Source organism: Chamaea fasciata, unplaced genomic scaffold, assembly GCF_029207755.1.
Source record: "Chamaea fasciata isolate MVZ Bird 193981 ecotype frontalis unplaced genomic scaffold, bChaFas1.0.hap1 SCAF_2, whole genome shotgun sequence".
In the NCBI taxonomy this organism is placed as follows: Eukaryota; Metazoa; Chordata; class Aves; order Passeriformes; family Sylviidae; genus Chamaea; species Chamaea fasciata.
In genome coordinates this window covers 61729915-61802003 of record NW_027094087.1, presented here as the reverse complement: position 1 = coordinate 61802003, position 72089 = coordinate 61729915, and the positions used below count along the sequence as shown (strand labels likewise).

At 34.6% G+C, this 72089-nt stretch overlaps 1 long non-coding RNA gene across 2 annotated transcripts; it reads right to left on the bottom strand.

Annotated features, from left to right (window-relative positions):
- Positions 1–25792: 25792 nt before the first annotated feature.
- Positions 25793–46983, bottom strand: LOC136285976 (uncharacterized). 2 transcript variants are annotated; one of them, XR_010719634.1, is made up of 5 exons: positions 46691–46983; positions 45990–46133; positions 38153–38177; positions 37814–37875; positions 35845–36207 (listed from the first exon to the last, which is right to left on the bottom strand). It is a non-coding gene; the product is annotated as an uncharacterized lncRNA (long non-coding RNA). The 2 variants fall into 2 exon arrangements; XR_010719633.1 differs by lacking the exons at positions 35845–36207; positions 37814–37875; positions 38153–38177 and adding an exon at positions 25793–26319.
- Between the last annotated feature and the right edge of the window lie 25106 nt (positions 46984–72089).

The following is a 72089-nucleotide window of genomic DNA, read 5'->3' as shown; positions in this document are numbered from 1 at the left end:
TTCAGAAGGGGTTGATTCAGGATGCTAGAGGGTAGTAAATGAGCATTGCAATACAATATAAAGTTACTCTGAACAATTCAAAAATGTAGTTCACTTCAAACACTGGCAATCCAACCATGGTGAATATAAGCCATTGAGTCTATTTTAACTGCCGTACAATGAGCAGCAGTGCAACTTGTATTTACCTCCAAAGAAAATACCTACATTCTTCTTTCCTGGGATTAAAATACTCTGGTCACAAAGCTGGAAGAACTTCCAGTAGTGGAGTAATATTACAAAATGCACAACTAAAATGTCTGTTTTGAAACTTCTGTGGGGACAGATTTCTCCATAAGGTGTAATACACAGATAAACACCCATTCACAGACTATATGTTAGCACCCAATAAAAGGTAAGCTAGAACATTAAAAAGTGTACTACTGGAGAACATCCTCTTTGTGAACTTGAATTTTGAAATTCTGAAATGGAATTAAACACAAAATTGCTTTTCACTTGCAATAAATAAGACCCTTCCTCCCTTATCAATAATTCATGACTATAGATATTTGAAACAAACAAAAAAAAATGCTGAAAAACATCAGTTGTTTCTCTAGACTTTAATGAACTTTTTAAAAGATTCTTCCCTACATTTGACTTAAGAATGAAATTGAAATGAAATTTGCGTTCAGATTTTACAAGAAAAATTGCAATAAAATTCTTCTACATACAAGAAAATAGAAAGTTTCAGGAATTAAAATTATACAACCACCAAAAAAAATCATTAGTAAGAAATGCTTTAGGTTCTTTCTCTTTGTTATTGTTTAGGAGAAATTTTCTTTACAAAATAGTGGTTAGTCTTTTTTATTAACAAAAGTAATCCCAACCAACCAGGAAAGAAGAGTCCATATTTATGTGGCTGTGGTAAAGAAATAAAAAGAAGCAGCAGAATAGTCTTCTATACTCTTTAAGGTTCTAGGTTAAGATTGGCTAATACTTGATTGTTTATGCAGTATGTTTTTTAATAAAATTTGTTTTGTTAGAGGTAGAAGTAGAAATTAAGATGGTATCTAACAATATTTTTTCCAGAACAATGACTATGTTTATAATTAGCAACTAGATTTGTTATAAAAAGGTAAAGAACAGATTCTACCAATTTTTGAACAATTTGAACATTTTCAGAGAAAACCTGGAATGCAGAACAATGAGGAAATATAAAAGCCAGGTTAAGTGTACAACAATGCATATAGATTATCATAGTAAGGATAGGGAGACTAATGTAATGAACTAAGAGAAAAAAAAAAAAACAAAAAAAGGAGAGACAGCAAATTAAAACTGTTAGTAAACATGAAGCTGATATGAATGAATGAATGAATGAATGAATGGTTATCAACCTCTTTATCTAAAATGTGCCTCTTTTCTCACAGTAAGTTCTTTGCACTGAGGACAGTGAGGCATTGGAAAAAGTTGCCCAGAGTAGTTGTGGATACCCCATCCCTGGAAGTGTTCAAAGCAAGGCTAGATTAAGCTCTGAGCAATCTGGTGAAAGATGTTTTTCCCCATGTCAGGGGACTGGTCCCTCCTAATGGAAACCATTCAATGATTCTATGATATTCAATGAAAAAAAAAATATAGTGGGTAAGTAGAGATATTACTAAGTATTGACATAATTCTATTGAAATTCAAGCAAACAGGGAAGATTGATCTAGAGAAAGGCAGATATCTCCCAAATTCATTGAGCAAGTTAGTTTGTTTCTAAAATACCAAACCACTAATATATTTTCTAAAATTTATTTTGCCCATATTAAAACACATATCTGATGTTTTTTAGACAAGCCAGTTCTACCCTTTGATGTAACTACCCATATTTTGTTTAGCATGGCTTCATGTAGGTCTACAGATAGAGTTGACTGAAAAAATATAAGCTTTATAAAACTAAAATTACTGTATTGTGAGAAAATGCAATGCCATTTTGAATTTCAGAATTTGGAGTTCTTAGAATACATGCTGCAGGGAACATGTTATGTGAATCTGATATTCTCAGCAACAATTTTATTTTGAGTAGAAATACTGGATAATCTATCTATTCATGATTTTCTAAGCAATGAATGGGATTATTATCATATGCATAAATGCTTAAAGGTGTGTGTGTTGTCACATTTCTCAAACATATTCCCAGAGTTTAACTAAAGCATAAGATTGAACCCTTTTTCTGCATTTCATTTTAAATTTCCTTCAGTTTACCTATGTTTTTCTTTTTCTAGAATTATATATTGTCATTAATTTTGCAGAGTTGATTGATAAATTTTCATATTTTCATAAACTTTCCCAGAAATGAGCTTTTTTTTTTTTTTGTTTTTTTGTTTTTTTTTTTTTTTTTTTTTTTTTTTTTTTTTTTTTTTTTGGTGGTGGTGGTGGTGGTGGTGGTGGTGGTGGTTTTTTTGGTTTTTTTTTGTCAAGAACAGAATATGCTCTCATGTCAAAAACATATGGTTGGGTTGGACTTCTGAAGTTATTTAGATGTCAAGGAGGTGTCTCAGTCAGTTTTGAAATGCTAAATCACAAAGCATGGATTGGAGTTTAGGCATTATTGCCTAGAACACAAGTGAACACAACCCTTAGAAATGGCAAAGAACAATTGTTATTTGGATGCAGTTACCTGTTTCTATCCACCTAAATCAATATTTAATTCATATTCTAAGTGTGTCTTTTATTTTATAGACTTTTCTGTGCAATGATTTTTCAAGGGAACAGTGTATGCTAATCAGGAGAGACATCTGTGTTCGTCTGTGAGGTGAAATTCTACATCACAGAAAGCAATTGAACTCTATAGCCTGAACCTGCACTAAGCATATGTCTGTAGCCTGAGTCATGGGACCTCCTTCCTCTTCCTGGCTTGGGCATTTAAAGGCTTTTAAACATAGTACACTTGGGTGTATGTCAGGAAAAAGAGGATGGCAGCAGCACAAAATGTTAATGCAGTAGTGTTATTCATGCCTTAACATGTCTTGAGAAGAATTTAAAAAAAAAACTGTTTAAAAATAATTTTTGTGTAAACTTCATAAACTTATAACCCCCATCCCCCAATCTGTGTACAAACCTACCGCAATTTCTGAGCTAGCAGGATGTTTACTTCCACTTACAGTGAGTCATTACTACAAGTATTTCTGTCACTTGTTGCAAATACACAGAGGAATATCATTGACAGCTGTTACAGAAAAAAAAACCCAAAAGAGATAATTTATTCTTTTATTGTAACTCTCATGTTGCCTTTCATGTTTACAATGCTGAATTATTATTTTTCACACACACACACACACACACACACACACACACACACACACAGAGAAAACACTGATAATGAGGGAGATGCCATGAAGGAACAGTGTTGAAGATTCCTGCTGGTTAACAGAATATGAGCTATTTCTTGCTAGTACCAACATATTTGTACTTACCTGAATATTCTAATGTGTGTGCTCTAGCCAGAACAATTTAGGATGAGCAGAAATATTAACTGAGGAGCATTACTGTTGATTAGAAAGGCTCATTTAGCATCAATGTAATTGTTATTCCAATTCACTTGTACTAAGATCCAGCCGTAATATAACTATAAATTGACCCAACATTTGCATTCAGTTTTTTATCCTGTTGTTGTTACTACTACAATAATACTATTACTGCTACTATTGTTATTCAACTGTGATGTTCCAAGAACAGGGTTTTGAGCTACCTAGTCTAGTTGAAGATGAAGGAGACTATTGCAGGGGAGTTAGACTAAGATGACTTTTTAGGGGTAGGAGATTTTTTTAATATGGGTGAATGGTGACAGAACGATGGGCAATGGTTATAAACTGAAAGAGAACAGGCTTCGACTAGGTGTATTTCTTGCTCAGAGAGGTTGTGGATGCCTCATCCTTGGAAGTGTCAAGGCCAAGCTGAATGAGGCCCTGAGCAACCTAATCTAGTGAGTGGCACCCTTGTCCATGGCAGAGTGATTGGAACTTTGAAGTCCCATTCAACCCTAACTATTCTATGATTTTATGAATCTAAGCAACATTACAAAAAATTGAACAAATTCAGAGCTGTTGTCTCAGTTGAATGACTTTGCTGTCATACTTATGGTATGACTTTTTAGCCATGCAAAACTAGCCAAGAAAAGATCACCTTCAATTTGTTTAACAGACGTAATTGTGAGGTTCTTATCTGTCTTAAACAGTACTTTGAATGTCCACAGGAGAAGTGCAAATTTTAAAAATTACCTGACCTTAGATTGCCATATTAAAATGTGGAGAGGTGGAAGAGGAACAAAGTCTATAACTAGAAATAATAGTAATTTGGCAATGGGATAGAATGGAATCTGGAATAGATGACTAGAAGGATGCAAATTATTATACTACTCATTATTTAAGTAAGACAAGAAGGTTGGGACAAAATTTAATTAGCTCTTTTGAAATATCGGCTGAAAATATAAGACAGATCTATATTTTTCTTGATACTTAATGTCACTGTTTCCTTCATTTTAGTAGGATTACTATGTATTATAATAATCTTGTAAAAAAATGTGATCTATAAGGGAAAGAAATGACAGTCTTGAATGATACTGATTTAATTTAATTTAACTCTTACATTGTTGATCATTCTTCTGAATGTTCTTAAGGACAGGAATTCTCCCATCACCACCACCACTGTGAAAATATTGACAAGGGACTTCTTTTCTGAAAAGATATTGGCGTAGATAATGTGGTCTACACTTCAACAGTTAATGTAATCAAACATTTAACTACATTTAATTCACTGAGTAATAGTGCACATTCTACATGTGTGGGAGCATTTGCAACTGGTCTTCTTCCTAAATAGCACCCCAGAGTTAATTGAAAATTACTAAGCACGAATTGCAAAGATAAATTCTAAGACTGCACCATATAAGAAGTCCATGATTATAATTTTCCTTGCTAGACAAATAATACAAGAGAGGACTGTTATAAATACCCTGTTTCTATAAAAACATATCTCTAATATTGTAATGCTGGCAGAAGAAAACACATCAGACATCAACTGGATTTGTCAAAGAATTACTATAATTTTGAAGATGAAGTATTAAAATTCATAATTTTCCACCTAATATTTTCAGCTTTATTTCAGATACCTATTATTCTACTTCTTTCACTGTAAACAGCTTGCATATTTAAGATAAGAGAATATTTTCTATTCATATGGTTTTCTAGAGTCTCCAAAAATTGCATGACTTTAAACATGCTTGTAATCATTTAGAAAAATTTAACTATTGTCTTGTGATATAGCTTTTGGAAATATAAGCACCCATATGTGTTTTTGAAGTGTGTCTTAAATTTTTTTAGGTCATTCAGATTTTGAAAACTAATTAATTTCTGTTTTGTTCTTTCCTTGCTTTTCCTTAGAAGAAAAATAGACTCTTGTTATAAATTAAGAAGACAACAGTCTGCAAGACAGGCATAGAAAGACTCTGTCTTCTGTTGCTCTTAGTGAACTCATCCTTGTTTTTATTGAAATCAGTGGATGTTTTGAGAATGACTTTCAAAAGTATAAGAGAAAGAAGAGAAAAAAAGAAAAGGGAGGGAGGGAAGGTAGAGCCAGATAAATAAGGTGCCCATAACTTTTATGTCCTCATCTCCAGGTTCATGGTCTCTCTGAAATTAAAGTTAAGGCTTTCAGACATGAATAACTCAAAGCAACCTTGAGATGACCTTGACTCAGACTAAAATATCACATCAGTGCTACTGATGTCAAGAGTAGCTTACTCGCTGACACAGTATTTTTGAACGACTAACCATTACCGTTCACATTCACCATTGAATTCTGTTAGTGCAATAAGAATGAAATAGGAATAAATATGTCTCCAACTTTTTCAAAGTTGATTTTCAAATGATGAACAAATGGCAATAATCTATAGCAGTAACTTATCAGGTCCTTATGGAATTTAGGACTAAGTGAAATGGAATATCAGGAACTTTCGGACTGAACATTAGAAAATGGTCTTTGCTAAGAGGATGGTCAGTCACTGCAATTGTCTTTCCGGGGAGGTGGTCATGGCAGCAAACCTGTCAAGATTCAAGGAGAATCTTGATGATGCTTGCAGTCATACTGTTATTTTTAGGTGGTCCTGGGAAGAACAGAGAGTTTGACTTGAGGCATCATATAGGTTCCTTCCAACTTCAGATATTCTATGTGAATATAGAATCAACTGTATACACATTAAACTCAATACATAGAACAAGGCTCAATAAATAAACAAACCATAAATGTATCGCCTTATTCTGGGCATTTTCACATAGGTGAAGTATTCATGGCAATGCCTAACTCTTAGGAGGATGATTTGTCATTATAAAACTTCAAGTGCCTTGCAATACAGTTTACAGAAACAGCATAATGAAGAAAGTAGCAGTGAAGTGATAATATTATGAAAGTCAATGAGAACATCTAGGGAGGTTTGCCTTAAAAATATTTTATATTTGGAATTTCAAAAATTTAATCTTATCCTAAAGCACTTAAAGTAGATTAGATCTTTCTGTCTTACTGAAGGCATTGCAAAATCTCTATTAAATTTCATAAGATGAATTATTTTTCTGAGACAAGATAAGGTTTCTTTATGGCTGATTTTATTTCTTTTATTATCACTCTATAGTCAAATACTGAGCTATGGGGTATTCTCAGTGAAGTTGTCCCAGTCTCTTCTTGCAGAAGCTATTCTGGTTTGTGAAAATATTTTCATAATGTTGGAGCCGAAACTAAATTGTAAACATCCCAAATGTGCCTTCAACTCTTTACATTATACCTTCTTTGTTAAAACCCTCCAACACCAACAAACAAACTGGCAACCACACAAAGCAACCCAAACAAGAAACAAACAAACAAACAAACAAACAAACAAACAAACAGCAACCCAGTATTTAATACAGAAACTGTTCTTGAAAAAAGGAATTCAGGCCAGATACACCCACATTTTTTTTTAGGTGTGCATTCTAAGAATTAAAATACAGAATCATATATTCCAGTGTGTATTCTATTCCATTTAAAACAGCTCCAAATGAAGAAACAGAAAGTAGCTCATATTATTACATATATACATGGCTGAATAGATAAAATATTTTTCTGCTTTTCCAAAATTCAAGTTCAAATCTGCTCAGAACAGAGTAATGCAGTTATAATACAATCTGGGTTCCATACATTTTTTGAACTGTGGACATGGTGTGATTCCTGGGGATGGTCCTATGCAGAGAAAGGAGACTTAATGATCCTTGTGGGCTGTGTACAACTCTGCATATTCTGTGAATCTGTGATTAGGAAGCATTAGAAAGATGTCAGAACTCAACTCTTACTGTCTCAAGGGATATCAAGGATATCAAGGATATCAAAGTATACATAGCACACCTAATGGCCTACAGATTAGGTGGAAATTTATTCAATATTTAGTTATTTTTCTGCATTTTCAATATTAGACACAGTTGTACAGAGATGTTAAACTACTCCATACCTCACTCAAAGGGCTAGGAATTTATTAAATTCTAGAAGCTAATAAATTTTATATGCACATGCTTAAATGGGTATGTCTAAACTTAATTCTACCTTTGGAAATAACTATCAAATTGCAATGTAACTGTGAGTATTCCCCCAACTGTATCCTGTATCACACAACTTCTGCTATGATTATGTCTCTTCCTTTCTCTTTCTCCCTTTATTTCCCTAATATCCATTCACTCTACTTCTCAAAATGGGTCCTTCTATATCTCTAATATTCATAAAAAGTGCTGATAAAATGTCATTTCTTCATGTCACTTTTCATGTAGATAAATTGCCTTTTGGTTTTAGATAGTCTATAATGTAAATTAGATGTTAAAAATATTATTCCATTACTTAATTGAAAATATTTTTGATGCATCTAAAGAAATACAGAAAATTCAAGTAAAATTACTACTGTATTAATTTAGAAAATATTTTTTTTAGGTAGCTTAACTGGTAACAAAAATAATTGAATTACATGGAACACCATGAATTAGATAAGCAGGGGCTGTTATTAAGAACTTCAAACATAAACATTTTCAATCAAAATAAATTTTCTCTAATCTTTATGATACTTCTGTAACTAGAATGCATTTAGACTATTGAAAAAAGTACAAAATACCAAGTTTTTGTGGTTTTGGTACTATCTATACTCCAGTACGCACATATTTAGACTGCAGTCATAGCATTCAAACTTTCTTTCCTCACTTTTTTTTTTTTTCTTGTGATCTTTTATACTTAAACAGTCCCCTATTTTAAATAATTAGTTGAACAGAATATCCATTCATGTATATAATCAGTCACACAGGTTGGGTTTGTATCTTTGAAAGCCCCTTTTATAAAAACCCAGATCACCAAAGCTTCTAGTTAAATAAATTGATTACATTTCAAATATGGTAGTAGTGAAAAAATAGCCACTAAGTTTATATATATCATGTTACCATATTTTGATGCTAAACAGCATTGCTTGTTATCTGGTAACTTTGTGACTTGATGAAATTTTAAGGCATGGCATCAACATGTCTAGTAATTCCAGTAGTACATGCATTTTGGGGAGAGATACATCACTTTGTCATCCTATGCAATACCTTTGAACTTTAGAAGGTTTCCTTGGAATTTTTCTTAACGTTTTACGACAAAAGACACTGTAGATACTATTTTGATGATCAGGATAACCCAACACCTCTTTACATCGTTATGGCTGGATTTTTTTTTTTTTAATGAACAATTAACAGCCTTATTAGTCTTTTCCCAGTCTTAAGCATATCTTGGCCAACAGAAAATCTTAAGGGAATTGTAGAACCCTGTGTGATTCTACCACTGTAGACAGAATACACATTCAATTCCTTAATGGCTGTACTGCAGAACAAACATATTTCACTTCCTGAATTATTCTCTTCCTACGGGTCATTATGTGAAAAGGAGATCTGCTTATTCTCCTTGAAACCAGTGTCTTTTGGGGAATAAGAGCTGCGGTGCAAAGCAGTGCTTACATGGGTGTTTTTTCCTTTTTTTTTTTTTTTTTTTTCTAATCTTCCCAGACAGAACACAAGTCTGAAATCTCAGGAAATGTCATAGAATGAAAATTCTACCTTACATACAGCCTCATATCTAAGCTTGCAAAAAAAAAAAAAAAAAAGAAAAAAAAAATAAAAAAGAAAAAGTAGGTAGTGGCCCAAACCTCTCTGAACAATGGATGGAGTCAAATTAAGTTGCATAAAGAGTTCTTTTGGCCTTTGACTGTATGGACAACTTGGACAAGTAATAAAAACTCATTCATATGCTATTTGCATTTTACACCTTATATTTACTAGGTAATTAAAGGATTATACAAATATTAATATTTACAGCATAAGCCCAAAGTATTATAAAAAATTCCCTTCAGGAAGAAAATAAAAACCAAACAGTTGGCAATATGCCTATTTTTTCACTATGCTTCTTCTTTATATAGCATCCATTAAGGAGAGAGTATGAATAAAATGCCTATACTTGTATTCAAATCACTCCAGCATTTAATATTAATTGCTTTGACAAAACATGTGTCAGAAAAGAACAAAATAAAACAAAAAACCCTGAATGAACATCTTTTGTTCAAGTCCCAGCTCCACTAAATCTTCCAGACAGAATTTCCTTCATGGAAAATTTTAATTCCCACTTTTCTCTTTAAAACGTTAGGTGTCCCTTACATGAGCTATAACTTTTTGCATAATTGGGCAGCCTAGGACTCTTTCCAAATTTTCTATGATGGGCATAATTTTTCATCAGCACATCTGTCATAAGTATACAAAATTCTAGGAGCAATTATCCAAAACAAGTAAATTATGATTTATGCAATGCCTGTAAAATGTGATAGAGAAAACCTTGTCTTTTTCTCTCTATTCAGAAAACATTTCTTTTGTCAGTTTGCACTTTAAACACCTCCTAATAATTTATAACATAGGCAACATTCTGGTGTTTCCTTATGTGCTACTAGTTTATCGAGGCAAATTTGTAGTTTCATATGGAAAACATATGGCCTTTTTGGAAAAAAAATAAAGCACTTTATATTACTCTAAAAAATAATTTATTCTATGAATAAACTGTTTTTTACCACACTGGTTTGGCAAGACAAAATGCAGAAAGAGATTTTAGTAGCTGCTTTGTTACTCATATGTTTAAGTTAAACTCAAGTATGACAAACATGAACGCTCCTCTTGCTTTGAGCTGACGTAGAAACTTGGTGTGTTTTCATGGTGGCATTTTGGTTCAGATTTCAAAAAATAAGTAGGTACTATAAGGTGTTATTCTTGTATTACCTGCACTACCTCAAAGAAACCTCAATTACTACTTTGGCCTTTGAATCTCCAGAGCACAAGAAAGCAAGAAGTTAACTAAGTGTATTTGAGATGCAAATGAACAAAGAAGCACTTTGGACACTGACAAAATTATTCAGTCAACATGTAACCTATCTTTGAGATGATGATTTTTTTTTTTCCTTGTATTAGGTCCATGAGTTGATATGAGAAAATGAAGGTTAGTGGTTGTTTCTACACCGTGGAGAAAATGCTTTCTGCCCCAGCTGAAGATTCATGTATATTGATTAATATAAAACAGTCTGTAGTAAATGTTGCATTCTTTAATTTATTTTGAGGTTTTTACAATCAAATGTAAAAACATCTTACTACATGACTGAGGAATGTTCTGCTGTTGTGCTTGCACTAAACTTAAACATATTGGCTGGGGAAGGGTGCCCTATTCTGACAAGGAGGTACAAGACGGAAAATTTAGAAACCCTGGGACATGAGTGAGTGGCTTCACTGAAGACTGCAGCTGACAATCAGGTTGAACTATAACAGTGAGATCTATTCAATCACTGTCATGGTTTAAGCCCAGCTGGCAACTAAGCGCCTCACAGCTGCTCACTCAATATTCCCCCCCTCCCCTGTGGAATGGGGAGGAGAATCAAAAGTAAAATTTGTGGGTTGATAAGAACAGCTTAATAACTGAAAACAAAGAAAAATAAAACAATAAAATTAAATAAGAAGAGGAAGAAGGGGAAAGAAAACAAACAAAACAAACAAGTGATGCATAATACAATTGGTATTGTATACCAATACAATACCAATATAATTCCTGCTGACTAGTGTCAGACCCCCCTTCCCAAGCCCAGATCATCCACCCTGCTGGGTTAATCCCTCCAGTTCATGTACTGGGCATGGTATTCTGTGGTGTGGAATATCCCTGTGGTCAGTTTGGGTCACCTGTCCTAGCTGTGGTCCCTTCCAGTTTCTTTTGGGTTCCTTCTTACTGGCAGAGCATGAGATGTGGTAGGGGGCAAAAAATCCTTGATTAGGATAAACAAGACTTAGCAAAAAACCAAAACATCAGTGTGTTATCAACACCATTCTCATTCTGAATCCAAAACACAGAACTGTAAAAGCCACTGAGAAGAAATTAATTTTATCCCTATCTATCTAGATGAAACCAGGACAATCACTCTCTGATTAAGGTCAATCAATAACTTGGCAGATGGTACAATAACCAAAGACAGGAAAAGACTCAGATGCTGATGAGAACAAAGATACAAACCCTTACCAAAGAAGGAGTCCAAATCATCACACTATTGGATGAGCTAATGCTGTTAGAATTCAACTTTTATCTTTAAAGTTGTTACATTTTATTTAGCAAAATATATTTTCTTCCAGCTCAACATGGAAAGTATAAAAAATAATAGTGGGGATGCTTTTTTTTTTTTTTTTGTTTTTTTTTTTTTTTTTTTGTTTTTTTTTTTTTTTTTTGTTTTTTCCCCTAAAGGGTGACACGGGTAGAACTGAAGTGTCTAGTGACAAGAAAAAATAGCACAAAACAAGCTTTTTAGCAGCCACCAACTTTGAGTCTCATCTATCTGTGTATTGGTGGCATTCTGAATCAGTACCTTCAGAATCTACATTTCTATGTTGAAACATAATATAGGCTGAGGAGCAACATGACATCAGAGGGACCAGATGTTGTTATGATCTGTTCAACAGTGCATATACTTTAGGAAAGGTAACTGAATTTCTCAAACACACTGTGAATTTGTGATCTCTCAAGGGCTCTCTCTGGCTGTGAATACTTCAGATAACTTCTCTAGGCCTTGATTTGCCTGCCAGTTAAAAAGAGAGATAGAAAACCTTAATACGAGTTATAATATTTTACATAAAAAGTATCAATATTTTTAATCAATTTTGTGTCCTTGGAAATAGGGAATTTTAGCCATCCAGAGCATAGCTGAAGGAATAAGAAATTTCCTTGGTATTTTTCCAGAAAACACTTTTTGCTTAACTTTCCAGACAAAACACTTTGCCCTAGATGGAGTTGACAGTAATTTTTATGACAAATAAATTAAGTCTCATCATTATTATATTTTACTGTTCAGAGAGTTCCCTGCAGACTGGCTGCAAGTTGTTTATCATTTAGCAGAGCTGATTTGACATCAGTCTGAATTCCATAACAGCCAGCATGTCATTTAAACCACTCTTGACCTGAGTGCTTTAAAGTATCTTCAACCTGAATGAATTCAGAGGTCTAGCACATTTATTTAAAGTCTGTTTTCTGGAGCGAATAAAACTAAGGATAATTAACTAAGCAAGAATTACTAAACTAGCTTAATTAATCAGGAAAATATCTAGAAAATATTCTGCTCAAAGTTCTTTTAATACTGCAAGTATGTCTGAGGACTCTGGATTTTGTTTTGCTGTTTTTTCTAGGACATTGTATCAAAAAAATCTTTCCAACTTATATGTGCTAATTGATAGATGTATTTTTATATGACACCATAAAGGAGATAATTTTAGCTTAGAATAATTTTCCACCAGTTCTAACACAAAAGTGAAAAAAAAAGTCTGCTGTGAATAGATGTTTAGCAGATGTAAAACTGTCATGTATGATCTATAAGACATTATATCAGCGACAGGGCCCTTGTTTATAAAATGAACAGTGTCATTCTGGGCTTTAGTAAATGTCCCAGTTCTGCCAATTACGAAGTGACAAAGTTAATTCCCTTAAAGTCAGTGCTCTGAAATACATTAACACAATACCATTACAACCCATTCAACTCCACATTCCCTGTAAGGACAGAGAGTTACAATTGGATTTCTATGTCCAGGACTGGATTTTGGAGTGAATCTAAAATGTCCTATGGAAATTTGAAAACTGGGTGACTGAACATGACTTGTCCCCTTATTAGAAAATGCCACCCTTTCTAGATTCTTACTTTAAAGACAATTGATAGAACAGCATATGTTGACCCACAAGCAAGAGTGTTTTTCTGATGTCAGGATGGAAACTAAGATTCTTGAAGATATATATTTCAAATAAATCATTAAGAAAATAAATTGAAATAATTAAATCTTGAATTCCATGTAGGATCCCATAAACCTACTATTCCAAGTTTTGGCAATTTTTAGTGAAAACAATGGGTACCACCAGCCTTAGTTGTCCTAGATGTCTTAGTCACTACCATGCTGACACATGCTTCTCTGAATTTCAAAGTGTTGGGGGTTAAGTTTGTTCCTTCTTTCTCTAAAGAATTTTTTCCCCACAAGTTACCAAGAAGACCAAATGTTAGATACTTGAGAGTACTTAACTGAAACAAAGAGGTGGACAAAAGGTGGAAGAAAGAGATAAAGCAGGTAAAAGACAAAGCTTGAGGCAGCTGCGTGCTTTTCTGCTTCCGGCGTTCGAGGAGACGCGTGTCTGCCGCTCCTGGAGGAGCTCAGCCGCCGCAAAGCACGCCGAGCAGAGAACGGCTGTTGCTGGCTGGAAAAGTTTCACTGTGGCCAAAAGGATCCAGTCCTAAGAAATCTACTATCACCAGTTCGACCTAAATCCTGAGTTTTTTTCTCTGCCACTTGTGAAGGCTGGGCTGCTTTTCTGCCTCGCCTTCGAGCTTCTTCGGCGCTGCTCCTCTTGCTGCAGCGTGACCCTGCACCCCCTGCGCTGCCGGGACATCCTGCCCCTGCCTGCCAAGACACCCTGCCATCCCAGCTACCAGCCCAAGACTTTTCCACTGTTCCAGCTTGGTGCTCTGAAAATCCTGCAAAAACACCGAAACCAAACTACCCTGAGTTTTGTGAAACAAAGCCCTCAAAGTTCTTGGTACTGTTGTTGTTTGTCATTAATGCTGTAGTTGTTTAGTGAAGAGAAGAGTTTTTTTTGTGTTTGTTTGCTTTGTATTACATACTAGTAAAGAACTGCTATTCCTATTTCCCAAATCTTTGCCAAAAAACCTCTGATTGTAATTTTACCTAGCAGATACCTGTCTTCCTAAACCAAAACACAAAGAAAACAGAAATATTAAGGATTTGGTGGAGTAGACTGAATATCACTTCTAGACAGAATGTATCTTTCTTAGGTACATGGATCCCTTGGTCAAGATTAGGACTAAGCCGCAGCTGAAGTAAAGTGGAAGAAGTGATCATGAAGGTCAGGGTGAATAAAGAGCAGCAAGAAATCTAATGCAGAAAGAAAAAGTGTGAGATCATGGGAAGAAGAACAGACTAGTGGAGACAAAAACAAGGATAGAGAGGGGAATTAGTTTGGCTGTAATGATATAATGGCAGAAGACAAAGTTCACTAGTGTCAATTTTATGTTTTGCAATCAGATCAGCAAAATTAATTTAAAGAAGCAAGAAGGCTGGGGATAAAAAAAATTTGAAACATAAAATATGATTCAGATAAATATGAGCAAAATTTAGGCTTTATCACAAACTAAAGATTTGTTGGGGTTTTTTTTGTTTGTTTGGTTGGTTGGTTTTGGGGTTTTTTGTTTGTTTTTTTTTTCCTATTGATGTTTAAGATTATGGGAAACTACTGTGATTACTTGCAATAATATTCATTTTAGTAAGGACAAAGAAATAAAGTTAACTTTTGTTGACTTCAGTGTTACAGACAGGATTATGGTTTGAACAGGTGGGAAAAAAAGTTCCCCTTATAACTAATTATGTATGTATTTTGCCGTGTGTGCAGATATCTATATAATTATGGGTGCAGGTAATTGACTGACTTATTGATGAAGAGAACTAAAAAAACTTTGCAGAAGTTGTTCACTGTATATGTGCTTACACATACATTCCACAAAATGTCAAAAATCTGTTTAATTCCAAGAAGTTTGGAAGTAAAATTAGCATTCAAATGTGATCAACCATACAACAAAGCCTAGAGGCACTGAGAAACTAAAGGCTAGATGCGCCAAGAAGCCAGATGCTGCCTATGGAATAATAATTTTCAGGGCTTGGCATCAAAAATCTGTGATGCTATCCAAATGATTCCCACACCCTATAAAAGCTGTTTTCTTCAAAAAACATATTAGCTACATTAAATATCCAGCTATAGAATAAAAGTAGATGACAGTTAAGAACTAACCATTGTATTTGAATTATTTACAGGAAAGGAAATTTACACACTTGTAATATCTGAGAATGATTTTTTTGTTACGACACTTAAGAAGATGGATATGAGAAAGTTAGAAGACAAGCATTTTTCTCCATGCACCATGAGTCTGTTTTTCTCTTTCTAATACATTGCCATGAATTTCACCCTGCAATATTAATAATAAATACAATCTGAGACAACAATCACAAATGGCTCCTACCGAGCCAAGCTAATTACCTATATTCATTCTTTTATGTTATGTCTGTTATGAAAGGCCAGCTTTTTTATTACAGAATTTTTTGTTCTAGAGATAGCTACTGAGGTAATGGGAGCTTTGCTCTTAATTCAAGAGTCTTGAGATTATGTCATAAAGCTCTCACTGCAAGATTTCACTGGACTTGATTTTTGATACACCTTTAAGATCTTTATTGAATATCTTCCACACAGCTCACAGCTCACAAGTGATAGCAAGTCCCCATTGGAAATTCTAGAATAAACAAGGAGGCAGAATGTCAAAGAGGTAAGACTGGTCCAGCAGCAGCTGTGTGAATGGAAGAAGCTTGTTATTCTCCTTTCCTTGCCTGGCAGCTCAGCTCCAGTCCCTAAGATCGCTCATCACCTTTCTGATTTCTTAGCTGTGTGGTAGCTCCCTTAACAATTTCATTTCAGTTATCAAATACTTGCTGTTTATACTGCTCAAATTAACTTTGACCTGTTTCTCCTGAAAAGGGTCAAAAAGAGCTTAAACAAGGAGCTTAATGGGTAGCTCTGACTCTGAGTAGTGGTCAACAACTGGGGCAAAATGAAGCCTGTGGGTAGCAATTGCTTTTCCTGGAAGTAGTACAGCTGGAAGATCTATAGGATGAGACTTCATGCTCAACTAATTATAGCAAGAATTGGATAGGAAAAAAAATATACAGTTACCAAAGAATGGTGAAATTCAGTACAAAGGTGTTTTAACAGAACGGATTAATTTAATAATCTCGCTTTTGTGTTGATTTCAGAACCACAGAATCAATTAGGTTGGAAAAGACTCCTGAGATCATCAAGTCCAACCTATTTTTTCAGTCCTCTCAGTTTTTCCTTTGTTTTCAGGAAATACACCAAAGGCTGTATCTATAACATTTTTTTTGTTTTGTTTTTAAATCAAGTATGGGTGTATTAGGAAAGATTTGCATTAATACTGCTCAAGCAAGAGTATTGTATTGGGTTGTTTTGTCTTGTACAGTATTAATACTTGTAGGGATACACTACAACAGCATTTGTAATCAAAATCAGCATTTATTGATATTAAGTGGAACTGCCTTTCCCACTATAAAAGAAGTCCTGTCATCTGCAGAGTCCATAGTCCATTTGCACAGTTCCCCACAGGGAAGTTGACTTCTGGAAATAATCACCAACAGGATAGTAATTTTTATTTCAAACAGTTGATTTTCTTATGGAATGTCAGTGCAAAAGAGACAACTATATCATGTTGCCAGAGTTCTCCATTTTCAGCCTGATTTCTCCCACTTCTCTGATGTGTTCTGACAGGAAGTGGTCTGGCTCCATCTGCTCAACATGATTTCCGTGGATAGATGAAAATAACAGTAAGATCTCCCTTCAGAGTTATTTTCTAGGACCGATGACACACATTCTACTTGTACTCCAGTGCCCTGTCTCAGCATCTGCTGTTGTGCACACTCTGTGTATCAATGTGTCTTGTATTACCAACACCAAACACTGATCCAGAACTTCAGGTGTGGGTTCACAAATGCTGCATGTAAGGTAAGGGTCTCCCTGAACTCCTTGGATCTGCTGACTCCTGTTCTCAATATGATCTATTATATGTTTGGTCTCATAAGGTCAATAAATATATCTTCCAAAGTTTTTATTGTATGACTTGAGAACTCAGTGATATGATTTGTGGAAAGGGTAAGACTAGAGCTTGAACCCAAACAGTTCAAAGGTATTATTATACATAGAGAAATGAAATAAATGTTAAAGGGGGTTTTTTTGGGTTTTTTTTTTTCTTTTCTTTTCTTTTTCTTTTTCTTTTTGAGGTCTCTGTTCACCACCTGTAAAATAATATCACTCCACCTCTCAGGGATGCTGCAAAAATAAATTAATGTCTATGACACACTCATATTCCCTGGAGGAAAAGTTCACAAGAAAATAAATAATTCTGTCTTTGAAGCAACACTTGATTAGTGTCCAGAAGTGAAAAATTTTGAATAGATGTAAAATATATTGTAAAACTCCATGGTAACTAAACACCATAAAATATGGGTACTGAATAAGGAAATTAAAAGTACGTATTATTACTGTATTTTTATGAAAATGCATTTAAAGATCACCTAGTTCTAACCCAGCTGCAGTGGGCAGGGACAATTTTCACCAGACTGGGTTGCTCAAAGGTCCATCCATCCTGGCCTTGAACTCCTCTAGGGATGAAACATTCACAGCTTTTCTGGGCAACCTGTTCCAGTGCCTCACCACCCTCACAGTAAACAATTGTTTCCTAATATCTAATCTAAACCTGTTTTTATTTTGAATCCATTACTCCTTGTCCTGTTATTATGTGCTCTTGTAAAAAGTCACTCTATCTTTCTTCTGGCTCCCTTCAGGGACTGGAAGGCCAAAATCTGGTGAGCTCTAAGACATCTCTTTTCCAGGCTGAACAATCCCAATTCTCTTATCCTTTCCTCATAAGCATGCTCCACTCCTCTATTCATCTTGGCAGCCTCCTCTGGACTTGCTCCAACAGGTCAATATTCTTCCAGTGAAAGAACTGGATGCAGGTCTCCAGGTGAGGTCTCACAGGAGCAGAGCAGAGGGGCAGAATCCCCTCCCTCACCCTCCTGGCCACACTGCTTTAGATGCAGGTTGTCCTGTCAGAATACAATTGGCTTTCTGGGCTGTGAGTGCACGTTACTGGGTCATGTCTAGTCTGTCACCCCCAGGTCTTTCTCGGCAGGGCTGGTCTTGATCTTTCCATTCCCCATCCTGTGTTGATACCAGGGGTTGCCATGACCTGGGTGCAGCACCTTGCACTTGGTTTATAAAACCTCAGGATATTCCTATGCACCCACTTCTTGATCTTGCCCAAGCCCCTCTGGATGGCATCCCGTTCTTCAGGTGTGTCAACAGGACCACTCAGCTTGATGTCATCAGCAGATTTGCTGATTTGTTGAGCATGGACTCAATTCTTTCATCTGTGTCATTAATGAAGATATTAGATAACCCTGATTCCAGTATAGACCCCTGAGGGACACAACTTGCAACTGATGTCCATTGGGACTCTGAGCCATCAATCACTGCCCTCTGGGGAATAGAGTCAGGTTCTTGAAGGACTCAAGCTATTAATTGTGAATAAAAATTAAAAATTCTAATTGCTTATCTTTCAATTGGAATTCTTCAGAAAATGTTATGTACAAGTAGTTTTTGTTCTTAAAAGCAGAAAGAAAATCCATGATTTAAGTGTTAATTTCAGCATATCAAGTTGTCAACATGGCACTGAATAATTTTTTTAGTGCAGTAAACTTTATTAACACATACCTTTATGTAATCATGCACAACAATGATAATTAACTTTTTGTGCTTCTACCAACCCTAAGTTAGAAAATTTTGTCAAAGCATCATTTCTGTTCTAGATAGCTGTATTGCTATGCCGAAACACTAATTCATGAATATACTCAAAGTTTTTATTAATGCAGACATTAAAGATTACCATAAACAATCAGTGCTGCATAATAAGTGAATCAGAGATAATAAAATATGAAGTTATCAGTTTCAAATATCTTACAAGCTGACACCTCTAACAGAGAATCTCTAAATTACATTACTGACAGTACAAGAAGCAACATTCTCATAGAATTGTGCTGGGTTTGGGTGGGGTAGAGTTAATTATCTTCCCAGTGGCTGGTATGGGGCTGTGTTTTGGATTTGTGCTGAGCACAGTGTTGATAATATAGAGATGTTTTTGTTATTGCTGAGCAGTGCTCACATAGGAACAAGTCTTTTTGTGCTTCAACTTGTGCTTCAACTTGGATTATATGGGAATTTGGAAGAATACACAGATGGGAAAACTGCCCCAGCTGACTAAAGGGATATTGCAATTCCCATGACATCATGTTCAGTACATAAAGTGGAGGTGGAGTGGTGTGGGGGAAGAAGGAGGAGGAAGCAGGGGATCTTTGGAGTTATGGTGTTCACCATCCCAAGTCACTGTTAAATGTTATAGAGCCTTGCTTCCCTGAAGATGGTTGAACACCTGGTTGCAGCTGGAAGCAGAAGTTATCTCAACTTATGAGTTTTCTCATTTTTTACTCTTCTGATTCTCTTCCCCATCCCAGTGATGGGGGAGTGAACAAGCAGTTGTGTGGGGCTGATTGCTTGGTGGGTGTAAAGCATAAAAATAGCTCAATACTAGACTATCTTATACAAATAGAGAGTTTCAGTTCCAGATCTATTTTAATAAGCTTGAAAAGCACAGTGTGCAAAATATGGCACTAGCACATTTCAGTCTTTTTGTTTGAGTTTGCTTGTCTCGGTTTTGTTACTGAGAGATTGGCTATGAATGAAGGCCAGGAAATGGACTGATCCTGGTCTGCTTTTTCAGACATCTTTACACAAAGTCACTGTTAGCTGCAGGACCACTGTAGCTTGTCACCATATTGCCCAACCCAACTGCATAAAGGCAGATATAGCTTGGGTTATTATTATCCACATGAACATGCTGTGGAGGTAGACAAGATGCTCATAATATGCATGGTTGAACAGACTGTGCCAAAATATTTGGCCAAAGTATCTTCATTTTCTCAACAGCTTCAAAAAAATACAATAACTGTCTGTAACTCGCAAGCCTGACATGACAAGGAAGGCTGAATCTTGGCCTTACCTCAATGTTCACATTAAATATACAATAAAGTCATATCCATGATTATTTTTCTTAGAATTTTTGGCATAAAGATTCATAAACTAATGATTAGAAAAGGTTTGGATTTTAGCTTGTGATTCCTGTATGTCTTAATAATATTTGTGCTCAGTTTCTCAGTGTGAAAATGTGGGAAGTTGGTCTCAAAATACAGCTCCATTATAAAGGGGACATCACTTGTCAGTGCAAAGTACAGCAACACCAAGAGATACAACAATAAGCACGGAGCCATGAAATAATGATTGTTGTTTATTTCTTTTAACTCCAAATCTTCTACTGATATGATGCTGCTTGACCTTAATCATATTAAGTGTAGTTCAAACTGCTTGCCTATTTGTCAGCTGGAAAGAGTGCCTGGTTGACAATATCCCTTCAGAGGAAGTCCTTGAAAGGCAAAAGCAGTCCAGGAAGGATGGATACTTTTCAAGAAGACAATGTTAAAGTCATGCAAGTGGGCCATCCCTACGTGCTGAAAGATAAGCTGGTAGAGAAGACTGGTCTGGCTGAAGGAAGATTTTAGGTTGAAATTAAAAAAAGAAAAAAAAAAGTTTATGCCTTTGAAAGAAGAGGCAGAAAATTCAATAGGACTACAAGGATGTTGTGGGGATATGCAGGGAAGAATATTATAAGAGCCAAAATATAACTAATATAAAAGGCAACTAATCAGCTGCTGCTATAAAATACAATAAAAATGTTTATATAAATGCAAAAACAACAAAAGGAGAGATAAGAACAATCTCCATCCTTTATTGGATGCAACAAAGGATGAGGAAAAGGCTGGTACTTAAGACTTTCTTAAAGTGACTCAGTCATTAATAATAATAACAGTTGCCCTCCTATTTACTATTAAAATAAATATATTTATTCATATTGTTATTTTGCCATTTTGTTTTGTTTGTTTTTAAATTTGATACTTGATTTTACAAGTATTCATCATCAGTGTGATGTTGAATATTTTATATTGGTATTCAAAAGCTTATCCTGTTGCCCTAGGACCTTGCTGTGGTACAGCACTGTGCTCACCTCAGAAAACTACTGTGTCAGCTATTGTAAAAGTCAACCCTTTTCTAAATGGCAGTAGTATAAATAGAATGTTAAACAACAGAATCATGCAAATTAACAAGGTTGGGGAAAGCTTACCAATATATCTAATCTAAACTTGCAAATCAAAAATTTTAAAAATGTAAAACTAATTTATGAATTCACAATAATTCCTTAAAGTATACTTTCTAGCATGCCAGGAGACATTCCTCCCATTTGTCCTTCAGTACAAAACTTCAACTGCTATAAAGAAAAGAAACATTAAGGTATTTTTTGATCTGTAACAGTGTTAAGAAAAATCTTTCCTGAATGAACAGTTCATATATCATTGTCAGTCCATACAGCTGTTAATGCATGACATTACTGACAATACTATTTAATAAAGATGAACTATAGATCAAATAAGGGATAGTGTTACAGATAATTTATCCCACTTCTTTATTAATAAGTTAATGTGAGCAGAAAATATCAATGAATGTTCAGAAAAGAGAATAATCATTGTCTATTTTTTTTCTCACTTATGGCATTAGTGTGACACCTGTGAATTTGAAGTTAGTAGTCATTGTCAGCATAGACCTGGTGTGACACAAAAAGGAATTAAAGTGTTTGATGAGTTTTCTCTGGGAGCACAATATCTGAGTAACTAGAAGACTCATTACAGAGACAAATGAATACTTTGCTTGACTCAGAACACATATTTGGATTTCTTAGGTCTTGGGAGAGAATCATAACAAATGAATATACAATATTGTGAAATTATTTTTCTTCATTCATGTGTGCTGATTCAACAGTATTTCAATTTCTGTACAATATTTAAATAAATGGAAGTCTGTTTCAAGAAGTATGAGAGTAATTTTGAAGTTTAGTAAGTAGGTGATTTGGGATATCCTTGGTCAACAGTTCTTCATAACACATTGAATATGTTTCCTTCCTCTTATTCTTCCTGAAAGGAGAAGTTTTACTTGTCTTAACCAATTATATCTGGAATATGACTGTAATTCTGAACAATGCATAATTTCTGTCTAATCCTGGTTGAAAACCTAATTTTCTGGAAGGGTTCCAATACAACACTTCACATTTGAACACTGATTATAACTGATAACAGCTAGTTGCCTGTCATTGATATCTATGAATCATATTCTTAGACACATTGCATTTAGTACATAATGTTAGCCTGTGTCTCAGTTTTCTAACCTAGGTGAGAGGACACCTAAGAGTTAAATGCCCCAGTCTTGAGTCAGTCTCATCTTTGTCTGGCATTATACACATTAGGTATTAGATAGTAGAACTGGATACTCATATCTGGTTTTTTGGTTTGTGTTTTTCTGCTTGACATGTATCTTCTCAGGGTTGTTTTTGTTTGGGTTGTTTGTTTTTTTTTTTTTTTTTCCCCCTCTCTTTAAAGAATCCCATTGAAATTAGAGTTGAGTCTCCTTTTCTATAATTACTATTTTTTTCTCTGTGGAAGAAGCTGTACTCTGAGGCAAGCCAAAATCCTGCTTGTCTAATCTTGGAGAAAATTCGAGCTCTGCAAACACGGCTGTTTCATTCTGTTTCCAATAGCTTGAGGCTTTCAGTCACACACCCTTTTCTCAGCCATTCCATTGACCTGCTCCGTATGCCCTAATATTCCCTGTTGGTGGTGTTTGCTATATTTTCAGGCATTTTATATCACCCAAATGCATAAAGAAGCTCAAGGGAATTGAACAATCATGTCCTGAGGGTTTACTGAATTTCTGTATATAAAGACAGCAGGATTTCTCCTAGGCAAAAAAAATCACCCTGTCTTTATTATTCATCTCCTAGAATGAATTTGAAAAGTAAGTCTGCAGAAACTGAATGTTAGTACTTTGACTAAAATTCAGTTGAATGCTCATTATGAGCCCATGTTGAAGCCAGAGTCTGAATAACTACAGGCAGAGAATTAAAGAATGTTCATAGGATGCTTAGGCTTAAATACATCCTTTGTGACTCAGGATCTATTTAAGGAGATTTTGAAGTAATAACAAAAGTGTAAGTCTGTATTTTTACCAGTAAAGATTTACCTGCCCTGGTTTCTGATGAGACAACCACCCATCTAGGAAACAGTTATTCGTGGGAGAAACTTAGGCATATGTTCTGTAGGACAATGAGCTCTCTGTTCTGAAATTCATAGCACCCTAAAATGAATGATGAATCCACCAATGAGTCTCTGGAATTTTTTCAGTTCCTACATCTTTAGTATTTCCTATGGCTGAAGATGATGTTATATCTAAAAAGAACATGACTTTACAGCAGATTCCAAAATATTCCTTTGGCAGCATCAATTGGCCTTGCATATGGTGAACTTGTGAGCATTTGTTCAAGGGTCTTCTTCTCAAATAAGGAACAAACCCCTCCAGCTGCAGGTCACTCAAAGCTAAAAAAAAGATCACAGGGACAAGGCAAGCCAGCAAGTTTATCAGCAGTTTAATTCCCCAAGAGGGCACCAGGGGCCATTACATGGCCATTAGCATAGCCAGCACTGGAGTCACAGACAGAACAGAGGCAGCCAAGCAGCCAGCCAAGAAATCAGCCAAGGGCTTTGCAACAGACACAGATGTTGCTGCTAAAAAATTTATTCTAGATCTTGGCATCTGAGTCCTTTATCTGTCAATTTTGTGTCCTGGATGAGGCCCCAGCTGTTGAGTTTGTTGATGAAAGGAGAAGAAGGGAAAAAGCTGAGCTGCATTTAGATGACCAGCGATTTGATTCCATCTAAAATACTTCTCTTAAAGGGATGATATCTCTTTTCATAGACATCTTCCAATCTTTTCCTGTAAAGTTTTCAAAAATTTCCTGCAAGTTAGTTAAGGTGCTGCATTTCTCACTGCATTCAAAAATAGTCAGTGGCAACACAGGGGTAGGGTTGGTTTTATTGGGAACGGAACTCACAATGGAATGGGCATCATGCATTAATGGCCTATATATTTGGTTGTCTCTCAAATCATATGGGAATACTTTCACCTGCAAGGATGACAATAGTTTTGGTTTGTTTGGGGTTTTTTGTTTGGTTGGTGGTTTTTTTGTTTGCTTTTTTTGTTTGTTTGTTTTGGAGTTTTTTTTTTTTGTTTTTCTTTTTTAATTTTTGCCCTTCAAATATTCCACATTTGGATAAATAATCTAGTATCCGCAAGGAGATTGCCAGTTTTTTTGAGTTTTCTCTGCTTTTCTTGTAATTTCCAAAGACCCTCTATTTTAGCTACAGTCAAGATCTGTTTGATTTGAAAGCTCTGGTATGTATTCTTGCCTTAGTTTTCTTTCCCTACAACACTTCAATCAGTAAACTCTCTTGTTCTCCTACCATATGCAATAATCAATATTTTATTTGAAAAATACATTATATTGTTATTTATTTACCAGATCATGAAAAAAAGTAGCAATAACACATTTCCATTTTTTTAATTACTCTTAAATATTATCTTATAATAATACAGGCAAATAGCAACAGATATAATTGCATGTTATAATATATTATCATGGGACAACTCAGGCAAGACAAATTGTTTTTAGACAAAACATATTGATTTTTATCCACCTACATAAAAAAAAAAAAGTTCTGCTTAGAAATATACTTGTTTATGAGCAGGCTATAGGGTTTTTTCCTTTCTTCCACCAGCTTCTGTTTTGCAAAAATTAACAAGAATTTCCATTTTTTTTTAACCTTAACCCTAATTTTCTGTTAAAACCTGTCTTTTATTCACTTCCTAGCTGTGCTGTCAATACAGCTAGAGCAAATTTTTTCACTTTCATTAGCAAATAACTTAGTGCACTTTGACCCTTTTAAGGCTATATCCAGCTGCTTTCTTATCTTTTAGAGATAAACCCTGAGGGCTTGAGGCCAACTGCTCCATTCTGCTTAGGTTAATGTTGTCATAAAATCCTGCACTGTTTTGTCATTTAGTCTGTTCTTAATCAAACTACTTGAGACTGTATTGGGTACCCAGAAAGTGTATGATAGAGTGTAACACAACAAACCTCTAGGCAGTTACAGTGATTTGAAAGAGTAAATTCAAGAGCAGACAGCAAGTTCTCTTCGATATATGAGAGTAAACCCTTGATTTGGCTGATTAATTAAGATTAAATGACTGCACTCCTCTTCCTTTTAAAACAAGCAAGAGGCTCACCAAAACCCACAGGAACTTTTTCAGGTGAATGCCTTTGTCATCAGCCTGATATTTTTAGCAGAATCTTTTCCTTCCTTCCTTCCTTCCTTCCTTCCTTCCTTCCTTCCTTCCTTCCTTCCTTCCTTCCTTCCTTCCTTCCTTCCTTCCTTCCTTCCTTCCTTCCTTCCTTCCTTCCTTCCTTCCTTCCTTCCTTCCTTCCTTCCTTCCTTCCTTCCTTCCTTCCTTCCTTCCTTCCTCCCTCCCTCCCTCCCTCCCTCCCTCCCTCCCTCCCTCCCTCTGCCCCACAACATCCTTCTTCGCCTCCTCCCTCTCCCATGACCCAAAGACCCTTAAACTGCTTTTGTACTATAACACAGTGCCAAAAAGGAGGAAAAATAATACCAAGAAATAATTTAGCTCTTGAAACAATCTCCTAAAAAAGGCAATTTTGATTAGCTTAACTCAGAGTAAAGCAAAAACTGAATCAATGTAATCCACTTCCCAAATAGTTCTTCCAGCTGGTAGGCAATCATGTAAAAAATGAGAAATAGTTTAATTACTGGTTGTGTTTTCTGAAGATAAATAATTTGTCAGTTGTTTTAAAAAACAATTGTACTTAACTACTCTGGTTAGGGTATTTATGCCTGAAGTCAGTTACCAGGTCACTATTCTGAAACCTTGAGCAGATCACCAAGCCCAGAGGACTGTTTTCATTGAGGTTCTCTTTTTCTCACACTCAGTCCTAGTCTTCAGACATTCAGAGAGGAATTTACTACGATGACAACTTCTTATAGGCCAGAATTTCTTTGTTCCCATCTCAAAGAGTCAGGGCACCTGAAGAGGAACAGGAAAAAAGCCAGATTCAGACACAGCTCTGTTGTGAATTTACCCACATCCAGGGATGCAAACGTGAAAAGCATCTGTCAACACTGTAAACATGAAGGACAAGCACAGAAACTTTACCTGCCTCCAAATTTCTCCAGAGGAAAATCAATCAATATGAAAACTGGAGACCTGGATAAATAGGCTAGTGACCAGGAAAACACTAATGGATAAGAAACTGAATTTTCACTGCACCAGATTTGAATTTAGGCCTTTCAGTTCATGAGCAATTTGTCTGTGTGAGAAAGAGTAAACATGACAATGTGAATTAGCTGTGCTTCTTTGGAAAGAATAATGCTTGTCTCTTTAGAAAATTGTTCTGATTTCTTTTACTAATGTTTAATGCCAGAGAGCAATATTGGGAGAGTCAAAGTGACTCCTCAGCTCTGTGGGCAACACATTTACAATGTACATCTCTCCAATGAGAGTTTAACAGGAGAGGAAACAGATTTGATGAGAAGATTCTGAGATAAATTCTACAGTACAGCCAGATACAAGGCAATGAGAAAAGGAAACATTTTTTAGAATTTCAACTATCAGAGACAAATAATTATTCTGTTCAAGTAGAGAAATGTAGGCAAGACAGACAACTGTTTGGCAGTGTGAACAGTCCATACACATACAAAAAGGATGGTGTTAAATAAGTTTAAAGATTATTCAGATTTAAAAATTTCAAAGTTTTTAATTTCCTACCAAATTTACCCTTACCAAAGAAGGGTAAATATGCTGAAATGAAACCTCAAGCTATAAACCCCAGCAAACAGATCAGGGACAAACCTAATTTACACCTGAAGAACGCATTTTTTAAAAAAATCTGAACACTTTAGTAAGTGATGCTGATGAGTCAGCAAATTGTACTGTACTCTTTTAAGACTTTTAAGACTTCATACAATACACTTGAGTAAGTTCTCAGTTTTAAGAATGTGTATATTCCTCTTACTTAAAAAATAGCTTAATGCTTGTCAACATTCCTTATTTAAGACAAAAACATGTTTGAGTGCTTCACCATAAGTCAAACTTCATATGAATATACATATGGTATGAGCCAACAAATCTGTATACTGATATTAAACCAGTGGGAATAACAAATCTTCCATAAAAAGCCATGCAGCTACAAAAAGCTATGCTATTTTTATGTAGGTGTAGGAATATAGTCCCTTATAATCTGGAAGCTAATAGCCGCGTACTTAATTTTGGTTTGAATTTGTGCCACACCTTGTATTCAAACAATATCTCACTGTCATTTTGGAAATGGAAATATAACATTTGAAGGAAATAATTCTGAAATTAAATTTTCTCAGTATATCTCACAGAAGATTTTGACAAATAATTTATGTCAATTTTTTTTCTTTTTTTCTTTTTTTTTTGAAACAAGATCCTCTAGGAAATTTTTTTTTGTTCTCTCACCTATATTATTTTGTAAACACATTTTAATCCAGAAGCAATTTATCCACATTTTGACATATTTGTTGAATTCTAACAGTGCCAAAATTTGTAAAATTCTTCACATTTCCAGAAGTTGTGAAGTCAAGTTGATGTGAGGGAGTGCAATTTCCATCAATTTAAGTTATTCTGTGTGGTTTTACTAGATATTCAAAAGAAAAAGAGATTTAATATCCCTATTTAAGGCTCTTCAGACAAAAGCACATGAGGAATTACTAATTATTAAATAATATATATAATACCATGCAAATTGAAACCATGCATAAGTCAGAGCTGTTCACCGGATCCAGTTCAAACAGGTGAGTAAATGTAGTCTTGCAATATAACTAGACCTTTATTTTTTACCCTGTGTGTCATAGTTGTCCATCATTGAAATACATAAATATAAAGTAAGTAAGTATAAATATACTCTTCATGAAAAGTAGCTGATTACATTCATGACTTAGAGGTGTTCATTAATTATGATGGGAAAATATTTAAGTATAAAATGGAAGAAAAATGTATGTGTATATAGGTAGATCAAATGTATAAGTTAAATCTGTACTACTGTTTCCCAGTCACTAGAAACCAATTCTCTATAATGTTCAGCTGCAAGGATAGTTCCTGGCATAGTTTTGCCTGGGTTAAGGGTGAGGGATTCAGCCTGGGTGGACACCGGATGTATACCAAAGTCTCCCCCTCTTCAACTCAACAGGGGAGAAAAGTTGCACTGAAAGACTGGGTTGAGACAAAGGCAGGGAGAGATCACTCATCAATTACTGCCTTGCCATGAACTTCATCCTGAGCTTCAGGAATGTGTGATCCCTGCCACAGGAGAAAGTGCTCCACAAATGTCTCCAACATGAATCTTTCCCACAGGCAGCAGTTCTTCACAAACTTCTCTGTGGTTCAGGCCTTTAGGAATAGGCTGTTCCAGCATGAGTCTCCACGGGATCACAAGTCTTGCCAGCAAGCCTGCTCCAGCATGGCCTTCTCCCACTATGAGGCCCCAGGTTCTGCCAGGGCCATTATCCACTAAGGGCTTCCCATGGGATCACAGGATCACAGACTCCCTTGAGCATCCACCTCCTCCAGTGCTGGGTCCTCCACAGGCTGCAGGTGGATCTCTGCACTCAGACCCCCATAGGCACAGGGGGACAGCCTCTTTTACCATGGGCTCACCCTGGGCTGCAGGGGAATCTCAACTCCAGCAAGTGGATCACTTCCCCTTCCTCCTTCTCTACAGACCTGGGTGCCTGTAGAGATTCTTCTCTCATGAATTCTCACTCCTCTCTCAGGCTGTTGTTTGCTCTTTACACTGTAACTTTTCCTCCTTCTCAACTTTGATATCCCAAAGGTGCTACCATCGTCACTGATGGGCTCAGACTTGGCCACTGGTGGATCCATCTTGGCCCTGGCTGGCATTGGCTCTGTTGAACATGGAGAAATCTTCTGGCAGCTTCATTCAAAAGCCACCCCTGTAGCCCCCCTGCCCACATCAAAACCTTCCCATACAAACCCAATACACTGAGAAACACTTTTCAGAATTACTTCCAAGTGTGTTCTGGGAGATACTGTAGGAGAAGGAGGATTCTTAATTAGAACGTGGCCATGCTGTTTGGAGAGTAAGAGAATTCAATAATATGAATGCAAGCTGTTCTATGCCAGCTGGCCCCAACAGCAAAAAACAATCCTAGAAATATTTAATTTACTAGCCTAAATGTAGCTTTTGTACTCTTCCAAAGTGCTCATGCAGCAGTATGTTCCTTAGAAAAGGAGAATAAGCACCAACTTTTTATAGGGAAAAAAACCCAAAATGTTTAATGACAACTGTATAATTTTGTAGAGCAAAGGAATATCAATATATCTTTCCATGAGAAAGATGATTCAACAACTATGAAAATGAATACTAGGTACAGATGTCCTAAGTGAAGACTAGGGTTTTCTTGTGATTTCAAAAGGATAATTGCATATTTATTGAAACAGTTCTTATTAATTTTTTAGAGGAAAATTTGTTCAATCATTTATTGTTAGTCTAATTAAAGTCTTAAACAGTCTAATTAAAACACAAGAAACAGCTATTATTGGTCTAATTACATCAGGAGTAATAATAATAAATCATTGACACAAGGGTCTTCCTAATATTAACCAGTTTTTCCTGAGATTAGGCTCCTTCCTGGTGTACCTCCAAATCACTGCACCTTCAGGTTCATTCCTCCCAAAGTATAGGGATAGGTAAAGAGGAGCCATCATTTTCATTAGGTTTTTCCAGGAGGAATGACACTCATTGTGGAAGTTTACCAATTTTGGTCCACTTGGGGCTCTTTTTGTGAGGCTTTTTATCACAGTTTTCTTGTCCATTCTTCTTGGTTTTTTTTCCCCTTGGTTTCCATCAAGAATTTATCTCTTTGCTGTACTTAGCTGTTATTTATAGCAGCACAATACTTTGCCAAAATAATATAAAGAGCTAATATTGTTGTTTGGGTTTTTGTCTTGTTTGTTTGGGGTTTGTTGTTGATGTTGTTGTTTCTGTTTTTGCTTTTTTTGGTCATAGTGTAGGATTTTCAGACCTTTACCATAGAGGATAATCTCAGAGTTAAGACAAGCCAAGTTGGGCCATAATCACCTTCTCCTAGATAATTGCTCTAACAGTTAAAACTAGCAGCTCAGTCTCAGACATGCCAGACAAGTCCTGAGGGCCTTATTTATCAGGTCAATAATATGACTGCAGTAGGAATAACAACAACACATTTTCTAACCCCCAAAGTAGAAAAAAAAATGTCTTCTGCATACTTCGGGGGCAGGAGTTCAAACTGCAATGCCAAAGAGAAAAGTAAGAATCTTGTGGGCTTCAGGGAAAAAGTACAACATAAGAATATTTTTCTTTGATTTTTTATATTATTGTTCTTTCCTCAGTGTCTACAATGTAAAATGAATATGAAAATATCATGCAAAAAATACAGCTCAAACACTCTGATCTTAAATGCAGGGAAATCAATAGCTAATTTTTCATTTATCTTTAAATGTTTTAAATGAAGAGCTGCACTAACAACAAATAAGAAACCAACAATCTTTGTTTGTGTGATTAACTGTAAGTCAAAAAATAAAATTGTATTTTGAAACCTCAGAATGATGAGCCTATGTGAATTAATAAGCCATGTGTGAGCATATACTTTCTTTCTCTTCATAATTAATTTTAAACTTTCTTGCTTCTAAACTCTTTTTCATTTTCAGGACATCTGGTGCCTAAAAATCACAGCGTAACAGCTCCAGACTTTCTCATTTTGTAATTAAAGAAAGCCTGGATTTTTAGGTCTTGCTGTGAAGATCACAGTATGTGTATTTATGAGTCTGGCATATCCCTCTCACTTACTAGCCTGGTTGCAAATTTTTTTTATCTTCTCATAAGCACTGAGATAATTATTCACAGAGTGTTTGTGATGCTGTGAAGGGACCTAGTTCCTTAAAAAGCTGACCTTGGAATCAGTTTTGAGGGACAGGATCTAAGACAGAGGGAAGACAGATTGTGAATCTCAGCAAGGTACAGATCATGGATTATCCAGACAATCCACATTGGATCTAAAGTATAGACACCTGACTCAGATTTCCTTTATGGCCAATAGGGAGAAATTTACTTTTTTTATACCAGCATAAGATACTGTAGATACCACCTTGTATGTACTATACTAACTTATATCCAAAGCAGATTGCAGGAATAATAACTGAAGATTTTATTTTTCTTTGTTGAATGTTAAGGTCCCCTAAAGTTATTGACTTAGAGGGAGATTTTTTTTCTCTAGATCTCCAGATTCCTGCTAGAATCTGGTGTGGCCAAGGATCCCTGTATCCCTATATTGTGTAAGTATGGCATTGCTGAATGATTTGAGTGACATAAACTGCATTACACAATAATTTCCCAGACATTTCAGTGAATGTAATGCATTTTTCTGGGCAGTTCAACCCAATTTTTCTTTTCCTCATGCCATTTTCTCTTTTGTAAAAGGTAAAACTACTTTTTACCAGTAAAACCAGAAGAAAAATTCAAGTTAATTTAGATATTTTCATTTCTTATCAATTACTCAAAAACTTTAAGTGATTCATGTTTTTCCTTCCACTCTATCTTTTAAACATTCCTCTCAATTTATAAAAAAAAAGCCCCAAAACATATATCAATTCCCCCCACTAGAATACTAGAGTACTAGACTAAAAACATGTAGTTAAAAAAAAAAAAAAAGAGTTTGAATTCCATTTTTCTTAACCTTTTCCGTCTTTATATAATCAAAATCCAAAAGGAACTCTAAAAAGCCAATTTATTTATATTCTCATTTTAAGAATTGGTAGTGTTTGCCTTTAACATTCAAGGCTATCTTTGATTTAGGTTGTCAAAACAATGACAACAGTGACAGAATCTTCAATTTATCTTTCACAAAACTTTTTAAAGTACCCTCTGGAGATTTAAAAATACATTTAGAAACAAAAGTAAGAAAGAATTTACCAAGAACCATTAATGTTAATTTTCTAAGTGAAACCTCTCAGCTCCTGTTATGAACACCATGTGGATAAGTGTTTCAGCTTTATAGATGGTGATCATGCTCATCCTGTAGATATGGGAAATGATGTAATAATATCTGTATGTGATCTGCTTCACTCTAGTAACAATCTCCAAGATGTAAATTCCTAGGAAACCTTTGCTACAAAGCCCCATTCATTGTCATAAAGTACCACATTCAAAAGTAGGAACAATTCCGTACACTTCACCCCAAATGAAGTTTCTTCAGCAGAACTACTTTTATATCATTACACAACAGCAAGAAAAGGTGCCCTGCTCCCTCCCTATGCTGTCAAAAAAAATTTCCCGCAGGAAAATAAGTTTTTAGCAATAAATTAATGTATTTTGAAGGGGATAAGCTGAGTTTTTCAAGACTTAGGTTTTTGGGGTTTTTTTGGTAGATCAATACCAAATAATTCCGAACGTATTCAAATCAAGTTTAAATCCCCACCAGTTCCTTGTTTTCCTTATACAGGTTGCTTTTCCTCAGGTGGTTTTTTTTGGGTGTTTTTTTTTTGTTGTTGTTGTTGTTGTTTGTTTGTTTGTTTTTAATTAATAAGTCATTTTAATAAGACATGTTATGAATAACAGTATGTAACACCCACCTAACAGATACCATCATTGCTGGCTTAATCATTTGTAAGGAATTAAAAGAACAGTTGCCTGTCTCAAACACTGTCAAATCCACAGAAGGAACTGTGGCAAGATAAGCCAGCAGAGTGGGAAGATGAAATAATCACGGAAGGGAGGACTCTGCAACAGGAGGGCCTTAATTCTAGGCCTGGTGAAGATGTGATCTGGTTAGCACATCCTGGTTAATGCACCCAGACAAAAATTCCCACTGTGGCAAACTGAGGAAAGAAGGAACTGCTCATACACACACCAACCCAATTTTTGGGAATGGCATCTTTGACCACTCGGCAGATAGACAGAACTTGGAGTGTATAAAGGTGTCACACCCCAGAAGAATGACTCCAGAACCTCCACCACCAAACAGCCCAAGATGAAGAAGGACCAATGGGACCAACTGCATCCATGAGTGATGATAAATAAAATCCAAGTTACTGACTTCAGCATATGGTCTCATTTGCAGCTTATTACAGACAGGTATCTCTCACTAGTTAGATCACAATGTCATTATTGCAGTAATAGCCTTAAACTGCTTCAAAGCATCAGGAAATAAAAATAAAATTGTAGAACACTTTTTTTTTTTTTTTTTTTTTTGACACATAGAGTATTTTGTAGGGCTAGGGACACCAAAAGGAAGTCATATCCAGGCTTTTCAAATCTTCTTGACAATATTAATGCAAATACCTGAGAGCTTTGTGCCATGTAGGGCCTGCCTCTATCCTATTGCTAAGTAATAAGAGAAATACAATGTATTTCTAGCTGATTTTGATATTTTCAGTATTTCTTTCTACCAGCATGATTTACTTGTCCTCAACATCACTTTTCTATCTATCTAAATATATTTTTTCTTACTCTATAATCATTAAGATGTAGGAAATAAACATTTTAAGGGATTTGAGGAAAGTCAGTCCTCTGTAATTCCCAAAATTTACAAAGAATACAGCTGATTTTAATCCCATTTGTTTTTGTGGGATTTTCAATCTAATGCAGATACAGAAACTGCTACTTTTTAATTATATTCAAAATGTATATGTGAGACAGGGAATCCAACAGCAACATTGGCACCAAAGTAGTGTAAACTATTTCCTCTGAGTCTTTTGAGAGAACTCCTGTACAGAATTATGTATTAAACCTGAGGGGCTTTGTGAAATTCCAAGACATTTCATAAAGCAATTACAGCAGTATAAAGAATCTTTTTTTGTAACCAAAGCAAATTTCATTATCCTACACTTCCATTACAGTTGTGGCCAAAATTCTTTTCACATATTTTAAATTTCTCATAGGATTTAACTTCTTCCCTTATAGAAACAAATTGTCCTCTGAGCATGAAAAAAGACTAGAAAACAGAATTAAACCAGACCTCTGACTTTATGCAACTGAAGATAGGTGAAATAAATGGTATTAAAAATGACTAAAGAATGTAGTATAGATTTTATAGTAAATGTAGAGATACTGAGAATAATCAGTCATTAATTCTGACCCATCATCATTCAAATTACTGATCATTATGACATCTCTAGTAAGATGAAGAAAGGCATACAATGGATTATATGTAGGTGGGGAAATGGCAAAAATAGTATGTTTTAAAAGGAAAAAAGAAGATATATGTGGTTGTAGCTTTCAACAATTCTTCTAGAGTAATTTGTAGAATCATAGAATCATACAGGTTGGAAAAGATTTTCAAGATCCTTGAGTCCAACATTTTGAGCCTGTTGGCTTGTAGATGTGGTTTTCCAGTGGGTTTGGATAGTGTCAGGTTTGTGGTTAGACTTAATGATGTCAAAGATCTTTTCCAAAATAAATGGTTCTATGACTCCAAACCCAAACAAGGTTAATCCCATGATTCATCTTGCATCATTCCCAGAAGTGTCCAAGGGTAGGTTGGAGGGGCTTTAGGAAATCCTGTCTAGTGAAAGATGTCCCTTCATTTAGCACGGAGGTTGGTATTAGAGGATCTTTAAGATCCCCTTCTAACCCAAACCAATCTATGATTCTGTGATCACATTCACTCATCAATATATGCTTTCCCCACCCTGGGAAAGTTATAACAAATTTGAGGAAGGTGATAATGTATAGATATTTCTAAATTACAAGATGCTACTTTTCTGATTGACCTTTTGTAGATGAGCATTTTTTGTTATCCCTTCCTCCTTGTTGAAGGAGAACGGACTATAATAAACATGCAGTAGAAACAGAAGAATGACCTGGAGATATTTTACATGTGTAGCTATTAGGAAATTATGAGTTTGAAGGCAGAGCACTGATGAATACTGAAATAATGAGATGAATGTTCATAAATGACCACATAGGTGTGTTGAATTCCCCTCAACATTAAAGTTTAATGCAGTAATTTAAATCTTGGTTAAGGTTGCTAAGCCTGTACACATATCCTGGTTTCTGACTGGGGAATGGGGATAGGAAAGTGAAATTACTTACCACCTACTACAGTTTTTACTGTGTTTAAGGTAAGCAAAATAATTGTATGAGATAAATCTTAAGGCACTTGGGAAGAAAAACTTTAAAAGGAGGATCAAAATAAAAGTAGTACAAAACGCATAAAAAAAATCTTCACAGCTGAGGATGCCAAGATGACAATTAGTATCATCTTCTCTTTGCTTGTATATTCTACTTCTCTGTTCCAGGAAACTTTTAAAGACAGTAAATAGATACAGGCTACTTTAGTGTTATTGCTTCCAAATATCATCCAGCAATGCTTCTGGGCATTGGAAAAACCATAAAAATGCATGAGTTTGTGGGAAAACAAAGCTCCATGAAACATTTCTGAAATTATTGTAAAGAAATGATAATTTTCAATTTTATTGCTCCTTGACTGACCTAGCTGGAAAGTTCAAACAAAATGTAACAATAACCTCCAATTGAAGTAGAAGGGGAATGTCAGTCATCAATCAAAAAAAAATCAAAAAGAAAAACAGAACTTTATGGAATATGTATGCCAATAGTTCAGAGAGTAATATTTGATTTAGTAAGTGCAGGAAGATATCTTACAGCATATAGCAAACAGAGATGTTATATGGTGCACCCAAAGCCTTGGAAAGTCAACATGGACTATATGACTGTCATTTTTTCTGTTCATACAAGAGAGACAAACAAAACTACTATCTGCCTACTTATCTATACACATTGGTGTACTTTAAAGGGGAATTTTTTCTCTTTTCTTCTGATTCCTTGCATGTGTTTGTTTTGTTGATTTTCTTTTTTAATAGGATGCATCTTATATCCTGAAAGATGACAAAATACAACAGATGATTTTTATTGCTGACTTCTGGGTCATTTTTACATGAAACCTAATGCTATCACTAAAAAACAGCAAATACAGTGTTACATCTCTATTCCCTCAGCTTCTCCCTACCAAGACATCTTATAAAATGACATATAAAAGCTTCTATACACAGAAGTGCATTCAATATATAAATTCAGTAAGTTTTATTGAATCTTCAAATCTGAAAGAACCATGTTATATATATCTATAAGACTTAGTTACAATTTTTAAATGCACTCTTATCTTTCATTTTTACTTTAATCTTGAAACAGCTGACTATTTCTCATTACACTGAATGTATTCTCCTGCTACCAGAGAGGCCTGTGATTACAAGGTATATATCACTGTATAGGAATCTTGACAGTTTGCTTTAGTCTGCAAAACCCCTCACTTCAAGATATTACCTAATTTGAAACACTACCTAATTTGAGATATTTCAGTAATAACAAAATACTTCTCCTGAAGTATTTTGCATTATTTGTTTTCTATTCTTTCAGTAATGAATCCTGTAAATCCTGGGTTTGGAGGAGGACTTTTTGGGGGTTGTTTTGTTTGTTTTGTTAATTTGTTTGGGGCTTTTTGTTATTGTTGTTTTATTATTATTTTTTGTTTTTCTTTTCTGAAGCCTGTTAATTTATTCAATTCTTTAAAATTAAATACCAATTTTAGGCCCTTTTTTTTTGTACATGCATCCTAACATCTGTTTTCGAATGTGACAAATATTTTATTTCAGAAGATTTTGCTCACCATACTTTATGTCAAAGAACTTGCCCTAAAGTTCAATGGGATTTTTTTTTAATGGGTAGATCAATAAAGTTGCCATAAGAACACATAAAGTCTTTTTTTTTTCTTTATTTTCTTAGAAAAAATTTGCATATGTTTTTGTGGCCAAGTCATTAACTTTTTTCTATTTTATATGTAAACACAAATCTTTAGACTAGTCTTGATGTTCTGTGGGTGAATGGAGTATTATCAGGATTAAGACATATCAAACAATCTGATGGAGAACAGGTGAGAGAATTAGTTTGACCGTTTTTGAGTATTTGTGCATGTGCTGCACTTTTAACCTTCTGCCTCTGCCAGCCAAAGAAGAGGAGGGGACATGTCCATCTGTGCCTGTGTCTGCTGTGAATCCAAATGTGGGGGCTGCTGGGGGCAGAGCCTTGTCTGAGGCTGTGTGACACATTGTGTGTATGTCTGTGTGTGGTTTGTGTGTGTATGTCTGCAGGCTGACACATGTACAAGCGTGCCTCTGTTTATGTGTGCCAGGCTTGGTTCCAGCAGCATGCCAGATCGGATTCCAGGATGAAACAACCAGAGAGGGTGGCTGCTCTTGACACCCCTTAACTATCTCCTCAAATTCATTTCTGAATTTTCTAAGTGAAAACTCTAGAAAAAAGAGGAAAGCTATTTGATGTATTGTAAATTCAAACAGAATCAGGAATGTTTCAACTATAAAGGAAAGTAATGATTGAGAGAAAGATTTGGCATGCTTCATCGCCTAGCTTAAGCTTGAACTTGAGGTTTAGTAAAATGGATCAAGAATATGCCAAGATTTAACACACCTGTTTTTAGCTGTTGAAAAGTACAGTGCTGCAGTCTCATCATTGACATCCCTTCTAAAAGTCTGCAAGAAGCATTAGATTTTAAAAATAGAAATAGTTTAAATCTTCAGGTGTCTGCACACAGCCAATCAACCACAATTCTTTCTACAGTCAATATACCACCAGTGAACAATTTACCCTATTTTAAGGTAGGCATCTTATTTAGGTAGAATGAAGGGCCCTCTGAGATGCCTATTTCTTTCCAGACAATACAGAAAATGAGAACAGCGTAAGTTAAATATCCAAGCAGCCACCTAAGCTGTAATACAATCTAGTCGCATAAGGCAAATTAGCTCCTACCTTCAAGTTTTATTCCTTTAGATTTCTGTAAGTAGAAGAAACACAAAGAATATTAATATATCCCCAAAGCCTCATCCAATCACAATATTTTTAGCTAGTTTCTAACCTAGCATTTAACTTACTGCTAGTTCTAGCACAACTGTGACACTGTGAGAATATCACAGCCTGAATGGTAAATTGCCATGCATTTTGAAGACATTGATTACGCCTTAAACTATCACCTACTTTGGTATCCTCTTTTGCTATGGTTGCTCTTTAGTTTTCTAACAGTAATTAATTCCAGTTTAATTACACAAACAAGGAAGAAAACAAATAAATCATTTTGGCAGGAAAAGGTAAAAAAACCCAATCAACAAGAAAACACCCTCTCCCCCTGACATGACTCAGGGATGTAAGCTAAAAATTAAATATTAAAATTCTCATTAAAAGAATAAAACAACATGTTATGAATGTATTTCCATCAGGGAATTAGGAAAAGCTGCCACCAGAATGAAATGTTGTCACTTGTTCATGGTTTCCTGTTCTTCTCCAAATGGTGTATAATATATTCAGTTCTTAAGCAGAAAACATGGAGTGTATGGCAATGTTCTATTAAATTGCTCTTTTTCTTCATTGCACAAAATGCTTCATAATTGTACTTATTTGCTTTAAGTCCTAATATTCATGTACAAGTTGCTTATCACTCTAACTTAATATGAGATTTGTATGTTTTTAATAAAAATAAATCTGTTGTACGCCAGATGAATTTATTGTGAAAAATAAAGTTTTCTTATCACTGACTTAATTAATGCTTGCCATTGCTATAGTTCTCTGATTATAAGGACTAATGGTTCTGGTGGAAAATATAAGGAAGAGTTGAAAGCAGTTATTATCGAATATTCAAATTTCTCCTTTTTTCTACCATGTTTTGGTAATCACACATTAAATAATCCCATAGTGTTCGAGGTAAAAGTATACAATTTATGTTTGTGTTGTTTTATTTTTCTTCAAAAATAAGACGTACATAGTCTTTTTGGATAGTTGAAGAATACTTATCTATTAAAAGAATGTTCCTGACAAAAGGTTTTGACAAACTCTACTTAATAGCATATCAGAAAATGGCCTTAAGTCCAGAAGAGAATAAAGTATTAGAGCCAAAAAGAGATTTGCACAATAAAGAAACATAACAATGTAGAGCTAAATAAAAATCAGGCTGGCTTATGTCTTTGTGTCACTGTCCTAGCAAAGCTTTGTGACAATCAGAATACGTACCATCCATGAGTGATGTCCTGACCTGAGAAAAACTTAATATATTAGTTCTTTGACAAGACAGTAATAGAAGAAACAGGAACAAAGATCTGGGTTTTTCTACCAGGTTCCCCTTCTCCTTTTCTATGGAGGTCAGTATTAACCATGGAATGATGGAATCATTTAGGTTGCAAGAAACCTTTAAGGTTGTTGAGTCTGGCCACAAACCTATCACTGCCAAGTCCATAGCTAAACCTTGTCAGTAAGCATGATTCAACTACACATCTTTTAATGCCTTCAGAGACTATGATTTGACTGCTTCCTTGGGCAGCCTGTTCCAACCTTGACAAGCCTTTTGGGGAAGAAAAAATTCCTAAACCTCCTTTACTCCAGACTAAACAAGAACAGCTCTCTCAGCTGCTCCTCATAAGACCTGTATGCTAGACCCGTCACCAGCTTTATTGTCCTTCTCTGGACACACTTCAGCACCCCAATGTCTTTCTTGTAGTGTGGAGGCTCAAAACAGAATACAAGATTTGAGGTGTGGCCTCACCAGTGCATCAGGACCTGGCACTTTGCCTTATTGAATCTTACACAATTGGGCTCAGCATTTTGATCCAGCCTATCCACCTTTCTTTACTGCAAGGGTGACTGAGCACTGGCACAAGCTGCACATGGGTGATGTAGAGTGTCCCTCCTTAGATGTATTCAGAAGCCACCTGGGCACAATTCTGGGCAACCGGCTTCAGGTGACCCTACTTAAGAATGGTTTTGCAGCAGACAGTCTCCAGAGACTCCTTCAAACCTCCTTTATTCTGAGATAGTGATGTGTAGATCACTATCACCAACATTCAAGTGTTTTACATTAGGCAATATGTGAAGTCAGATGCTATGAATCCATTTTTACTGAATTGTTGTTTTTCCATAAAATTGCATTCTGTGTCATACTATGATAGAGATTCAGGTGATTATTTAGGTAAGATCAAATTCTGTGTCATTGTTACTATCACCTCAATAAAAATAATGTATTTAACAATTACATACTTGTCAAGAATTGAATGTGTACAACACATATAGTGAAATGAAGGAAAACTTACTCAGAAATATGAATTCCAGTATGATATTTAAATATGCGGTAACACCATACAATTTTTTATGGACTATGGACTCTGAGGATGGTTACTGTAATTCCACATTGATCAGATTGAAGTGAGCCATATTTAATGGGGTTCAGCCTATAGAAACCATGGATTCCATAGGATTGGATTATAGCAGGTAGGATCAGACAGTGATAAGACTAATAATGGATCCTACTGAAGAAAGAGGCAAAGAGCAAGACATGCAAGAAGTGGAGTAGTCAGTAACTGAAGAGCTATGTGCTAAATCAGAGTGAAAATAAATTTTTAAAAATAGTGATTTTATATATTTAATAGTACATGGTGTGGTTCCGCACAGGGTCAGCAGTTTGACTCAATGGTCCTGATGGGTCCCTTTCAACTTGACACATTTCATGATTTTATGGAAATGCAAGAATAAGGCACAGTCCATAAACATTTCAGAGATAATGAAGGAGGAGTATCTTTTTCTGTATAGCACAGTAATATTGAGATTTTTTTCCAGAAAAGAAAAAGATATTACATGATTACCCTGACACATTAGTGAGCAAGCTGAAGCGGTTTCACACATAAAATAAGTGAATTTACAAGGAAACATGAAACATTACAGCAGATTTCTAAATGATAGATAATTGATGAAACCACTGATTGATGTGTTGAACATCTATTTTGGCAGTAAAGAAAAACAAGTATTACAATGCAAAGACAGAATCCCAAAACTGTCAAAGAGCATTTGGACAATTCTCTTAGTCATAGAATTTAGTTTTAAGCAGTTTAATGAGCAGGGAGTTGTACTCAATATTTATGGTTCCCTTCCAACTCAATATACTCCAGGATTCTATTATTCTAATTAAATTAAAGCATCTTTTATCTCACCATCAGCAATATTTGATTTCTCTGATCTTATTTTTTGAAATAGGCAAGAAAGTTCCTTACACAGTGGATTTAAACCACTGTATATATAGTTACTGTTGCTTCTCTCTAGAAAGTGGGAGAAACCAGGAATCTGAACCTATGAATTTAATAAACTGATACTTGGATGCATTTTTATGCATAAAAGTATTTTTAATGGCTGAGTGATTAACTTCATATCTTTATATGCAAATTATTATACTATTAGTTTTGCTTATGCATTTCAATGTAACTTTTTAAACCCCAAACATTTAAGAGTGTCATACTTTACAATGCAGAAAGTGTCTTAACATAGAATATGGCAGAAGGATAGTAATCTTAAAGCTAGCTCTGGGAAAAGCTAGCTTTTCTATTTCTTCTATTGTAGTCTAAAATTACTCACACGTTTAGTTTAAAACTCTTAGGAGTTTGCCTAGCCCACAGCCCAGTAGATGCAAGGTTGCTTTGACTCTTTTTTTACAGGTGTCACCAAAAACAAGGCAGAGCCTATGTTCCTGGTAGATGTGTCCATACCCATAGGCATAGTGGACATACACTTCTGGCCACACACAGGCAGAAGACATTACCTTACAAGCACCCACACAATTACCAACAGCACTCACACAGATATGAGTGGCTCTGGTGGCTCTGTCCTGTTCCTTGTCACTAGCTGATCAGGAGTGAAGTCTAATAGTGGAACTTAGGTAAGCATCTATAAGCAAAACATGAATTGCACCAGTAACTGGCCAGTAGCTAGCCTCACACTCCCAGCCTCCCCAGCCACTGACACCTGCATGTACTCTTCAGTTTAAGGTACTCATATCTGTTCTCATTTTTTGCAGAACCACGGAAAGGCATATCTACCAGCTGCTCCAGATCTACAGTGCCCCAAAGAGCCAGTTCTCATCTCTACATTTCTTGGTTTAGATGCATGGTTCCTACAGTAGCTGACTATCAGACTCCTGTTTCTCTCGTGTCTGGAACCCAAAACAGTGGTATCACCATTGATAGCTTCTAGTCCATGCTACTTAACCTGTAACTCTGGCTTACAGTTTACAAGTGCTACACACACTAAATACAGAGTGCATCTTCACTTAGGAAACCCTATCAGATGCTGACAGATATTTACGTGCTTCTATAGAAGGTCATGGCCTCTTGCAGCCTCTGTCACATGTGCCAGACTTATCATATAAATGTCTTAAATACTCTAAAATATTGCAATGTGTATGCAACTGAATCCCACAAAAACTCTCCAAAGACTGTTACAGGTGTGGGGTCCTATTATAGTTACTGAAGTCACAACATGCAATGTTGACTAAAAATATTAATTTTGACCTTATTTATCTTCATATATTGAATTGATTTGTTATCCAACTCCATTTTCTAAGATGATTATGAGCTTCATTTAATAACAGGTGAATCAGTGACTGTAGACTGTGAAGGGTATCCTAAATCTATACAACTTAATGTGTTCACTAGAGTTTAGCCCTACATCCTTATTGTTAATTATGGGATTTGTAGTTCACATATAGATACCTACACTTGGACCCTTTTTTCCATTTATTTTCTTTTTCTGTTCATCTTTCAGAATAGAATTCTAGCCACAAGGCCAATCAGCCTCCTGTCTCCATCTTTCACAAAATCCGTTCAGCATTGTGTGCATAGCATCACCTGATACTCAACAATCGGTAAATCAGCAGATCACATATTTTACATGTCCTGTTGCTAATGGCATCTAGAGTTAGAAGAAAATTGTCCACTAAAAAAAAAGCTTATATGTGTATCTTGCAGTAACACATGATACATTAGAGCTTGTATCCAGACCACAGGTAAAAAATTTTATTTAGGTACCTAATAACTCAGTGCTCTACCAAGTTGCTCCAACCTGATCCTTGTAATTTACTTAAAATTACATCTGACCTAGCACAAACAGTAGCAGATAATGCATTATACTTATTTTCAGTATATATAAACAGACCTTAAAAGTGGAGTTCACAGGCAGAGGTTAGATGTCTGCCTCATAAAACAGAGTGAAAGCAGCAGATTCTGACAGTGGCATCCTGCTTACACAGCTTTAACTGGAGACCTAAATATCCTCCATGCACTATCTAGCTATTTCCTTGCCTCTTCTTTAAAAACTAATCTGCTTTATGCATTTCCATACTTCAGGGTTCCCTGTAAACCTTCACATTCTTCCTCATTATTCTGAAGTGACAGGGTCTCCCACCTTTTTGTCTGCAGTAAATAATCAGTAAATGTTCTCCTAATTTTTGGGGTTGTATTAGTCATTAAATAATTCTTCCCAAGACCAGACTATAGTTGTTCTCCTGCCTGATCCTTCATCTTGTAATACTTCATTTCCTTACCATCCTAAAAATCTTTTGATTTTGGTCCTCTTTACCCAATGCATTCAATAAGTGATTCTGGCGTACTGAGTCAAGCTTGTCTTGGCTTTGACTAAGTCCTGAATACCTCACTAAAATGGAAATTGTTTTTCTCTGTGCAGATGTAATTTCTGGACCACAGTTAATTTCTTTCAATTTCCTCTTCTTTTGTCTTCCTCACCTAGTAGAGGTTTCATTTAGTTTGCTAAGGAACGAAATTTATTACTTATAGAATGCTTCTTTTATAGAGGCAGAGAAACCATACTAGAATGAGAAACAGTGGCTCTCATAATTCTGGTTAAGATTTTCTGTATTTCAACATAACTAATATCTATGCAGATTAATGTATTTTAGCTGCCAAACCTACTACTTGTTTAAGTACGTCCTACACATGAGGTTATATACAGTTTGTACTATGAGTTGTACATCTACAAAGGGTTTTTTTCTTTATTTTTCTTCTATCTATGCAGGGGGATCTTGTTTGTTTTATTTTGTTTTTAATGAAAATAATTGACATTCTAGATGGTTGCTAACAGATCTCTTCTTCTTTAGTCTGTGCTTCCATATCATGAATTTCAGTAGTTCATATGATGTTAAGGGAAATAGAGAACAAAGGTGTACAAGTAACTTCTAACTACAGAAAACCATAAAAAATAATAAAGTGCCCCCAAATCCATCCATATAATCTCCCTCTTTGATCTACTTCACTTTATTATTTCTCTTATTATGTTTAGACCAGATTGGTCATTTATTTTTCATTTAATCCCCTGACATCATTGATAACATGAAGACACACAGAATTTTGGAAAGTGAAGCTACACAGGCTTCTCAATCCCTGATCCAAAAGCTATTTTTACCAGTGGTAAGATTTCCAATAATTTCAATGGATTTCCAACTATTTCAACATACTTTAGATCAAACACTCTTTTTGGGTTTAGGAAACACTCTTTTTGGGTTTAGGAAACTGAATTTAGGCATAATTTATCCTCAGATAAAATGCCTTATTAAGAATGGAAAAAGACATTAGTCAGTTTTATGTCTGTTTACCTTCGGGCAGTCATTTAAAAAAAAAAAAAAAACACCCCAAAACAAAACAAACAAACAAACAAACAAACAACTTTCAGAAGTGAAAGTGTAAAATCCAAGTATCATGGAGTTTTTGAGGGGAGTGGGTGGTAACACAGATATACATCATAGCTTTGACATTCAATCAAGGTCAAAATAATAAAAAAGAAAAATATAATTAAAGTGCCTGCACGTAGGTGGACAGAGAATTATCTCCTTGTACATAAATGGTAAACAGGTTTACAGAATACCAATCTTTGTGCATGTTTAGATGGTTTAATAAATTATGAGGATAATACAACAGAAGAACACACCAATACATTACTTTTTCCTGATATATATCAATATCAGAAGATATCATTATTTTTGAAAGCGTCTGTATAAAAAGAAATTGTTCAGTCCTGCAGAATCTCACTATGGACTTGATAAATCGTTCCAGTTATAAATCACAGTCTTCATCAATGTCAAAAGACAGAAAGCTGAGAAACACCAGTGTTTTGGTTTTTTTCTTTTTTCTTGCACAGTGTGTTTGATTTCTGTTTAAGTTTAATATATTCAGATCTACCTGGTTTATCCTAAATACCCAGTTCTAGGAAAGCCATTGTATTCAGTAAGTTTTTTATAGGACTACTAAATAAACCAAGACAAAAATTCCATAGTAAATTACTTTGTTCTTCTTTTTTTTTTTTTTTTTCTCATATTTAGATTAATTTTTCTGTTAATGTAGGTAGTTTTTTACCACTTACTGTATGGGTAAGTGAGAGTGACTACTTCATATTTAGAGGCTTTAATTGTATATAGCTCAAGTTAAGAGAAAGAAACTCAACCTTGAGTTTTGCTATTCTGCTATCTAGATGAAGATTAATCTATTATAGTTGTTTTCAACGTTTCGAATTTATGCTGCACACCAACTAAAGCATACCAAGCAGGTTAACAGACTGAATGCATATTTTCACCTTGTTATCCAGTTGCTGAGGTTTTCAACTAAAGGTGGTGAGCAAAGGAATCTCTATGCTGCCCCAGGCCCATAAGAACACCTCAAACTACAAGCAGAGCAACACTCTATGGCAATGTCATGCAGTTCTTAAACCTACTAAAATAGCAACCACAGGAAAGTTTAAATAATTTAATATTTCCTATACTGCCAGAACTTACCTTTTTAAAATTGTAGAAACAGAAGGTTGAGGGGAGGTCTTGCAACTGCCTGGAGCTACTTTTTTGGAGAAGACTAGAAGAATAGTGAAGACTTAGCCAAATTCTTCTCAAAGGTGCACCATGGGAGCAGCAGTAGACAAAAGGCTGAACACAGAAAATCCTGAACTGAGGTGTTTAATTTTTTTTTAACTTTTAATTATTGTTTTTTGTAATTTTAATGATTTTAAAATTATTTTTAAATGCTTTTACTAAAAGTATGTGATATAGTGGAACAGGTTGCTCAGAGTTTGTGGAATCTTCATTCCTGCAGCTTTTCCAAATTTAGCTGACCAAGTTGCTGAGCAACCTCATATAACTGGATGTCCTCCAACCCAAATTATTCTATGATTACATATACAAATGAAATAAACACACGAAGATATCAATCACATATATATATATTAATATATGAGAGATTTTATAGGAGCTGGTGTGTTTCTATAAGGATGTCTGAGTCTCTTGAATTGTTAACTGCACTTCTATCACTCTCTCAGGACTCTGAGGAACAATGGATTACATATTTGATTTAGTCAAAGGTCTTATAATATCCACTATGAACAGGGTTTTGCAATTGTATCTACTTGTTTCAGGTAATCTTTACATCTCATTTATGCAATCAATGAAATAGAATAAATCCAAATAACATAAAATTTTGTTTTTACCTTTCAGTTATGATTGACAGCTAGCTAACCAGGCTATTAGGAGGCTGTTTGTAGGTTGCTGTACCTAGCTGAGCTGTCTTCCTCTTCCAAATAAAATGCACGTTGCTAATGCTCAATGAAACTTGTTTAATGATCAAAAAAAGTTAGCAATCATCATTTGAGGCTAATTTCAGCTGTCCAAACATAGGGTATGTAATGCCATTTATGACATCACAGGGCATTCAAGATATTTACATAGACTTATCAGCTATGACACAGGATTTATGGAAGATCTGCATTTTTTTGTAACACCAGCTGGGGGTCAAGGAAGAGATACTATGACATTTAAACAAGGTATTTAACAGCTATGTCTGGGTAATTAAACTGAGCCTTTTAAGGAGAAATTACCCTCACCTGAGCTTAAAATGTCCTAATTTATAACTAGTCATCTTACACTCCTTTAATAAACAGCAGAGAAAAATCAGGAACTTTTATACTGAGTTTATTCTGTCTAAAAGCAGGTAACCACTCATAATGAGATGAATCATATCTTGGAAGATCATAATATAGTCAGGTTTTCATGACTAGGTGCAATGTAGCTAAATATATCCAGTTTGTGATCTGACAGATATATTTGGACACTATTTGTAAGCCATTTCTAGTCTCTGAGATTTAAATACATTAATTTATTAAATCAAATAAACATAAAGCAGTTTGCTAATGACTTTTCTTAATTTTGTAACTGTTTCCTGAATGCTACCAGTTTTCTGCTCTTCACTCATATGGACAAAATTTTCTTTACCACACCGAAATTGTCTAGAGCAGGGAGAAAGGGATAAGAGGGAGCGTTCTGGGGCCCCTGGAAATGTCCTCCTTCTAGTTATGGGAAAATATAAGTGAGACCAAACATAACTTGTTTCACCATCTCAAACAATCTTTAAAGCTCATCTTGAAGGAAAAAAATATATACATATATATTTAAGAAAGCTGTTGAGGGTGAGATGATGAGACCAGACTATCACTGTCCTGCATGCCATTACTTAACCAGTGGGAATTTAATATTAGCCTTGGTGTTTCTAAATATATCGATCTACTGGAATTTGAGATCACAACTACAGACAGTAGTGAATTTTTTTCAAAATATTGCAATTCACTTAAATTCTGTCACTCTCCCATTGATTTTAACAGTGTCAGAATATTGTATGTAACATTTGTTTAAATTTTCCTTTCAAATTTTCTAGCTGAGGAATTATCTGGAGTTGGAACAGTTACATACGTCTTGCTAGCATAGCTAAGACTTAAATTACCATGTCAGGAATATGACTATTACCATGTGACATCTAAAATGTATTATAAGATAATATGTAAAACAATGTAAAAATAATATTTCATTTTCATTGTATCTTACCATTCTTTCTTAGAAATCAAATCCAAAGCCATATGATACAGACTGCACAATGTTATATATGATCTTCAGTGACCAAAGTAATACCCTGGAAACCAAACTTTATGTGTCTAGGAATATATTAAAATAATAGTTCAACACAGCTTCGGAGAAGTGTGTATTCTATATGTTTCTGTTCTGGAAAACTGGCAGGTACCTTTTAGTCCTCTTATTCAGTATTACCTAGTGTGTTAGGGAATGCAGGGCTGAATTCTAAGAAATTAAGCTGCTTCACAGTGTGGCCACACAACCTAAATAGAAACGAATCCTGTGTTTCATTTTGACAGTATAATCCCAGGGGAAAAAAAAAGAAAAGAAAAGAAAAATATTTTTTCTCCTCCAAGGTATTTTTGGAAGACATTTCTTGCAGTTACATAAAAGTGGAGTCTGTATTTATCAAAAACAGTGCTAACACAATTAAATCAAATTCGCAAATACTCAGCTTGAGTTATTGAAATTTAATTAGAAGTGACAGCTGTGTCTGGTCTTTGGACAAAAATATGCATGGAGTTTTGAGTAAGAATAAGAAAGGAGGAGGTGAGAGAAAACTGCATGACTATGCTTTGAAAAAGGTACTTGGGAACAATTGTGTCTTTTTAGCTCAACAACCTCCTCTAGACTTCCCTGCCCCAATTTCTATGTTCATATTTTTGGAGTAAAACCTTAAGTAATAAGGTTATCACATATATACTAGTGTCCTCCATGTTATACAGTATCAAGTCACTCTATCTAATCTTCATAAAATATAGAATTAATATATGTAAAAATTCCTTTATGGTTAATTTAGATAAATACAATGGATACCATGAGGAACCTTTGCTATTTTTCTGGATTTTTTCTACTTTAGAAAAAAAATAATATCCTACACCTTAAAAAATTAGCATGGGTTATATTCATGTCAAGTTGATATTGAATCAAACTTGTGTTTCTCAAAGTATAGAATATGAATACTTTTAATAAGGCTTCAGTCATAGAATGATAAATTCATTGTGACAAAAGGCACATGCTAGCCTGTGGTGAAAAAGCTAATGTCATTCATTTTATGAATGGATGGTATGCAAGAAATCTAGAATGCAATTTTTATTTCTTTAAAAGGTTATTAAAATGACAGTCAGTGTTTAAAAAAAAAAAAAAAAAAAAGCAGTCAACTTTTTTTAGGTTTCCTTTATGTTGTAGTGCAGGGAGTTAAACAATAGGATCCTAGTCGCAAAGTTACCTTTTCTAAGAAAGTATCTGAATGTTCATTTAATGAAGGAGATCCATTCTTGTACCTTAACTTCAGAGTGTGCAAAGCCTAATTCTAGCTTCTAGTTAATTTGTTCATTATTTATACACTGCTATTTTAAGAATATGATGCCATTTTAATGTATCTTGATTGTCTATCATGTAGACATTATCGTCTTGAAGTCAGACACACAAACCATTCCACAGGTCTGAGACTCCAAGGAAGTGCCACTTGAGACTTTATCACACTCAGGGGCAGCACATCTGTCTAAATTCCTGATATCCTCCCAAACACTTTCTCTGGTCTATATTCTTTGTCTTTTGCAATCAAAGGGCAGATTGTCCTTATTTTATTGGATAAACAACCCAATCACTTAATGAGTTTTTGTGACTTTTTCCTGGTGGTGTGTACTTTCTCATGGTGTTCCTGGCTTGCTACTTCTTCCCATTCAGAGAAGAGGACTATGCTCCTATTCCTCTGAAGAGGTGCCTCTTGTCACTTCTGGTGGAAGCCCACAGAAGGGATTATGTGGGAAGGACAATCGTTCAGTCTTTCAACACTAAATCTCACTGAAGCAAATTTTCTCTTACCTCTGGCTCAGTCTATAGGCACAATGGAAACAGAATCATTGTATCATAGAATGGTTTAAGTTAGAATGGATCTTCAAAAATAATCTAGTCCCAATCCTACTGCAATGGACAGGGACATCTTTTACTAGACCAAGGTATTCAAAGGTGCTATCCAACTTTACTTTGAACACTTCTAGGAATGAGGCAACTACAACTTCTCTGGGTACCCTGTTTCAGTGTATCACCCCAGTTTCAGCTGAATCTGGCACTCTTTCACTGAAATTACAGGTATGTAAGAACTGGGATGATGGGAGAGGCAAGAGCTAAAATCGAAATCTTAATTCCTTTATAGTGACAGTTAAATGTATCCTTCCTCTTGCCCATGTGACATCTTGCTTGAGACACCAGGTAGTTCTAATGTTAGAACTAGGTGAAGAGGGCTTTTAAAAGTTTGCTGTGCCTTCACCACTGAATGTTTAGAAGAAAAATATGCACATGTCTGAGGCACGGTGTGAGTCGTAAGCCTGAGGGCCAGCTTCTAAGATAAAGCTGCAGAGTAGTTATGATCATCCTTATACAGCCCCTGTACTGTATGTATTTACCATCAAAAAGTGTTGTGAGTCACTAATTTTCAAACCTGCTTGCAGCTGGTAGAAGGTGAATCCCAGGCAGTTCCATGGCAATGGTCAACAATCTACCTGTAGGGCTGTGGACGTTAATGGAGCTGGTGCAGAGCACTGCAGAAATAACCAATTTCCTGTGAGTATTGGGTAGAATACTAGTGTTCTACACATACATTTTTAACTTTCCAAAAAAAAGGAGGAGCTTTTTTTTTTAATTTGTTAGGTTCTGTGGATTTTGCTATATTAAAGGTAACTCAGCTTGCTAGCTCTGTTCTTTATATCTTTTACTAAGACATTGTTTCAGAAGATATCCGTCTACTAACGATAAAAGAAGACTATTTTACCAACTCACATAGGGCTAACTTTTAAGCAGCCTAAACCTTGCAGCTTAAATCCAGTGTTTTATGTCAAAAGATACAGGGTAAGTCTGCAGATTAGCTGAAACATTTTTTGTTATTAAGAAAGGTTTGCATTGTACTTCTAACCTTGTAAAGTGTTCAGTATTAAAAACCCAAACATATACAAACCATTTTACTCACTTTTTCTAACTAATTTGCCTTGAAACAACTTTTTCTAAATTAAAATTTTCAGAAAAAGAGAAGAAATGAGCTAGCAAAAGTAACTATCATTAATATTAAATTGTGAAGCGCTTTTTCTCAAGATTCATCTGGCTTGAAATATGTTATGAACAGTTCACTTCAGAGGGTGACTGACCTATTTTATAGCTCAAGAAATACAAAATATATATAAAGAAAGAATTTTTGGTGTAGTATAATGCTTTCAGCTAATGGGCTTATTAAATTGAGTTAAATTTAATATTTATTAAATAGTGAGGCTTCTGTGCTTATTTAAAAGTCTGGTTGAACATGGTTTTTATTCTTGTTACAAATAAGGGTACTAAAATTTGCATTTTAACAATCTTCATACTTGTCAGAGAATTATTTCCAAATAATGATAACAAAGATTAAATTTCAACTAATCTTGTTTCCTCTATTTTTCTGTCTGAATTTTTTTTTTCTACATATCATGCTTGTTCTGGCATAGATTCAAATCTATTTTATAGGCTAAATGGAATGTCTCATTTTCTTATTTTTTAAATGTGATTGTGAACATCTGATTTGAACCACAAAATATGTGGTTAGACTGAACAGAAGGTCAGAAATCATTACTGACTTTGGTAATCATTGCAGAATCTGGGCCAGACTAGCAATTTTGTAAAGTATTTGTAAAGTACTAACTCAGTAAAGTCAAAGTTCTTTTGACTTCAATACAATTTGGATCAAGCTTTTGGGGAATGTTTTGTTTTGACCTAGTAATAGTGCCATGTGTTAGAGAAGACACCTAAGAAGGATTTTGTGAAATAGGTTAATAAAAAAAGAAAATGTTAATTTTATGCGTATTTTAGATGTTAGCACAATGCTAGATATCAATATTCTCATTCATGTTACATGGTAACTTGCTGCTCATACAACTCCTCTTAAAAATCACAGAGTAGCATAAATGCACCTGCTTTAGCATCTAAGGTAATTTTGAATTTGATATTCAAGGGAATTTTCCAACAATACACTGATTGAAAGTATTAATGAAGGACTCTATAACTTGCTAGTTAACCTTGCAAACTAAAGAGCCTGTGAGGCTGGGTACCCTCTGAATATCCTGAATATTGCTTAAAGTATCCATAGTCATTTTCTTGAAAGAAAAATAAAAGATGCCCCCATCCCCCAAACCACACACAGACACAAACACCTAGGGAAAGGAAGAGTATCAGAACTTCCTATTTGTGAACAGTATTTTTGTGGTTTTAGCCCTGAAAAAAATAACTGGTGTGACTTTGCCCTCCAGACAGTAAAGGACTCAGACATTTTGTCTTACATTTCAATCTGCTCTGCACTGCTGTCATTCAGTCGCTTAAATTTCTAAATTGACTGCTGGAAATAGTAGATATGGATTTATTGTCACTCTTCAACCTTCCCTGTTTCAATAGCGGATAGGTTTGATAATTATTAAATAATGGGCAATATATGCTATTTTTAGAGGGTGTGGTAAGGTTTGTAAAGGAATTTGGGGATTTTGGGGGCTGAGTTTGTTTTTGTTTGGTTGGTTTTTGTTTGTTTGTTTTGTTTGTTTGTTTGGGTTTTTTGTTTTTGTTTTTTTCCAGTTTCATTTTCCATTTAACTATTCAGTTGTTTTTCAGATAAATCAGTTAATTCTCTTCAGTGTTATCAGTTGCAGTGGAATACATCTTTTTATAATCAGCCTAGCTAGTCTTTACAAAATTATGACCCATATGCTTAGATGTACCATGGTTAAAACTTGCTTGGTCTGACTTCCCTATATTTGGGGCAGTGATGTCCAGAGGCAATATAGTTCACAATCATTTCAGAAACAATGTCAGTGTTAAGAGAAGACCCATAATAGATGCTCTTTCTGGGTTATCTTTTTTGTATTTCTGTAGCACAATAATTTTTTTAACCAAGCTGGTCGCATTTTTTTAACCAAGATGGTTGCATTTTACAACTGAAAACTTTGCTAAATATTTTAAGCAAATACTGAACAAGAGTTTTCGTTTCTTTGAAAACCATTCTTAAGCAACTTGTTATCAGTCATTGTTAAAGTATTTTTAAGCTACATAAAGAAAGTAAATTCTTAATGTGCTGCATATTACAAAATTATTAGAGCAACTATTGAAACATTAAACTAATATCAGAAGTTCAGTCTGTATATATGTATAATGCATCATATTGTATTATTAGAGTTTTGATTATAAATTTACATAAATTCAAGGTAGCACAATATCTTTAATCAAAAGCGATATATTTCCTGAAGTTTCCTGTTTTTATGCAGCTTCTCTCAAGGCAGATATACATGCAGAACAAATACGCTTTATTTCCAGCTGACATTTAAGACACACTTTTGCCTTTTGTATTTTTCTGCTTGAATAAAACAGTTACCCAATAAAAACAGAATTTTTTTAATCTCAGCCTTGCTGGGTTTCTTTAGAACTATAACTGAAACTGTCAGAAAAATGAAAGTAATAAAAATAGCAAACTACAGATAGCAGAGTAATTGGTGTTGGAAAAAAAGTAGAGAATGAAACATTTTAAAATACATAGCTTATAAAAAAATATATATAGCAGAGGTGTTAGCCTGTGTCTTTTTATAAAAAATGTGATAGAAAAAAAAAGTCAAAACTACTGAGAACTTTGTGAGTTATACCACAATTCTATTTTTAAAGACCCAGAGCCTTATCGTGCAGTGAATTTAATTGCAAAATTCTTTTGACATTCATGAGAACAGATCTAGTCCTTGCTACACTCTGAATGACATAGTATCGTGAATCAGCAACCACTGATTTTGACTATCCTTTTTCTGTATTTATCAAGAAGAGAAATTTAATTTTGAGATATACTCAGGATAAGCCAAGTACTATTTGCCCTTCCTTCTTTAATATTTTTTTCTGAAAGTTCATGTTCTAACTGATTAGCAATATTGACATCACTATATGAAGTTACTTACATCAACATAAGACATTATCTGCACGCACTTAAGTAAATCAAGGTAGAGTTGATCTATCTGTTTCTGCAATGTCATCTCTTTCCTAGAAGACGTTTTCAGAAATTCAGTATCCTCTCCTCTCCTCTCCTCTCCTCTCCTCTCCTCTCCTCTCCTCTCCTCTCCTCTCCTCTCCTCTCCTCTCCTCTCCTCTCCTCTCCTCTCCTCTCCTCTCCTCTCCTCTCCTCTCCTCTCCTCTCCTCTCCTCTCCTCTCCTCTCCTCTCCTCTCCTCTCCTCTCCTCTCCTCTCCTCTCCTCTCCTCTCCTCTCCTCTCCTCTCCTCTCCTCTCCTCCCCTCCCCTCCCCTGTTCATAGCTTCTGAAATCTTTCCAATAGTACGTTAAGTCAAATTACTCCCATCTGTCATTGCACTTGTTTCTTTCAGTCTTCTGTCTTTTTAATATCTACTGTGCTGTGAAAGTTAACAGATCATATTGGTGATATGAATGTTTGAGTCAATGGTACTCCCTTCCGCACAAAGTCTGTTTTCACTGATTCAAATTTAAGCTTCTTCTCAGCTTAAGCAAAACCCACATTTACTCTCCGATTTTCATAAACTTTTCTTGCCTCTTCATGCATCCTGAGCAGTCACTCTGGAAAATTTATACTAGCATTTACACACACCATTTAAATATCTCTTAATTCAGTGAAACTGAGCATAATAGCAATGACAGAGGCACTGCTTATTTTTCAAAAAACCCAGTCTCTACTCCCCAATATTACTCAAAATAACAGACACAAGATACTACATCTGAAGAGCAGAAAGTTTAAAAGGTTTTTTTTTGATTGGTTGGTTTTGTTAATTTGGTTTTTTATTTTTTGAAATATCTAAAATATTATCATGATATTATCAAACTGCAAAATGGCAATGACTTATTGATTATCTAATTTCTTTTAACAGTATTTAAAAAAAAAATATTATAGGAGCTAGCCCTCCCAAATAGCCTAATGAAAGTGTTACTTATTTTTTTAGAATGTCTTAACTTAATCTGTAAAACAAAAGAAGTGTGGACAACTTACATTTTCAAGTAGACAATCTTTTCATCTAAGTTATTCCAATAATTAAACAGTCATATAAGAGATAAATATTTTATTTAATAAGAAAACAGAGAAGGAACAGGGAATATAGTCACTAGCTTTCATCAATGGGAAAAGTAAAAAAAAAAACATTTTCCATCATAAGGATCAATTTCTAACATATTATCTGTAGTGTCCAAAGAGGAAACAAATAATGAATGTGGCATTTATATATTCAGTTGCTTAAAAACAGGAAGGAGAGAGCAAAGTATGAGTAGACATACAAATATAAACCAGAAGGTAACTTGTTATGAAAGGAATTTCTATGCTGACAGATGCTACGTAATTTGTGGAAGAAATATCAGGTCACATTTACATTGAAAGAAAGCGTTGACATTGATGTGAAAAAATAAATTAATCTTATAGATTTAAAAACATAAAATATTTGTAACAAACATGTTGGAAATTGGACCACTAGAAATAGGGTATAGTCAAACAAAGTAGGCTATACTATTTATAAGGTAGTGTTATGTTGATTCATGAAAACTTCATTTATTTTACTTAGAAGAAGACTACGAAGAGGTAAAGTAATGAAATTACACAACCTTGTTCCATTGCAGAGAAAAAATGTCAAGAGGTCCTATATAGACTTTTCTCTATGTATGGACAAATCACCTTCAAAGAAATGAAAAAGTGTTATACTTCAAAACTACTGGCAATGATTTTTTTTTGTAGTTACAGTCTTCCAAAGTGACTGAGAGGCAGCATGAACCATAGAGTTTGTTCAAAGTTTAAATTTGATCAATCATGAGAAGATTATCTTCAGATACATTTTATTGAAAAACTTGGAAGTGATCAACAGAAAACAATACATGATTCTCTTTCAGGGTTTAAGACAATAAGTATATAGTTATTTTCTTTTTCTTTTAAATTTTCCTGATTGTATAAACTGGATTTTTTCAAATCATAGTGGAAATAATTTGATACTGAACACATAACTTTTCAGTATACTATCAGGTGTACAACTAACAAGATCTAGTACGGCACCAACATATGTGCTTGGAGGTAATTATCTAAAGAAAAGGTAAAGCATGCACCATGATTATCGACATTCTTTTGTTTCTTATTTCCTTGGCAGAGCAAACTTTCTTGAAACTGAATGGTGTAAATGCTGTTAATCAGCAACTGAAAATCTGGTGGGTTTGGCTGTTGGTTGTTTTTGGTGGGATTTTTTTTTTGTTCTATCAGATATCACAGCTTACTCACTTATTTTCTTTTCAAGAAATGCTTGATCCAAAGTTAGATTTCTAAATTCAATACTTAAAATACATGTATCATCTTTTTAGTGAATTCTTAACATCAGCTAGCTGCTATTAATTCTTGCCTGACAAAAATATCTGCAAAACACACTTTTTTGATTAATCATGTTAATTAATATTGACAATTTAATAGATCTCTTGAATTCTTCTTTACTATGTTTCATTGTGACAGAAATAATAGCAAGAATACTAAAGGTTAAATATTTTATCAAGCCTGATGTCAATTGTTGGTTTTTGATTTGTCTGGTTGCCAATACCTATTTTGTTTTCTTGTTGTGAATTCATCTCAGTAAATCATAACTTGGATTTTTACAGATTTTTTTCTGTCATATTCCTTTATAAGTAAACTTGTGCCACTGTGCTTTTTGCATTTCTGATAAAAATAGTTTAACAACGAAATATTTGTTGTTTTGTTCTTAAATAGACTTTTCTTAGAACATTGTGTTGGGCTCTGATCTTTGGTCTTTTGTGCACAATACCAGTTTACTTTTACACCTCAATTACTCCCTTAAAATTAGAAATTCACAGAAGCATTTTTGAGGTTAGTCCTTGCACATATCAGACATTACAGGAGATAATTTTGTTTTAGTTTAGTCAAATACAAGGTTCAGGTATCGTCAAGTAGACTTGACAAACTACTGCAGCTCTGTGATGAAAATTCAGAATGTGTTTTTGAAATAAAATTCCAAATATTGAATGTGACATCTATCTATTTTAATCAGATCTCTTCCCTTCCTTAATGTGCTTTCCTTCACTTCAGTTCATGTCAGACCCTATTCAATGGCAATCTGTTTATCTGTGGAAAATAAGGACAGCAAAACTGACCAAACAAATTCATATTCATTTACTAATATAGATGATTAAAGAAAGCCTTGTCACAAATGCATTAAACTGGAACAACAAATAATGTGCAAATCACAATATTAAAGGATGAGTGATTTCTCAGCTTATACAATAGACAATTTAAAAAATAGCATTAAACACTGTTTGATGTAAAGGAAGTTTTTAAAATGGGAAATACACCAGAAGTTAACAAAATATAAAGATTGAAACATGGAATAATATATTGTGACAGTAAGATTTCAGTCCATCAATATGTGTCCATTTTTCAACCAAGCAGTCCAAATGAATTCAGTATTTCTGCTCATGATAGTGAATAATTTCTTCTCTCAGTAAAATTTATATGGTCATACCACACATTGAAATTAGGCAAACAGAAATAATGAGTATTGTATAAATCTCTATGCAATAAATTTTATTTCTGGATTTCATTTTTACTTTAAACATGTGAGTTCTGAGCAAGATATGCTGTATTTTTATTTTGCTGATGTGATAAGGCCTATAAATAGTACTTATTAGATATTCTGATGTCAGAAACTGTTGCAGAAATGCTCATTGTGACTACATTTAAATAAAACTACAGAATACCTGAAATTTGCTTATTACTGCATAGTTATGTAGTTCAAGTCTGAATAATCCAAATTATAAAAGGCTTTGAGTAATTTTTTTTTTTAATTTTACAACTTTTTCCTTTTCAATGAATTTAAATGATCCATGTATTTGTGAACATCTTTAGAATTTTGTAGTACAAAGAGATAAAAATATATTTTTAAAAAATATACCCTACTTAATACTTAGTTTATAGGTTGAAATTCATCTCACCAAACAGTTCAATGTTTGTCCTCACCTACTTGGTGAGGGACCTACTTCCACAATGATTGATCTGACTTTAAAAGTGTTAAGATAGCTGCCTGTATGAATTATTTCTCTATTGAACAGATGAGCTTAGATGACTACCTTAACTTGAAATAAATAAATAATACAAAACCAAAAAGAAATTACTCTTGTCCTTAACAATAAACAAAAAATCCCCTTGTTTTCTACTACTGAATTCCTATTCACATTATAAAGCGATTATATTCTAAGATGGATCAAAATAATCAACAATTATTTCAGCTGGTGTTTTGGTGTTTGGTGTTTTGCATAAATCTATGTAAGATTTATGTCTTGCATAGAATTATCAATTCATTCTCACTAAGAAGGAAAGAACTGAAACTAGCCTACCCAAACTCATGTTTCTGTATTGGAAATATAGCATAAGAATATGAAATGATGGACTATAGAAAGCTAAGAAAATAACCATCACTTTTCTGTCTTGAAAGCCTTTTTTGCATTTTTCATGTTAATTGATAGTTATTCACATGAGTTGCAGTTCTTGTAGAATCTTTAGAATGCTTAGTTTTTCTTTCTCTAGATTATTTCAGTTTTAGTGAAGATGATCAGTCTCTCCCAATTCTATATAGCTGCATTCATGACCTTCTACAAATCATATTTTTCCATTCCTAGTTCCAAGACGGTGTAAAGCAAAAATACAATGTGCCTGGTTTTGCTGAAAATTCCAAAACTGTTTCTGTATAAAAGGATACATTTATATTTAAAAAAAAAAAAAAAAAAAAAAAAAAAAAAAAAAAAAAAAAAAAAAAAAGGTGTATGATAAAGATTTTTTTTAACATAACTAAACACGTGAAGTTATATTTGGGTACGACCACAATATTAATAGACATCGTTTTCCGTTTTATACTACTTAAATATCATTAGTGTCTTTCAAAACTGCTATGATGTCTGGAATGATTTATGTGGATGATGATAACATGTTCACTTTCTTATATTTTATTCAGAGTATTGCAATAATTTCCCATTGTTGAAGTTTATGATTGCCCTCTGCCCAGTTCTCCAGCCTGTCAAGATCCAGGCCACTTTAAATTATTAGACTGACTGTTTATTACAGATATAAACTGCTTTAGTGATAGACATACTTGACTTTCAGGATCTGAAAGGGTTGTATATGGGCCTAATTCGTACTTTGACCTGTGATCGTTGGTAATCATTATCTGTTTGAAAATTAAAAAATATGCAGAACACAGAATGGGAAGAAATGCATGACCGGTCAAGAAAGATGTGGAAGATATACTTGTAATTGATCATACTGTACTTCACTCAGATAGGCTAGCAGTCATAAATTGGGCTATTTTTCTGAAGTTTCTGCCTCCACAAGCCATTTGCTTGACAACCTTTGAATTTTTTTTCTTTTTTTCTCTGTATCGATTTTCCAATAGCATTGTCAGTCTAACTGATTAATCTGTGTAGGTATATGGAGCACAGATGTTCTCTTTCTAATTTTTTTTTTTTTTGTTAAATCTCATACAGTCTTGCTCCTTGCCTGAAACAATGAAGAAGTAAGCTAAAAATTACTCCAAAAGGAAGGCACAAATTATCAACGAAAATATGAGTAAACAAATGTTTAAGAGTAATGAATGTGGAAGGATGCAGGCAACTAAGTTTCACTTTGCAACATAGACATTTGGATGTTAGGTTTCACTATCTTCTGTTGTTAACACATATAAATTACTGAAATTTTGGGATTATAAAAATTTATTTGTTCTGAGTTTGTGTCTATTTGAAAGTGTCATATTCTGATCTATTATAACTGTTTGTTCTTGTCTCCCAAAGACAATAATGAACTTTATGTCAGTGTCATTTTACTACAATGAGGTCTATAGAATGTATAGAACTGCAGCCAGAACTATCTCATGGATTTTTACCCCCCGAAGTGTAATTTTTCTTACAGAATCAGAAAATAATTTGAGTTGGAAATGACCCATAAGGGTCAATGAGTCCAGCTCCCTGCTCCTTGCTGGACTACCTAAAATTCATAGTCACTTCAGTCTGGGATTGGAAATTAGGCAGAACTCAAGTGAAGGATTACATTTTTTCCTGTTCAAACACCAGTGCTAAGTCTTCTTAGCTGCTTTGTTCCATAATGTGCAAAGTGGAGTACACCTAAAAGAAAAGGATGTGTGGGAGATTCTCTGCAATCATAGCTGTAAGATGAGGAAAGGAGATTCTCTGCAGTCATAGCTGTAAGACAAGGAAACTGGAGGTTCCAGTTTCACAGTTTGAGGCTTAAGGATGGACAGAAGACAACTAACATTTTAATAATCCCATTAGAATCCTATTCTTTTATGTTATCCACAAAGAAGTTGTCATGATGATTTTTGGTCTACAAAGCTGAAAACTTTGACTAGATCCCCATTTTGTTCACAGATTTACTTACAGAGATGTATTTTGTGCTAATAAAATGTTTGTGCTCAGGCTGTGCAAACAGATATTGTTTGAGATCCAGCCATAGCAAAAGCTTTGAAAGGGGAAAATAAATTTTAATTTATAAATAACTGTCAAACCATTATGTATCACCATCTATCTAAGAATAAAAATCCCTATGTCTGGGAAACATATTATTTCTGTTAAGAGGGTTGCTTACACTTGAAAAATTCTCTTACATAATAATCTGTTCGTGGATTTTCCTTTTTAACCCACTCACTCTTTACCTTAATAAAAAATAAGTAAATATTCAAAACCATAATAGAGTATTCATCATTCCCTCTACTTACTTCTACAAATACATACACAAGCATACACAAGCATACGCATTTTCTTTGTGAAGCCAAGCTGTTTTGTTTTAGATGATTTATAATTTTTCTGCTTCTGCTTGGTTCATCTTTAACGTTTTTCTGGTACTGAATAAAGTGTCACAAGTTTATGAAGTCATGAATTGAACCTCTTTTAAAATCAGCTACTATTAAAATATTAAATGTTAATAGTGCATATTAAACTCTGCACACTTGTTTCAGGACATGTCTTAATTGAAATGTATTAATTCTCATTTGTAACATACTTTTGTTTTCAGACTGTATGAGAAAACTGTCCCTTTCTTTGCTGAGATTTTTTTTATATATATACCAGATTTTTAAGATCTTACCTCTATTTCTCATTATCTGCTGCTTTTATAATCTCAGTTAAGTCTCTACTAAATATCAGTGTAACATTCGCTAAAAGGAACATTAAAAGAGAACATAAGAATGTTCTTAGGATGTTTCCACTTTCTATTTCTGACCTAATTGTTACTTGATCTACATGTAAACTAGGAAATCTACAGATAGGTTTATAGATTTTTGAATATAACCATATTTGAATAACAAACATGGTAAATGTACTGACTATATTTACCTTTGTTTACATAGCTTTTGTCTTTACAAATAAACTTTATGCCCAACTTTTATAAATTAAAAGACATAAAATGTGTTTTCTCATACACAAAGTCAGATGTGTATTGGGAAATCAGTGTAGACTTACATCTTTGCTAAATCAAATAAAAAAAAAAAAAAAAACAAAAAAAAAAAAAAAAAAAAAAACACACCCCAGCAAAACCTACTTAGGCAGATGGCAAATATATCTACTGTCTCATTCAACACTTCATTTTGTTAATCTGTGATGCTGTTGTACACCACAATGACACAAGACTCTGACTATTTTTGGGCTGTGTCTCCCTTTTAATACTATTCTACACAGACCAATTCAACTGGTGAAACTAAGACAAATCTCTTCAATCACATTGGTCAAACCAGAGGGACATCAAGAAGAAGTCCCTCCTAGGGAAAGAATGTAAACATAGTACAGTTACAAAAACATGTCTCCTGTTTACAGAAAATTCCCTGGGAAAAGAATTTCAGAAAACCAAAACATCTCAGGCACAAACCAGGGCTACACACCTGTGCTTTAAGTAATCCCTTCTAAATCACAAGCCGTGTAATATTCCTCTTCAGTTTCTTCTTCAAAAGCCTAGCTTTGAATTTCTACGTTTAATAAGACAGGATAGACCTGAAACTCAGATATCACTACCAAGATGCAAATTTGACTGCTCTTTTTCTGCTCAAGTACAAATTTCTTCCAGCTACTTTGCTTGGTTACTTCAGATGGTCAGCAGGAAACATTGCCACTTTTTCTCTCAGTGGGAGGGCACAGTTTCAGAACAAGCCAGAAGAAAACTGTTCTCTGTTTATTTTTCTCATATATGAAACTAATTAAGCCAACATTAACTATAAATGCACATTACCATTAAACATTAGAAACTCATGTAAAAATGTGTTCTGCCATGATGAGACATAATAATATTCCAATAAAGGCAAAAATAGGATGCCTTTTTTCACATTATTACCTTCTCACGAGTGATCTAATTTTTGTTAATAGCACTGCTCAAAACCCCCTGCAATGTGAGTACAGAAAGTCCAATTATACTCCAAAATCACAAGGGCTAAACAGCAGCAGAAGCAGAAGAGTTGGCTACACATTTCACAAGGAAAGGCAATTTACCAACCAAGACATTATTGTCAAGAGGCTCTGAGTGTATGAATAAAGCAAGTGAGGCTGCTTTTGATGGCTTCCTCTGTGACTGACTATTCTCCTGTAGGTGGTTCTGAGTTTGTTCTCAGGCAGCTGCTGCCAGGACATTAGGTTTAACTCAGTAGGAAAACAAACTAATCTGTAGTTTCCTGGGTTGGCAAACAGGGAAAACAGGAAAGGTGGGTGGAGGGGAACAAATAGAATCCACAGACAAGATATTTCTCTGGCAAAAATGCACATAAGAGGTTTCAGTAATAAATCAGTAAGCTTGACATTACATACATGACACTGGCATGAAAGACAGCTAGAATAGTAATGAGTAAAACTGCTAAAATAGATGGTAAGTTGTCTCATTAAAGAGTAGGTCTCCACAGTAAATTATTTCTTTCTTCATGAGTCAGCCCAACAAGGACAGGGATACCCACATTCCTGTGTCTGTTGCAGCTCAGGCTGTTTCTCTTTACAGACTCAAGCTGTTTGCATTGAAAATGAAGTGCTGGCTGAGTACAGGGTAAGGGAGCTACTTGTCTTCACGCTGGTATAGCGTTTTTTCCACTTTATTCATAAAATTTTGCAAGTGCTGTCAATTTGAAGCTGGTTTGAGGTGTTAGTTTTGTGGTTTGCTTTTTTTTTCCCCCCAGATTTAAGAATTTTCAAAATATGGTCCTGCTAATATGTTGGCACTGTATGGGAGAAGGGATATCTGATGTTTGAAGGAAGGGGAGGGAAACCAACTATTCTTCTTCCAAGCAAAGTCTTCATTGTTACAAGCAAACACAAAGATCATGTTTGTACTATTAAGTAGCACACTAAATTTTAAACGGTGGTAAAAATTGTTTTGTTATCAGTTCAATAATATTGATAATTAAATTAGAAAAAATATTACTTGCCAAGTATTACAACCATTGGCTTTTTTTTCTTTTTTCTTTTTTTTTTTTTTTGCCAATATTACAAATTTTAAAGTACAGAGTATGCTGTAAACACTATTTACTCAAAATTTTAAGATGTTCATCTTATTAAGAAGTAATTAAAATAATGTCAGGTATGTTTAGTTTAAAGTAATAATGTACAACTATTTAAAATGTCCACATTTCTAACCTTATGCATCATGTCATGTTGTGTCGCCTCAGTCTGATTACATTCATTTTCAAATACGTGATGTGACACACTGTAACATGATTCACATTTCAGAGGATTTAAGGGCCACTGCTATAATCATGAAAATCATAAAGCAAGAAAAAGATTGTCCATGCTTTAGAAATTCAGAAGCATTCATGAATAACACAGTACTTGCATATGCATTTTTGAGGAAAAAAGTACTCAGTGAAGAATATAGCTAGTGAAGCACAGACTCCCTTAACTTTATAACTAATGGATTTCCTGGGTCTTTTGGTGGCTACTGATACTCAATTTTGACACTAAAATAATACAGTAGTTTTGTTTGCCTCTTATAAACTCCAGCTACAAGTTAGGCTAAATAAAGCCAATTTTTGTCATTTATAAATATCAATTAATTCAGAAAAATGGCCCAGTAAACAATATGCAACCTGTTTTCCTTAGATTGGATATGTTTTGATACTACATTTCTACAATTTCTAATGTATTTTCAGGTAGCAAAAGGTGCAAATAACTGTGAAATAAGTTTACTGGTTGTGGATGTCTGGGATGCAGTGCATTAATTAAACATAATGTTCCTGGATATATAGTAGCTGCTCATTTTTTAAAAAAAATTAAATTGCCGCTCAGTAATTAGTAATCAGTTGAAGTAATATAAAAATTAATAATAAAAATTTATAGATGTGCCAGATACTTTGAAGCATGAACACATTTTGAAACATGAATCATATGATTCATCAAACTCTTTCAGGACCCTATTTTCATGCAACTTGAGGAATTAACTTTCTCAAGCAAAGGTTAAACTTCTGAATTTAGTCTTTGCCACCTACTTTATTTTTTGATCTGATGAAAAGTGCTTTATAATATGTTTCAGCAGAGAAAATAGTATTAATTTTAAAAGCTTTACTTTATCACTATAAATTAAAGATCTATGCTTATATGAGATTTTTCTGAATGTAACACTGGTTGTTTCAATTAAATAGGCAATGGTTCTTTCTTAACTGCATTAGTAAGTATGAGATAAAGGACAGAGTAATTTGGGACCCTTTGAGTTGAAATGTCTCATGTGAATGCAATTATATGGATCATAGTATTACTTAGCAAAATATTATAAATTGACAAATGTATATAATTTGTCATTTGAATGTGGAAGCTAGCTGGGATTGTGCTAAAAACTTCCAATGTCCTTAGGTTTTATCATACAGAAAGAATGAAGAAAGTCTTACAATGAGACATAGGGGGGAAAAATTATTAAAAATAATCTTTATCTGCTGTAAAATAATTTCATGGATGGCTAAGGAAGGAAGGCTAAATTCTACTCACCAATTAATTTCAATTGATAAAGTCAATGCAATGATGACATCTCATGAATCCACCCAGTAACACCATCACACCGAAGACCATATGAGCTATAGGATCTCTTGTTTCAGTTTATTCATCATCACAGAGCATCTTAATAAATTTGTATTTGTTACACCTGAGCAAGGCAACGTAAGGGACTGTGACTATCAGTAGTGTGTCAGTTGGAGGAAGAGAGGTCGCAGGATGAGGTGTAGCTGAGATCCAATTTGGGAGGGAGGTGGAGTAATTAAAAAACAACAACAACAACAACAACAACAAGAAAAGAAAAGAAAAGAAAAGAAAAGAAAAGAAAAGAAAAGAAAAGAAAAGAAAAGAAAAGAAAAGAAAAGAAAAGAAAAGAAAACAAAACAAAACAAAACAAAACAAAACAAAACAAAACAAAACAAAACAAAACAAAACCACAAAAACAAAACCAAAAAAAAAACCCAAAATCCCAAAAAAACCAAAAAAAACAACACCCAACTAACTAACCAGTCAACCAACGCACCAAAAAAATAATCTAGTTTTTCCAGAACTACCAGTTTGAAGACAAAAATTTCATTTGTATACCCAGCACAGGAATTTGCCATAGACATGAGAAAAAGAAAAAAATGAAACCTCTTTCTGCACTGTTTTCAGAAGAGGAGTGCATTTTTAAATTATTAAGTCCTGCTATCAATCATCTTAACGTGCAGAATCTTCCTGTAATACACTAGACAAATCCATTAAAACTCTGACTTCTGGTAGTGTTTCTTAGGTTACAAACTGGAGCTCACAAATTCAAGCACCAAATTACACTATTATGTGTAATACTTGAAAATGTACTTCAGGATATGACACACATGGAAGAAAAACGCACTTCAAGAATTTGAAGAGAGATGACTCTGAACATATTCTGAGGTTGAGTGAGCTTAGAAAAATATGACAGGTATAGCACGTCACTATGAAAATTGCAGAAAACCTTGCTTTCTTGCTGCTGCCTTTTAGTATATGTTCTTCAGTATAAATGAATAATGAAGACATGTAATTTAAATAAAATTCTGACTCTTTCCAATGTCTGAGTGGAACATGTCTCATTGTGTTACAATCAATGAGGAAAAGCCATTAGCTCTTTACAGGACAGGTCCTAAAATATCCCTAACATTTCAGCCTGAGTTTTAATATAAATCTCTCTCAGTGTGTGGGTGTGTGTACTGTGAAGAAAGTTTTCTTTTTTTTTTTCTTAAAAAACTATCTCAAAAGTTATTTCATGTGTTTAGAAATCACGTCACCAACTTCTTGGTTGTTTCCTCTAAAAACTATACAAACTTTTGTGTCATGATGTAATTTGTATAATAATATAATATATATAATTATTTTATTCTTTATAAAAGAGACTTGAAAAGTTAACAGAAAGAAAACATGTGGCTCATCTATCTATATATTTAATGAATTTTTATAATGTACTACACTGACCATCCTAGGAAAAGAAATGTAAGCTGATTTGCTGGCATTAGTCACTGAATTACAGTGACAGACAGAGAATTACTGTGGGAGACAGAGGCTGGACAAATACGGACATTCATCAGCTCACTTTCTGCTACATTGATACCCTTGGGCCCATAAAAAGAATTTTGGATTTTTTTTTTTCTCTTTGCAAGCTGTGGTAATCACCTAAAATCTACACCTAAATTTCAGCTTAAATACAGGGCCAAATCAAGGCCTGAAACAAAGTCTAGAAACATTACCGTTCCCAGAAATTATCATACCAGCTGTAGAATTTAGGCTAGGGCTAAAGCGTAAGTCTTTCTCTAAGTGGATTTCTCTACACTGGGGTCTATTCATCATGCACATGATTACTGTACCAGGATGCACCATAAAGGGGTAAGACTTCATTCAAATACCCAGTCATAGATGCCTAATGACACCTGAGATGTTGCAGTGTTTCTGGAGTGATTTAGAACTGCCTATTCAGAAAGATATGCATGTCCCTTTTATCCTGTGCCATAACTTCTAGGTGCAGATGCATAGCTTAGAAACCAAATTGCCTTTATAGTTAAAAAATTCACTTTCGATGTTAGGCAGTAGAGAACATTTTCAGCATTTATTTCCACTGCACTGGACCTTCACTTTCTCTCTCTCATGTGAATATAGGGTCACCTATAGCCAATACTATTGAATGATTAAATAGCAAACTGAAATATTAAGGAATTGAGTTTATTGTTACCAGATAAAGTCAAACTATCAATAGCTTCATTCTGGTTTCTGTTCATTATCCTTACTGAATCCAGATTATGCTTGGTTTTTTTACTATGTCTACTTTTTTACATGTCTAGTTATATTTCATGGTGTATGGCACATTCTTTTTACATGTGTCTATGAATTGTCCTTCAAAAAATTCTGCATTTTTACCAGATATTTTTTATAAGTCTAGCATCTGACCATAAATTGCATGCCACTATATGATTAAAACATATAAAAGAGTTTAATTCTTTTTCATTCCTTTTTTTTTTTTTTTTAGATTTATTGTACACAGTTTTATGCCTGCAGTTGAGGAAAAAAAGAGCAAGAATACATCATATTTTCTCTGCAGAATTCAAAAGCAAGTAATAATTGGATGTTTTGACAAAAAGGCAACAAAGAATTAATATTTCATCTTTTCTCTATTTTAGAATGTATTTCACTTTTCTCAACAGACAATCAAAATGCACTCTGTTTTTGAGTTTTTGCAAAGTATAAAGGCATTGTGTCTCTGTTATTTTAAAGATTACCTTTTTTCTTCAAAAAAATCTGGCTAGCACTCAGAAATTTAGTGTCTTCCTTGCATCTGTTCTGATCTTATGCTCATGTACAAACCAGATAAAAAACTACCCCTGCTTGCAAAATTATTTTAAATTGGATTACATCTCATTTTCCAAAATATAAGATATATGATCTACTCAGGTGTAAGTGCCTATATACTGGGTCAAGGAATTTGCTTATATACAGGTTACTTCTGCCTTTTTAAGTAGGATCAGAATCTCAAGCATTAATATATTTACTACTTTAAAAGTGAAATCCCTTTAATTTGCTAATTCTGAACACTTTGATTGTTCATTATCATGTTTTTAATGACAATAAAAGACAATGGAATCTTCAGAATTAAAATCTTTAATTAGAAAACTTCAATAACAAAAGTGTAACTTACTGTTTAATTTAAATTGTAGCCAAGTGATTGTCAATATTTTACACTAGATATTACTTTTCTGAGGGATGGTCTGAAACAGGGAAAGAAAGGGAAACAGAGGCAGAGGGACAGAAACAAAGTCAGTGCTTAGTCATTCAGGGACCAGGAGATAAAGCTGTCACCTCATGTTTGACTGAAGGCGACAGTTTAAAGGCTGGACACAGGAGATGTACTCTTATGCCACCAAATGGATATTCTGATTTTAATGGTAATTTGTTTTCAAGAAGTGTTTTTTTCAGCCAACATCAGTGTCTCTTGCCTTAGGTAGATTCATCAGTCCTGCTCCAGACAGCAACATCTATCAGACCCCTGAGTCCACAAACCAAAGAAACTTCCATCATTCTTTTTGCTGTTTCATCTAATTTTGTCATGTGAACATGTTTCCCCATTTAAATCAAATCTGATAGTCTTTTCCACTGTTGTACTTTTAGGAACAATTATGCCTTTCAAGTCCAGTCTAGCTTCACTTTGCTTCCCTTATTTCAACACCCACAGCCTGGTTCCCTCGTGCTGATGAGTATCTAGTGCTCATCCAGACTGATTTAGTTCCCTTTCTTCTCTGCCTTCTGCACTTCAGACAATATTTTTTACTTTTCCCTTTTTGTTCGTCTCAGTTTATTTGGAAATTAGGGATGGTCAGGAAGTGAGTGTACTTCAAAAGCAGAGCTGTTTGCTATCATTCCGTTAGGTTAACCCTTGATTCTCTTTTGAAAAATTCCATTTAGCTCTTGCTAGGGCAGTTTCTGGGTATTTTTCTGGTATTTACACCTGAAGCAACTTCCAAAAAAAAGTACTATGGATGAAACAGCACCAGATTCAGTTTCCTCCATTTTATACTGTCTTCCAGAACTATCCCTGAGGACTCCTAACCTTCAAAAAACTACATTTTCTCATACTATGCCCCAGGATATTCAACTTACACCTACAGTTTCATGCAATGAAACCTCTGTCTTGTTCCAAAAATTCTACTAAGACAAACTAGTTATTAACAAAGAGTCATAAAACCTCCTAAAGATATCTGACATAATTCATAAGAAATTTTGTTTTATCACTTGTCATGTTTATCTCTTTGTTTTTAAGGGTTTTTGGTGGTTGTTGTTGTTGTTGTTGTTGTTTTTTAATAGTACACATTAATTGAAAAGGGAAGTTACCAGTCCTGCTGTTGGATAGGTCAGAGTACTGCATACCTTTACATGAAAATCTGGCAGCCAGAAATATGATGCATCCCAAACTGAGCAAATCTTAATTGTTTTACTGTGAGGATTGCTATAAATATTTTCTGGGAAACACTGTTTTATCTGTGACCTATGAAGATTTGAAAGAGTAATACTGGATTTCAAGGCAGAGCACAATTCATAATGCCACTTCCAAGTTCCCCATTTTTCCCATTTTATTAGTAGCCAATTAGGTATAGTTATTAATCTTAAATAATTGAGGCTTTATTTAAAATCTTGCTTTCTTCTCATCATGCCCCAGGCCTGCATGTATTTTCAGGTTTCCTTGCATTAATTTGACAGTTGTAGATATAAAAGTAGTTTCTGGTTAAGATTCCACTTATTATATTTCACCTTTGTTGTTCTAGCTGTTGTATTTCATTAAAGTATTTTTGAATATTTTAGTATTTTAGAAATGCTGATGAAGTTCCATGTAACACTGTAGTAGTTTGAAGACAAAACAAATGAGAGGCTTCAAGTCAGAGATACAATTTAATAGGAAAAAAAAGGAAAGAAAGTAAAATAAAATAGATGCAATAATACAAAAGACCACTGACAGAGTCAGAATACAACCTGAGCGTAGTGATGGAAGCAGTCCAGATGAGGTGGTCTTCCTGAAGCAGTGATCCTGTAGAAAGGTCTGGTTACTCTGGTCCTCTGGGAATCCAGTGGGTAAGCGCCCCTCTGGTGTTCAGAGTCTCAGCTTATATCCAGGCTGGAATGCTTGGTTTCTCCCTCTGGGCGGAGCATCTCACAATGGGATGGTGAGTCATGTGATAAGGCCTGATGGGCCCATTAACAGGAGGTAGTCTAGGAGGGGGCTATCTGTGAGCTGTGTAGCAAAGGCGCTGATGGGCCCATTAACAGAAGATAAGCCAGAGTGGAGGAGGCAGGGAGCACTGCCTCACCTGGTTTCAACAGTTCATGAAGATGGTGATAGAATATACTTCAACCCAGGACAAACACATTGAAGTTCAGAACTTTAAAATCTTGAGAAGTTTTACAGCAAATTTTGAATACAGCTGTCTTCTAGACATCTGATGCTTAGATTTTGATTTATTCAGCACATGTACCTAGTATATCAGAGATATGTTTGTGTACTCCTGTGGGCTAAAGTTATTAGAAAAAAAAAAATCATGTCTTCAAGGTAGGAGAATTGGCTGCAGTCATACTTGTAATTACAGTGTGCAAAAATGAGTAGAAAAAGGCATAAATGAAGTGTACTATACTTTAGGTAGTCCTTTCTGGTGTCAGACACTTTAGAAATTATAGTTCATGTGAGATAAGAGAGTTTCCAGTCTTTAACCTGCACTGGGGATTACTGCCCTAAGAAATCAGGGACCCACAACTGATTTCATGACAGCACCTCCCACTGCTTAATTAGAGGGAAATTTGGGATAATGGGAGAGAGGAGTTTTCTGCTATAACTCTGTCTATGGCAGTTTAACCTCCACCTCTCTCCTATAAACTGAGTATTTTTTCATCTTATTTTATATATATATATATAGCTAGTGTATACGTATTTATATTTGTTCATCTTTATATAGGGCCGTAACTAAGTACCCTGACTACACAAGATGGGAGAGGAAAATATATTTCTGATCTGTCCTCTCTGTGCACTATTTCCTAAATGGTGAAATTAAGGCTACTCTAGCTTCTATTATTAAATTCTAGTGATTGCTTCTCTACTTTCCTCATGTGTTTCAGCATGATAAATAAAAGGTGGAAACTAGCTGTTTCCTGACCTCTAATGTGCTCTGCATGGTTTATTTGCATCTGCAGAGATGGCTTACAAAGGTGGTGAGTGTTGCAGAGGTAACTGGCTTAGGATCTGGGCAGCTTAGGATCTGGGCAGCAGAGCAAAACAAATTTATATTATTCAAGCAGCAGTTCCTCATACTGATCAAAGAGTAGCTTTAGTAGGCTCTGAAGGGGTTCATCCTTTAATTCTTGCCCACCAGAGGCACTATGGCTGTGTCCCAGGTTTAAGGAGCTTCATAGTGCAGTGTAGCAGATCTGAATGATGGTGCATTATGACTACTATGTGGTCTCTGTGGGAGGCTTCAAAAATAAACAGTAGTCCAGTCGAGTAACAGGGAAACCTACCAAAAGAACAAAACTCTTCCATAATCTCAGTGGCAATACTCCTATATTCTGTACAGTATCATTACTCTCTTAGTGATGTCATTAGACTGGAGAAACAAGAGGATTTAAGTTATAGGCCTAAATTGCAAGAAACAATCCCAAACAGCTATGGGACATCCCTTACTCTAGAGACTGATACATATGATAGGCTAGGGAGTGAAAAACCCTTTTCCTCCAAAATTCAAGCAACTCTTTTTTTTTTTTTTTTTTTTTTTTTTTTTTTTTTTTTTTTTTTTTTATAACTAGGCTGTTTATCAGTTATTATTTGTCATATTCACCATCCTTTCATGAATTCGAGTAATTACAATAGAGGACTTCAAGCAGTAGATCATACTGTTGACAATGTATCTTTTACCCAACATGTTAGCAATTTATAAAAGACTGGCAAATAGTTTATTCAAAAGCCAATT